Source organism: Eumetopias jubatus, unplaced genomic scaffold (assembly GCF_037043125.1).
Source record: "Eumetopias jubatus isolate StellerSeaLion01/CBP00866 unplaced genomic scaffold, mEumJub1_p1.0 scaffold_14, whole genome shotgun sequence".
Taxonomy (NCBI): domain Eukaryota; kingdom Metazoa; phylum Chordata; class Mammalia; order Carnivora; family Otariidae; genus Eumetopias; species Eumetopias jubatus.
In genome coordinates, this window is record NW_028274820.1 from 101,500,058 (window position 1) to 101,571,128 (window position 71,071).

The following is a 71,071-nucleotide window of genomic DNA, read 5'->3' on the forward strand; positions in this document are numbered from 1 at the left end:
CCATTCAGACCCAGTGCCCCCAGATTGAGAAACAACAGAAGAAACAACTTGTCCCTGAGGCCTGCGGATCCAAGGAGAGCATGCACTGGAAGGGGATGTGCCAGGAAGGCGGGCACACGGGAGGCAGGATGCTGTGCAACAGGGACTAAGAAACAATCATAGAGTCGATTAGAAGGTGGCCTGCTTTTTTATTATCACCATGCGCTGGTAATTTTAAACAATGTCAGAAACAAAATGCTCCTCTCCCCAAATCTATTGCTTGTCCAAGTTGTAAAATATTGCTGCTACTCTTGAATGTAATAAATACTCTAAGATTGGAATTCACCCATTTTAAATGTTGCCTTTAATACACATCCTATTCTACATGGAAGTTGATTTGGAGAACTCTTCCGGCATAGAGTCAATCAACACACGCGGACTCAGCTCGAGTTACTGTGGTTCCCCAGGACTCACATTATTAAAAGTAAGTCACCAGTTGACATCTGTGGACCACTTCATTCAAAAGCAGAATTCAACATTCTTCTCAAGCTCACATGGGCCATTCACCAAGATAGACCACATTCTGGGTCATAAAACACACCTTAACAAATTTAAAAGGCTAGAAATCATAAATTGTCTGCTTCAGACCACAATAGTACTAAACTACACACCAGTAATAGAAAGATAGCTGGAAAATCCCAAAATGCTTGGCGATCAAACAGCACACTTGTGAATAACCTATGAGTCAAAGAAGATACCTCAAGAAAAATTTATTCTACTCAATTTTGTTGTGATCCTAAAACTGCCCTAAAAATAAAGCCTATTAACAACAACATCGAAAAATCGTAGGACAGTGATTGTTCAGACAAGAAACAGAACTCGAGTGACTTGATTTCTATCATTGTATGTCGCCGCTTGGAATTTTTATTTGTTAAAGATTAATTTAAAGTTAATTTAGATGAATTTTGAAGTTTAATTTTAAGACAAATTGGTTTAAATTGGTTTTAAAATTAAAATTGAATTTTTTAAATTTAAAATTTAAAACACACACTATTTCCAACAGGGAAGCACAGAGGGAACTGCGAGGTGTGGTATTTTTATTTAGTAAGGGCAAATTTTAATTCATACGTGAAATAATTTGCTAAATTTAAATGAAATCTTTAAAAAATGTAAATTTCTTCCTTTTCAAATTGTCAGTCGCTTGTTTTAAAACGAACGAAGGAAAGAGCGATCATTCCTGATGATTACATGGGTATGACTGAAAATATCTGTCGTACCCGGGAGGGGGTCAAGCTCTTGGTCGCGGCTGCTCAACCTGAAGATGAAATCTTCCGCCCAGCGCCGCCGCGCCCACCTCTGGCTGTGCGCCGGGGTCCCGCAGACGGTGCCCCGGCGGCCGCTGGGCTCCGGGACGCGGGCGCGCGCTCGGACAGGACCGCGCAGTCCGGGCCGTGCCCGGGGAGGGCCGGGAGGGGCGGCGGGAGACGCGCCGCCAGGTCCTGGGGGAAACCATGGCAATTGCCCGCCCCATGACTCCTGTCTGCGGTTACCGTCCGCCTTGTTTCTGCACGGCAGCATTGCAAAACTGACTTCTACTGATACGCTATCTCAGTCTCCTTGGGTTTGCACAGGGGGACCCCGGCCCCCCGGCCCCAGGGGGCTGACAGCATCCAGTTCTCATAGGAACAAAATCGCCTGGTGAGAGCAGGAGAGCAGGAGAGCCTGGCCGGTAAAGCGCAAGCGAGCACTCCGGGAGGGTGGAGATGAGGACCCGGGCGCTCGGGCTCCGGGCTGGGGGCGCACGGCCGCCGAGCATCCCTGCATCCCTGCACCTGCGTCCCGGGAGCGGCCGTTCGGAAAGGCGGAGGCGATCCGCCCCCACATGCCGTCCCCACATGCGTCCTGCCTAGGAAGACGCCCTGACAAGACAAATTCAGATTTAAGACAAATCGTGTCACTTCGGCGCACTTAACAGAACCGCCAGGACCCACCTTTTGGATTCTGGTGGATGTGGCTGCTGCTTGTTTGCATGCAAATCACCCACAATGCCCTGAGCAGCATGGCCCGGAGCTCTTTTAACTCCATTGAAGAGGGAAAGCCTTTTTTCCCCGATAAAGTTGTTTCATGTTTTTGTCTTTAAAATACGTGGTTTATATATAAAGCTTATATTTCTACGTTTAAAAGTAATCCTTACTATAATCACCATAACTGTGGAGAAGATGGAACTTTGGAGACTTATATAAATGGCAGTGCGGTCCTCTCTTCTGGCTGGTCCGAGTGCAGTGGTGTTTACAATTAATTGATCACAGCCAGTTACAGATTTCTTTGTTCCTTCTCCACTCCCACTGCTTCACTTGACTGGCCTTTTGCTGCGGGGGCGGGGAGAAAAAAATATATATATTTTTCCCCCTACAGGCCAGCCAAGTACTAGCTCCTGCCCGACGGTTTCTTAAACACACCGGTAAACGCATTGTGCACGACGACGACCTGCCAGCAGAGATGACTACTGGGCAGCAGCATATTGAGCGTTTATGGGTCTGCATGGATCATGCTGAAAAAGAAGGTCCCCTTGTCTCCAGATTGTTTCTTGAGAAGAGGGAGAGCCAGGGTTTAGGTGACCTAGGGAATGAACCATGCCTCATGCGCCTCCTTATCCCCAATGTCAGGTGTGCAGGAGAGAGGGCAGGAGAGTAAGGGGTAGCATAGTGCAGTGGAAAGAGCACAAGCAAGTTGCAAACTAATTTGCATAGCATGCTTCTGTGTCACTCTATAAAGAAAAACAATGTACGTATCTGTAAGTTTGTCTGTGTTCATAGAAAACACAGAGAAAGGTGACAAAGGAAATCCCAAGGCTGTAATGGCATGGCAGAAGGGATGCTTTACTGTTCTGAGCCCTAGACAAATTGCCCATGCAGCTTTATGCATTCCGCGGTCTCTGTGGTTCATGGTATTAGCTCTAAGCCCTGGGCCCACCAAGCTTTGCTTTTCTAGTAAAACATCAAGATTTTGGTATTGAAAAAAATCCCCTTTCTCTTTTCACATTCCAGGTTTTTGCAAATCAAGATCGTTTTGGCTTCAAACTATAGTGTACGCAATGATAGCAGAATATACCATGCAATATTTGGGATATACTTATACTAAAAAAATGATTGTTATCTTAGCATCTTGTATTTTATTTGGCAACCATATCTTAGGCACATGAGTCTTGGAAAGAAGTAACCCTGAACTCTTCTCTTTCTGGAGTTGTTCTATTACTCTGGGCTGGCCATTCATTATTGCTTTGCAGGTATTATTATCTGGTTAGGAATCCTCGGGAGAGGAGATACATATCATCAAGACTGATGGGATTACGCAGTCCCCTAGCCTATGGGATGAGATTTTCCTAGGGTCAGAGAAATTGACTCTGCTCTCAAGTGTCTCTGTGTCCATGTTCACATTTATTCCACCACCAATTACTTATATCCCCTGAACCTTGTCTGGTGTTATTACCTAGATTTGCATTTGAAGGCCATGTTTCCATTGATTGGGACACTACAGCACTTGGTTTATGGCTTTGTTGCCATTGTTTCTTTGTCAGTTTTTTTTTAAGATTTTATTTATTTATTTGAGAGAGAGAATGAGATAGAGAGAGCATGAGAGGGGGTAGGGTCAGAGGGAGAAGCAGACTCCCTGCTGAGCAGGGAGCCGGATGCGGGACTCAGTCCCAGGAGCCTGGGATCATGACCTGAGTCAAAGGCAGTTGCTTAACCAACTGAGCCACCCAGGTGCCCGGTTTTTTGTTTGTTTGTTTTGTTGTTGTTGTTGTTTTATGATTTATTTATTATTTGAGAGAGAGAGAGCAAGTTTGGGGGAGGTAGAGAATCTCAAACGGACTCCCAGCTGAGCACAGAGCCCGACGCAGGGCTGGCTCCCAGGACCCTGAGATCAGGACCTGAGCCAAAATGAAGAGTTGGAGGCTTAACAGACTGAACTACCCAGGCACCCCACTTTGTGGGTTTTTCATTGGAGGGTAGCAGAGAGATCGCTTGAAGAAGAAAGGTTATGCTGGTCCCACAAGTAACAAACTCTTTGGTGGGCTCTGAGTTACCCATGTGTTCTCAGAGCCTCAGTTTCTTCATTTGTGAAATGGTAATGTCTGCCACACTAACCTAACTGGGTTGTAAAGCATATTGTGAAATAAATAATATGAAAATATTTTGCACCTTATAAAATACAATACAAACAGGGTTTTCTTTGACAAATGTACAGCATTGGCCCTGGCCAACATACTGTTTTCTCAGAGTATCACTTATTATTCTTCAGACATGATAATCCTGTGTTAATTGCTGGTATATGATGATAGCATCATCAATTGGCTTGAACGATCCACTGTAAGTAAGGTGGTTCGCCTTCTATGTGTATATCCATTACCGAGGAAGCAGTGAGGTATACAGGAAAGGACGTAAGATTTAGATTGAGAACACTCACCGGGAGCCCTTGGTCTCTCTAAATCCTAGGGAGCTGCTCTTGACGCTGCTGCCTTACCTCCCTGTGGAGTCACCTTGAGACTACCCAAGACAGTAATCACGGAAGCATTAGGGAAATCCAGTGTGTTCTCAAGGTACCTTGGATTGCCTACACCTACCTATGAGAACAAACCAAATAGCTTCCTTTATTAGATACACATTTGTGTCCAGCACATGGTACTACACTTTGTTTCTGATGCTGTTAGGAATTACACTTCCGGGGCACCTGGGTGGCTCAGTCCGTGAAGCGTCTGTCTTCCGCTCAGGTCATGATCCCAGGGTCTTGGGATCAAGCCCCGCGTCGGGCTGCCTGCTCTGTGGGAAGTCCACTTCTGCTTCTCCCTCTCCCTCTCCCTCTGCCTGGTGCTGCGCCTCCTTGTGCTCTATCAAATAAATTAATAAAATCTTAAAAAAGAAAAAAAGGAATTAGGAGAAAGGTGAATCAGTGTTATGGCCCCTACTTTCAGATGAGGAGGCAGCTGACTGGGTTTCCCACGGTTACACAAGAACATAAGGGCAGAACCAGGATGACAAAGTGGCTCTGAGGCTTCACCTGGGTGTCCCACAATATACTCTGCCCTTCTCTACCTTCTTCTCTGTTTTCAGACTCTTGGATTTGGTTTTTCTTCTTCCAAAACGTTTCCTTCTTCAGAATGTTCATATCTCTTCAAGACTTAACAGGATTGTCAACTTTGAAATGTCTCCTGATTTTGCCTATTAAGTGTTGTATCATCAAATATTAGTCTCTCATTCTACTGATATTCAAAACATTTAAAAATCCTTACATATCTTCAAAGACTTTTCCTTTGGTTTTTGTTTTGGTTTGGTTTGGTTTGCAAATGACATAAGGAATGTAGAAATCAAATAAAACCCCACTCTAAAATAGAACTACCTGATAATCCAGCAACTGCAGTACTAGGTATCTACCCAAAGGACACAAAAATACAGATTCAATGGGGGACATGCACCCGGATGTTTATAGCAGCATTATCAACAATAGCCAAACTGTGGAAGCAGCCCAAGTGTCCATCCACTGATGAATGGATAAAGATGTGTGAGATACACACACACACACACACACACACACACACACACACACACACACACTGGAATGTTACTCAGCCATCAAAAAGAATGAAAGCATGTCATTTGCAACAACATAGATGGAGCTAGTGTATTATGTTAAGTGAAATAAGTCAGAGAAAGACAAATACCATATGATTTCATTCACATGTGGACTTTAAGAAACAAAACAGATGAATACAGGGGAAGGGGAAAAAAGAGAGACAGAGAGAGAAAGGGAAACTGTAAGAGACTCTTAACGATAGAGAACAAATTAAGGGTTGATGTGGGGAGGTGGGTGGGTGATGGGCATAAAGGAGGGCACTTGTCATGATAAGCACGAGGTGGTGTATGTAAGTGATGAATCACTGAATTCTACTCCTGAAACCAATATTGCACAGTATGTTAACTAACTAGAATTTAAATAAAATTTGGAAAAGAAAGGAAAAAAAACCCAGTTACTGGCATGTAGCAGGTATTCAGTAAATATTTGTTGAATGAAAAAAGAACCTACTCTATTAAAAAGTGGGAAAGATAAAAGCCTTTTTATTTCCTTTCCTGGATCTCCTAGAATATATACTATCTTCATCATCTCTATCTGATTTTGGGGGCTGGGAGGAGGGTCTGTGTTGGCTTCCCCAAATTCATCATAAGCTCCTCAAGGGAAAAGACTATATTTAAAAATACTTCTTTGTATCCCCAGCTCTTATTTCAATGATACAAACATAGCAGCACTACTTTGTAGTGTTGACTTAAAATTTTTAAATAGAAAAAAGGGACAACGTATTTAATATGTAGAGGGGGGCAGCTCTGCAAAAGACTAGTCGAGTGCAGTAGTGAGAAGGGGGGAAAGAGTAGAACAAGGAGTTCGATCTGTAACTGACTGTGAACAATCAATTGAGATAACTCACTACCTTCGGACCAGCCAAGATCTATGGCGACCGCTTGGAGTATTTAAAACTGAAGGATTTGATCATTTTTAGCTTACAGTGACATTTCGGTTATTGTTTAGAAATAACTATGTTTACGGTATCAATTATATGCATCCTCTAAGAGTTCCTCAGTGCATCTAGTTATCAAGGATAGCATAAATGTATTTGACAACCAGAATCAGAAGCACTGCTGAGCATCCTGGGAAAGAGAATGCAAAATTAGCATCTCGGGGCGTCTCTTTTCAAGTCCTGTTTGTCTAGAGCAGCCCCGCCAGCCTAGGGTTCTGGGAGAGCTGCCCAATCAGCAATGACCTCCTTTGGCTGTTTACCTCATGTGACCCGAGGGACAGCCCCCGTGAGGTATGGAGGTGGAGCGGATTGTCTGTGCTTCCCTGGATCTGTAACCCCCACCACCGCCCCCGGAGCTCCACGCCCTGGAAGAAGCCGCTCTTCCATCCTCGCAGAGTCTGCTCCCTTCAGAAGGGCAGAGATGCCTCCCCCATTGCCCAAGATCCCCATCCTCCTCCTTCAAAACCCCAACTGATAAAAAACAGAAACCACTACAGGAACAGGAGGAGAAGGCATCTGCAACACCCCCAAACCCTTGGATGCTGCTTAGAACTTCAGAAATTAAAGGGACAAAGGACAGAAGCCCAAGGTCAGAAGCAACGGTGAAGGCAAGTGGAAAAGATTTCTGTAAAAGTGTCAGAAAGACACTCAGAAAGACCCAAAGTTCAATGGGTCTTTGAATGCACCCTCAATGCAAAGACCAACCAGAGGACGCAGGGAGGAATGTGGAGCAAGGAAGGATAGGAATATTCTGGAACAGAAGGTGCAGGGCAGCAGAGTTTGGAGCTCCGTTTTGCTCCCTAGGAAGAGCAGACCCAACTGTAAAAGTGCAGTCCAGGCGGGGGCAGGAGGGCAGGCAGCTCCCCACCCAGACAAAACACACCCCTGGGTGCTGACACAAAAGCAGAATGCCTGTCTGATTCCTTCTGGTGCCTAGTACAGTGCCTGGCACGTAGCAGGTGCTCAGTAAACATGTTGAGTGAATGAATAAATGAGAATAAAGGAGAATGAACAATCCCAGGAAACTAGACCTAGGGAAATGTCTTAATTTTCAAGAGGAGAAAAGAGAGTAAGAGTTTCATAAATTATAGACAACCTCTGAATCGCTGTTGCTTTCTAGCAAGATTCTAGAATGGATTACTAAGGAGGTAGATTTATATTGGGAGGCAAGATGAAATTAACAAGAAAAATTCACACACCAAAATAGTTAATTTCTGTGTTTACAATTGGTGTTTGACTCAACTGATTAGTCTCTTACTGTGCCTTTGTGTGGGTTGGGTTCAGGGGGCCGGAAGGGATTCCACAATCGGGCTCAGAGGCTGCTGGTAGGGATAAATCCCATCCTGGGAGAGGGGCACTGGTGCTGTCCCATGGGCTTGTTCCTTGGCCAGATCCTGTCTAATCTGTTTTCGTCAACCACGTGAATGAAGATGGCCCTAGATTGATGGCACCATGGGCAATATGCTGTGAGAATCAGGAAGGCACCAGAGATTTACAACATGGGCTCTTATCACATCATCTGGGTACTAGATTTGACCATCTACCAGCAATGTGTCTTTGGACAAGTTACCTACCTTGCTTGTGCCTCAGTTTCTGATACAAACTAGCAATATAATGGACACAAATGAACAGAGCTCAAGTTCCCCTTTTCAGTTAAAAATTAAAAAAAAAAAATCTGAGCAGATACCAGGTAAGAGAATCTCACAAAGTAAAAATGCAAACACTAGCATAATTACACAGAAGTTGGCTGTCACTGTTCCTCTGAGGTGTGCTCTGGTCAGGTGGTAGCCAAGGCCCAGGGGACAGTTTTTAAAAAGACAACATGGCAGACTAGAGTGTGCCCAGGGGAAGGTGACCGAGGTGGTGATATACACTTCCTCGCACATTCCTGACTTCACAAAAATGCTTTCAACTGAACAGTGTAATGGTTCCCAGAGAGTTAAACGTGAGTTACCACACAACCCAGAGCTCCACTCCTAGGCAGATACCCCAAGGTGTTGCAAGCAGGCACTCAAATACACACACACACACACACACACACACACACACACACACACACACACACACACCCGTTCCCAGCAGCACTTTTCACAGCCGCTGAAACATGGGAACACTCTGAGCATCCAGCAAAGCACGAATGGATCGCCAAAACACGCGATGTCCCTCCGGTGGAAAATTATTCAACCATAAGAAGGACACCTGCCACCACATGGGTGAACCGTGAAAACATCATGCTAGGTGGAAGGAGCCACACACAAAAGGTCACACCATGGATGAGTCCATCGTGGATGATTCCAGAATAAGTAAATCCATAGAGACGGAGCACAGACTGGAGGTTGGTAGGCGCTGCAAGAATGACCGCTTAAAGAACATGGAGCTGCCTTTTCAGGCGAATGACACGTGTCGGGACCAGATGGAGGTGGTGGTTGCAGAACAGTGCGAGTGTGGAAAACACCACGGAACTGTAACTTACAATGGTTAATTGTATGTTCTGTGAATTCTACCTCAATGTTAAAAAATGCTTTCAACGAACCGTAGCCATTCGATTTGGTCCTCGTGACAAGCCTGTGAAGGTGTAGGATTGGCAGTGTGTTTTCTAGTCTTACGGCCGAAACAAACGAGGCTGGAAGTGGTTTGGGGGTTGTCCCCATTAGTAACTAGCTGGGCAGTGGCAGGCTGGGTCTGGAGCAGCGAGTCTGAGTCTACGATTCCTGGCCCAGGACGGCCCATCCACTGACCTCCCTGCTTCCCTGTCACCTCCCACCCTGTCCTGCAGGCTCTGAACCCTCCGCTGGGGCCATCTGTAAGTTCTGGGCTCCCTTGACCCTTCAACTTGCAGTCTCATCAACCCCACAAAGTGGGGCGGGTCCGTCCTTTCTCCCTTCCTTCCTCCCCTCCCTTCTTCCCAGGTGGGCTGGATCAGGGAGGGAGGGCCCACCTGTAGGGGGCAGGTCCGTGGGGGTGATGCAGAGTCGCTTGTTAATGTTATCTTAAGTAAACAGTGGAGGTACTAGGTTGCAAACCTTTTTGACACTCCTGTGTCTGAGCCACTCATTGCCTCCCCACCTGTTACTGCCCTGGGTCACAGGGAAATGAGTGAACAACAAAACTGGGGTGATGCGGGGGTGGGGTGACACTTAAAATCGTATGAATATGAGAAACTGGTATACAGAGAAGTCTTCTTATGACCCACTGCCACCCACCAGGAGAGTTAGTTAGAAATCCAATGTCTCTCCTTAAGCCCCTCCTGCCTTTGAACTGGGAAAATAAAACTAAATTGTCAGCAACAACAACAAGGGGGTCCGTGGCACCCAGCTGGCGGACCCTTGCGGGCCTCAGCGGCCCCCGGCCTGAGGGTCGGGCACCGACCAGAGATACTGGCTGTTTTAGCTGACGTGGGAGCTGTAACAAACCACCACAGGCTGGGGGCTTAAACAATAGGCATGTGTTTCTCACGGTTCTGGAGGCTGGGGGTCCAAGATCCGGGCTCCAACCGATTCAGTTCTGGGTGAAGACTCTCTTCCTGGCTTGTGGATGGCCACCTTCTCCCTGTGCCCTCACACGAGGGAGAGAGAAAGCCAGGGTCTCTTCCTCTTCTCATAAGGGCATAATCCTATCATGGGGCCCGACCCCCAAGACCTCATCTAAACCTAATTCCCTGGGCGCCTGGGTGGCTCAGTTGGTTAAGCGACTGCCTCTGGCTCAGGTCATGATCCTGGAGTCCTGGGATCGAGTCCCGCATCGGGCTCCCTGCTCGGCAGGGAGCCTGCTTCTCCCTCTGACCCTCTTCCCTCTCGTGCTCTCTGTCTCTCATTCTCTCTCAAATAAATAAATAAAATCTTTAAAAAAAATTAAAAAATAAACCTAATTCCTCCCAGAAGCCCCACTGCCCAAAGGCCATCACCTTGGGGGTTAAAGCTTCAACATGTGGATTTTAGGGGGACACAAACACTCTGTTCATAGCACTGGTTCTTGCTTGGATTTGCTTTTTCTGAGCGGATCCGTGCCGGGGCTGGCGTGGACCCAGGAGTGAGGAGGGGCCCCCTAGGAGCTCCCCGCTGAGGCCCCCAGATTGCCGTTCTCAGCCCCTCGGGTGCAGGTGACTGCTACTCCCAGGCACAAGCCAGGCCTGGAGCCCTGAGTCCTGGCTCTCATGGCCTCGTGGACGCAAACCTGGGGGCCCCTCTTCCCTGAGAACCCGCGTCCGTGGCTTGGCAGGTTTCCTCTTAATCCTTCAAAAACTCCAGGGCCTGCCTCCACCTCTCTCCCCACGGTCCCACACAAGGTGCTGCCACCCGCCAATCCGCTGCTGTTGGTGCGTGTGGGGCTAGGACTCCGCCCTCACTCCAGCCACCAGACTCAGGAACTTTCCTTGAAGAGCCAGGCCACCTTTCTCTGACCTCCTAAGTGACAACCGTGTAGCGTAAGCAGACCCTTTGTGAAAAGAACATGGTTCCCTCTGGGTTTGAAAACCCAGAGGAAGGGGAGCTGCGGGAAGAAGGGACAGAGGGGAGGCGGAGATGCTGTGACCAGAGTGACAATCGCAGGCCCACGTGAGGAGGCTGGGAGCCTGGCAGCCACAAGGTCATGGCATCAGGAGCCTGGGCTGGTGGCAGCGAAGGGGACAGCAGAGTCGACACCCTGTGCTAAATCAGCAATGGGGGAGAGCCTGGAAATCCCAGGGCCTTGAAATAGAACACACTGACAGTAGCTTCTAACCCTCTGTGGTTTGGGGTATTTGGAAGTGCCCCGGGCCACTTCTGGGACTTGGGCAAACCTATTTCTTCTCTAGGCCTTAGGTTCCTAAAAAGGAGGGAGAAAGAAGGGTCAAGACTTTGGCAGGAACAGCAGATTTGGGTGGGCTTGGAGCCCCACTAGTCCAGCCCCTCAGGGAACTAGTGCTGGGGTGAGCAAAGGTGGTGGTGAGGAATGGGGTAGAGCAGGTCTCCCTGTGGGGGTGCTCCCACGGGGGCAGAGGGGTACTAGGAAGACTGACCAGCACGACTCCACCTTGGGGAGGGGACCCATGGAGCTCTCCAGCCTGGCCGAGCAGCTCTCCTGTGTTTAAATGTGAAGCATGGACCATACCCTGTTCCAGCAATCCAACTCCACGACCAAACTCAGCCCAAATTCCAACACCAGACTGAAATCTCCAGCTTTTTTGAACAAACTCGATTCTGAAGTCTCTGTTACACGTAGGGCATCCTCTGTGCTAGTTTGTTTCTTGTGATTATAAAACAGGAAAAACAAAGTGGGGTTTTCCTGAAGTCTGCAGTTTCTAACTGAATCCGGCCCTTGGAAGCCTTTTCCTTGGCCCACATAGTATTGCTACCACAATTAGAAGTAGATCCAATATTGAAAAACTGGAAGATTGCACATTGAAATTCTGGCTTTTCTTTTAAAAAAAAAACAAACATCAGAACAGCAACAGCAGGGCCAGATTGCCATGGGCAACAAGCACCCCCTTCAGGTGGGACAGAATCAGAAGTGTGCCCTGGTTGGTCACCACCGCTCCCTATCACCCACATGGGCAGTTCACTTACCCGTCAGGCCCCTTGAACACTGGAGTTTGACTGACCTCTGACCTTGAGGCTCCCTCAAGTCTCCAGCCAACCCCAGTTATCTGTGATTTCCAGGTAGGACACTCTTGTAGCAGGCAGGGAGAGGGGGGATTCATGATTCCTATACACCTGTGATCGAGGTATCCGTTTTCAATCCAACCTGAGCTGAGCTCACCCTTCCTTTTTATATAGAAGAAAAGCTGGAAAGAATACAGAGGGCTTCTTTCCCACAGGATTCCTTCTGCAAGCAATAGCCATCACTTTCTAAAAGGCCCCTTCTCCACCGTACGAACAAGTGGTCCTTTGTCCGCCCCGCTCTCTCTGCCACCGTATCTCCATAATCGAAGGTGGGAACACGGTGAATGGGGAACTGTGCTGGCTCTGGGGCGCGCCAAGGGCAGAGTGAGCTGTGGGAGCTGGAGGGGAGGAGGGGACCACGGAGCCCTGGCCTGCCGGGTCCTCGAGCCTGGTCGACCCAGGCATCTGGTCATTCATTCATTCAGTGTTTCGCTACTGTGTGCTCAGACCTGGCTGCCCCCCATCGCCCTGAATGTTAGCTTTCCCAAGCCCCGTGCCAGGCAGAGCCAGCCAACTGCCACGTGGGAACTAGATGGGTTTAAAGGAGAGATGCCTTACCTTAGTCAAGGTGCCAGAGGATACACTGTCATAGTTACGTGCCCCCAGCAGAAAGGCTCTTCGGAAGACCTGTGGGTACACCTGTAACTGGCCGTGGAAGCTGTGTGCTGTGATGGGCTCAGGGTCAGGTGTGTCCTTGCGCTCCCGGGGCACTTCCTGGCCCACATCCTTCACCCCAGGGCCCGTCCACATTGACAGGGGACAGAGGGGGTTAGGGGAGGTATTGATGCTTCCTCGGGGCCCAGGGGAACGGGCTGGTGGGGGGGGGGAGTCACCGTGCAGCTCCGTGGGCCTGTGTTGTTTGTGCTAAAGAAGCCAGGTCGTCAGTTCCTCTCCCGCAGAGTCCCTGGAACGCTCAGGGAGGCTCTGAGAGCTCCTTCAACAAGATCCCCATTTAACATTTTAGGTATGTATGTAGGTATGTAGGTATGTAGGTATGTATGTATGTATGTATGTATGTATGTATGTATGTATGTATGTATTTAGTTTTAGTATTTCCCAAGCCATTAACAGAATTTGTCTTTAATGGAGCATTTATTAATCTCCTTTAGAAATGTTCTTCCAACACGTCTTAGGAAATGCTGGGGCCTTGGAAAGAACACTGGTTCTGACTTCTAGTTCCGACTTGCCAATTTACTGGCCCTATGGCTTTGGGCAAATGACTTCCTCTCTCTGACCTCCATCTCCTTCATTATGTGATGGAGGTCATGATATCTGTCTCCTGCCTACATTTCAGCGGGAGATGTGATTGTATTTGGGAACTTCTGAAAACTGCTCGTAGGCTCCAAACCTGCTGGATCTGATTCCAGAATAGGCCAGCACCGGGGTTCACAAAGAATCTGCATTTTATACCCACCAACAGACCCAAACCCTCCATTTAGGGTCTACCTTGTCTGCACAATGCACGGTCAATGGCCCCATCCTGGCCCATCAGAACAGGCCAGAGAGATAAAGAGATGAGTATTTCCCACATAAATGGAAAGTCCCGAAATTGAGCATTTCAGAGCTCCGCCAAGCTTCACGTTCGTGTCTGATGTTCTGTTCACCAAGTGCCTCTCTGATGCACCGGGAATCCCATCATGAAGTTGGAGCACATGGGGTTACAATCACTTATAAGAACGGCGTGCCTTTGTTAACGAGAACTCCAAGCCTGGGACTCAGCAAGTCCCCTACCTGCGATCATCGCGTGCCTGAGACGACCTGAGCCCGTGCACACAATACCGCTCCGGGCCCTTAACGCTTCCCTGCAAAGGCAGGGTCTTCATCCTCCAGATGGGAAAATCAGCCCGGAGAGGAGTTAGGTAACTTGCCCGGAGTCACACAGGTGAAGAGTAGGGTCAGCTTGGATTAGGGCTTTAATAACAGCACCCGCCAGGTCCTGGATACCTAGCAAGCACCCAGTCCGTGGCGCCTCTGCTCAGCCTTCAGGATTCGGTACGGTTATCCAACGCTCAGATCTCTCCAGGTGTCCATGTACCTCCCAGATACACCACCGAGACAGTGAACGTCGAACATTCCTCAAACTTGTACATGCGACACGAACAACAGATTCCTTTATCTGATCCCTTGTCACTGTTTCCGCTGCGTGAAAGCTGCAGGGAAAAGCAAACAGGTGCTGCTCACACAAGACAGACCCGGAGCGCAGACCCTGTTTGCCAAGGAGCCTCACAGATCAACAGTGAAGAGCCGTTTCTGCGGCCGTCGGGCACATCTGATCACAGACTGGGTACTATGTGAAATCCTTTATTTTGGCAGCACTGTGTGGTTCTGTAGGAAAAGCACTCTCAAGTGGGCAGGGGTGAAAGGTCATTCGAGGAAAGAAGGGGGATCCACAGGTAAAGAAGAAGATGCAGCAAACTTTTGGTATTTGTTCTAAGCGGGAGGGGTGCAAAGGGCATTGAGGATACAATTCTCGTTTCTGTGCTTGAGACGGTTCCTAATTAAGTAACAAAACCTCAACTCAGAGACCTGCATGACATACCAGCTTCTGGGGTTCCCTCACCTACCCTCAACTTTCCATCAGCCTGGAGCCCCTGCTCCTTAGCCTGCTGGAGCCGGTTCTCCTCATGCAGCCCATCTCCCTGCAGCCCCCTTAGCTCTTGCTACCAGACCGGGTTTTCTACCAGGGGGAGGCCACAGCCCAGTGACTAGGGGGCCTGCCCCCGAGCCCCGCTCTGCACGCGCCCAGGGCTAGCCGACCCCTCCTGCCCTTTCTTCGGCTGAGAAATGAGCACAGCAGCACCCGCCTCACAGATCGCTGCAGCACGCCACCGGGCAACACTTCTCAACACGGGGTCTGGCTTTTGTTGTGTCCGGTAAGGATCAATTGTCACTCTCATTACTAAAATTTCATTCTGATCGTCGTACCTTATCCCTGCTTCAAGTCATCAGTGGTTCCCCACCAGAATGCTCAGATTAAGGTCAAACTCCTGACTTCCTGCGAGAGGCCCACCCTCCGGACCCCCAACCTCAGCCCCCCCGACACACACAGCGGCCGCCCTGCCACTTGATGCCTGTCCCCTCCCAAAGGCTATGGGAAGTTCACCCCCTCCCCCTCCCCTCGGCTCCCTGTCTGGGGCAGTGTGGCTCCTCCAGGCTCCCACACCCTCCAAACCCACTCCTCACCGTGGCCCCCAGTCACACGGACCGTAATCTGCTTCCTTGCCTGGCTCCTTCACCCGTCTACAAGCTCCCTAACCGACCTGGGGTCAATTCTCTCCCAGGGAACTACTTTCTGCAGTCAATGTAGGGCCAGATCCGTCAGTCAAGATACACTTCGGCAACTTGGTTTCCAGATGTATTTCAGAACTGAACACATCTTGACTTCTGCCTCAGGGCCTCTGCCTGGTGCTCCTCTAACTTTAATGTGCATACAGATCTCTGGGATTCTGAGGGGCGCCTGGCTGGCTCGGTCAGGAGAGCATGCGACCTTCGATCTCAGGGTTGTGAGTTCAAGCCCCACGTCGGGTATAGAGATTACTTAAAAATAAAATCTAAAAAAAAAAAAAAAAATGTAGATTCTGGTTTATTAGGTCTGGGGGCCAACCTGAGATTCTGCATTTCTGACAAACATCCAGGGAGTGCCATGCTGCAGGGCCCAGGACCACACTGAGAAGCAAGACTGACTTCTACCCTTTGCCAGGCTCAAGCTCAAGGTCTCAGCTCAAACATCACTTGTGAGAAAGAAGGGATTTTCTGGACACCTCAATTCAAAGGAGGCCACGTGCTACTCCCTCCAAGAGCCCAGGTCTCTTCCTCGGGGCCTTGTGTAGACTGTGTGACATCTCCTCCCCGACTCGACTGGAAGCCCCAGGAAAGGTACCACTTTGTTCTCCCGGCGGTGCCAGATAAAGGCCTTCACGCCCCAGACCCACCCTCACTCCGGAGTCTCCTGGCTTCAGGTCTCTGAGGGGAGGCCCACGTGTGCTCCCACCGGAGGAGGACATAGCGGGGGGTGCAGGCCTCCTGTCAGAGTGGCCACTCTGAGAACTCACCAAAGCACCATCCTCCCACAACTCCCAGTCCACCTGGGCCTGACTCATCTGGAAAGCAGATCCTCTGGAAAGGCCCGCCTAGCTGCACCCCCAAGACCTGCTTCCTGCCCCGAGCCAGCCCTTGCAATAATCACACGTTACTGTTGAAAGAACTGCCACCAGCTCCAGAATGTTCACCCTCCTCACTTGTGTTTCAGTCAAGCTGGAAGCAGGTGAGCGCCGAGAGAGGGGAGGTGGAGACGGCACGAGCTGGTGAACGGAACCACTGGAACGAAGCTCCCGTCACCGACGAGTCCCCGACACCTCGGTGTTGGGGCTGCGCCAGCTTCCCAGCCGGCCCTATCCCCTCCCAGGCACCCGGAGTGCTCGGGGCAGTCTCCACAGCCTCCACCCCTGCAGCATCCCGCCGGACTGTGCTACCGCTCACCTCCACACACCAGGAGCAGAGACCTCCAATGCCCTCCACCTTGGTCAGGAGGACAGCCCAACCCCTGGACGGTCAGGTGTCTGAGGCAACGTGCACCCACAGGACGGCCAGCCCTCCCCGCCAAGCCCAGGTCCTCAACTCAGCCAAGGCTCCAGGATGGAGATGTTCTCTAACACACTTACGGAGCTTAATTTTCAGTAATTGTTTTATTCCATCATGACAGCCTACCCTTTCTCTTCCATCGCCCTAAAGTATCCACCTGTGCCCTAGGTCACCTTTCCTCAGGCACTATTGATTCCGAAGAGGTGGGCCTGCCTAACCCAGGTGAGGGGCCTCTCCTGCCCCAAGGCTGAGCCTTGGAACCTGGCTCAGGGTTTGGGGGACCTGGGAGCCGCTCCTCGCCCCACGGTCCTTGGCTTGAAAGCAGAAGGCACGGCGACGCCCAGTCCTGAGCAGAGATGCCGCCTCTCTCAGGACTGGGTGGCGGCCCAGAGTTCGGGCTGAAATGTCATCCTTGGCAGAGTGCTCGGTGACAGTTCCTCGTGCTGTACAGGAAGAAATGCAAACTAAAGCACACGGACAGTCAAATCTTCTCCAGCGAGTTAAGTCCTCAGACAATGGTAAAATAAAAGGCCAAAACAAAAACAAAAAAAAATCAATGTGATTTGGCAAATGTTTTCTTAAATTTTAAATTAAAAGAAAAAAACATTCACACAGAAGAGATTCAGCTTATCTGCCTTGAAGAAATACATTAAAGAAAATGGAAGGTTAAAAAAAAAAAAATCACACCCCCAAATAATGGTAAAAATAGATGTATCCTCTGTAAAAATCTGGACTAATCTACGGAGTCATTCTTACCTATTCAGTATTCAGAGCATGAGGTGAAACCCCAGAGTATAAAAAAAAAATTAAAAAACCAAAGAGATCCTGCCCTTGCGCTAACCCGCCCGGTGCATGGCTCGCTGGGGGCTCTGGACACCGGCTGCTGGGGGCTCCAGCGTCTGGTCCCTCCCGCCCCCCACAGACCTCACGCGAGGCCTTCAAAGGTCTTCCCTGGTCCTGCTCAATTTTGTGGCATGTTCTTCTACAAACTTGCTCAGATGTTCCAGATCTCTGTTTCCGTCCTCAAATTTAATTGGGTTCTTTTTGTCCCCCCTGGGGGCGAAGTAGATGGTGGGGAACCCCTCAACTTTGTAGTGGCTGTTGGTGACATCATTGGCAGTGGCGTCCATCTTGGCGATGACCAGGTTCTTGTGGTTCTTGTACTTCTTGCCAAGGGCAGTGTACTCGGGCTCTAGCTGCTTGCAGTGCCCGCACCAGGGTGCGTAGAATTCGATGAGGACGTCCTTCTTGGGGTCCATCACAATGGAGTCGAAAGTCTTCCCCACCACGACCTTGACAGGCCCCTTGTTGTTCTTGGGCACCGGCTGGGATTTGACAACCGGCTTCAGTTTTCCTGCCAAGGAAAGCAAGCAGGGTAGCGGTGTGAGTGCTGAGAAGGCCCTGGGCCCTGGGTGGCTCGGACAGGACCAGGCAGCGAGGCCAAGGCCTGACGTGCAGGGGGACAGGCAGGTCACACGTGCCAGGGCCAGGTGGGGCCTTGCCTCCCCACACTGACGCCCTGATTTCTCGAGTCTCCTCACCCCTTCTACCTCCCTGGTCCCTGCAGAGGCCAGAGAGGATGCTGAGGGTCCCACCACAGGCCTGATGGGTCGCCGGGTCCCATCCAGTGAGGCTATCCCAGGAGAGGTGCCACCCGTTGCAAAGCGGCCGCCGGGAGAGCTGGTGGCCAGGGCCAGGAAGCCTCGGGGGACAGAAGCACCAAGACGACGGCAGGCGGCGGGACAGGGTCTGCCCGCGACTCGGCCTGTGTGGGAAACTGGGCCACTGTGCTCAGCCAGATCAATAAAGATACTCTGAACGCCTCAAAACAAGTTTTCCATGTATACAAAACTTATTTCTAGGTCCAAAAGCCTGTTTTGCTTTAAGTATTCCTAAAATAAGGCTTCTTGGGGCGCCTGGGTGGCTCACTCGATTAAGTGCCTGCCTTCAGCTCAGGTCATGATCTCAGGGTCCTGGGATCCAGCCCTACGTCGGGCTCCCCGCTCAACGGGGAGTCTCCTTCTGCCTCTCCTCCCAACCCCCAGCTCATCTGCTGGCTCTCTCTCAAATAAATAAAATAAGGCTTCTTGAAATTTTCAAGATACCTGCCTTTTTTTTTTTTTTATTACAAAAAAAGAAAAGAAGGCAAGCAAAAGAACGGAGACTTTCCACGTCCGTTCCCCCATCCCTCAGGCGTAAGAGAGGAAATGCAGGGCCAGGCTCAGCGGAATAAACAAGTGGGGGAGATGGGCTTGGAGCACCGGGTGCCCCCCTGCCTGCCCAGGAGAAGAATGACCAGGCGCCGAGGGGGCGCGACCGAGCCTCACCTTTTTTGAAAGCCCTGACAAACTCCCGGAGGGTATCAGGGTCAAAGTCGTCAGGCTCCATGGCGAACTTCCGCCCGCCCTCATCCAGGATGGCGGCATTGACGTCCTCCCCGCTCTCACTGAGCCCCAGGTCCTTCACCTCCGTGGCGAAGTCATCCTCGTCAGCCACAGCAAAGGTGTACTCGGGGAAGTCCTTGGCCACCTCCAGGACTTTGCTCCGCCAAAACTGGGTGGCTGAAATGGGAGCGAGCACTGTGAGCTGAGCCGCAGAGATCAAGAAGAGTCTATGGCTCGGATTCTCTGACCAAACTCGTGCCTAACTTGGGAGAGAAGCAATTCTGAAAAGCCACCTTTGTGAGCAGGTGGGCCCGGGTCCAAAGCCCAATGACAGAAGTCCCTGCCTGCCTGAGGGCCCGGGGCTGGCCTACTCCCAGCTCTGCAGCCTCTGAAAGCCTCCAGGCTTTGGTGGCCTCCTCTCTGAGAGGGCTCTGGACTCTGCACCAAGCTCCCCTCGTGCTAGAAAAGGAAAAAGGACAGCTACGTAGCACCATGAAGGCAAGCTACCTTGAAGCCATAAATATACAACCCACCCTAGCCACCAACCTGCAAGGGGCTGGGGGCAGGATTCCTAAATGCGAGAGCCCCAGCCGCAGGCCAGGCCCCGGGGGGTCTCTCACCAGCTCTGTAGTCGAAGCTGAAGTCCACGCTGTAGTAGACGACCACCAGAGGGCGCCGCGTGTACCGCTTGGCGTCGTTGGAGGTCTTGCGGTGACCCACCAGCGGCAGTGTGTGCTTCAGCACGTGGTCCTTGATGGCCGACCCCTCCGTGGAGCTCTGCAAAAAAGCAGGGACGGGTGAGGAGCAGTCGGACAGAAGCGGGGCTCATGTCACCCCCACCTTCTGCTGCCACTGTTGGGGAGGAAGTCAGCTGCCCTGGGGGGCTGGGCATGGGGGAGGCAGCGGCGGAAGGTGTGCCGCTCTGGGAGGCTTTCGGGGGCTCCTTTCCTCCAGTGACCCCTAAGTGAGCTTCCTGGGCCACTGCGGACACCATGTGCCCTTTCCTCTGGGTCTGGGCTCACTTCAGAAACCGCTGGGGGAAGGCAGGCTTCCCGAGAGCAGCTGTTCCCATGGCTGAGCTGAGCCCAACGATCCCTCTCTCCCCCACATCTGATCCTCACAATAGCCCCTGGGGGGCATTTTACCGATGACCACGACCACAACACAGCATGCGAGGTGAAGGGAGGGAGGCCCAGCTGCACACACTGGCGAGCAGCCACGCTGGGCTCTGAGCTCTACCACACGTTACACCAAAGCCCGGCATGGTGTCAGGTGAGACCATGGAGCCAGACAGGCTGCAGGGCCTGGAGGCTGCTCCACCAGAGGCCACCCCTGCTGAGATGAGGCCGGGAGGCCCGGCACGCGAGGGCTCAGCGGTCTAGCACTAGGCGGCCGTCCTTGGACACGCTCAACAGCACTGGCTCTTAAGGCTGGTTCCAGATGAGATGAACCCAACAGACATTTATGCAGCATCCATGACCAGCTGGGTGCAGTGGCCTGGCGACATGGAGCTGGGGTGACCGACCCAAAGGCCGCGCAGGGCCCCCTGGCTCACGTTAAGACAGATGCTGAACCAGATCCTCCAGACACCAGCCTCACAAGCCCCCAAGCGTGGGCACTGCCATCGCATGTTACAGAGGAAGAAACTGAGGCACAGCCAGGCTGAGCTGCTCGCCCAAGGCTGCAGAGCTGGAAGTGGTTGGTGAACACCGCACTCTTCACTCTGGACCCGAGTCCCTACGGGATGGGTCAGGATGGCAGGACTTGCCAGGTGGGAGGGGGAGGTGCTCCGGGGGAGGAAACAGCAGGAACCACGCAGGAGACAAAGCACAAAGGATATGGCCCGGAAGTACAGGGAGGGTGGGGGGAAAGTGCTGGAAAAGCGGGCGAAGGGGACGACAGGGCCGTGGGTGTCTTTAGTCAGGACAACCTCCGGATCGAGGTCACCCAGAAGGTGAGTTGAGCCCAGGGCAAATGTGCTCTGCAGCCGAGCATCTACCGGCCCCAGGCCCGAGCCTGAACTCCGGGGCGGAGCCGGCTTTGCGGCCTGCAAAGAGCTGCCTCCTTCTCACCGCAGTGCTCCTTGCGCTGCCTTTCGAGCTGGCTTCCTCGCACTGGCACTGTCTTTGTCTTCCCTCTGTTCTGAATTCCAAATCCGCTGTTGATTTAATACTTTATTTTTCAGTAATCTCTAATACCCACTGTGGGGCTCGAACTCAGGACCCCAAGATCAAGAGTCAGACATGCCTCCAACTGAGTCAGCCAGGCACCCCTCCATATCCACTTTTTAAAAAACCGCATTTTACTGTGTTGTATGAATGTGTACAAAGCAGTCTTACATAATTTTTGCAACAAGGCTGGTACATAAATAATACCAATCCATTTAAAATAGAGTAAAAGGCAGTGATGTGTGCAATAGACTAGACTGAGTGGCCCTTAACCTTTCTGGGGTCAAGGACCCCTTCAAGAATCTATCGAAAGCTAGAGACCCCTTTGCCAGGAACATGCACATCACTCAGGATGGTGCCTGACTCCTGGGGTCTGCAGCGCCCGTCTCTGGACCTGGAGTCAGTACCTATGGATGAAAGAAGAGGAGCTGGATGGGACAGGAGATGGGGCGGCCACCACACGTCCAGGGTAGAGGGGCCCTGACCCTGAGCGGGGGCAGAGGAACAGATGAACATGTGCATGAGACTCTGAGAAGAGGCAATGGGGCTCAGGACCTAGGGAGTCAGAAAGATTCCGGGCAGCCTCTCCAAGGCCCCGTGTGCTCCCAGTTCACAAAAGTGGATCAGAAGGGGTATGGCTGCTCCCTGTGGTGCAGGTGGAGCTCACCCTACCTTGCCCATCACCTCCTCCAGGTCCCATGAGAGCCCTGTGCCCAAACAGTGTGGGTCATGGCCCAGCCCTTCCCTTCAGTCTGCTCCTAACTGGCCGTGAGAGCTGGGGAGCCGGCTCACTGCTCTGCATCCCAGCCTACCAAAGAAAAGCCCTGGCTGCGAGATCAAAGGTTTCTTCCAAATCTGAAGATCTGCTCACTGCAGCACTGGGTGCCCGTGAAGCACTCAGAGCGTGGGGCTGCATCCAGACTTGGCCTGGGCCAGAAAGCCCCCCGGCCCCAAGGTGAGTATGTCACACTCGGCAGATGTGGGCTGGGTAGGCCTGGGGGCGGGGAATGGAAGGCCAAACCCATGCGCCACTCTCCACAGCTCCATCCAGGGAAGAAAGGCCTGTCCTCAGTCCGTAGCTCAGCGCCTGAGCCACCCGTCGACTAAGGAGGCCGAGCTCGGACCCAGGAGCACATCCTGCCAGGGACAACAGCCGACACGCAGGCCGGAGCCCCAGTGGCTGCGCGCCCTGGGGAGGCTAACCGCTGGCCCCCCGGGGGGGGGGGCGGAGAGCGGGGGCAACTCTGGCAGGTACGTGAGGCCCCTAGGCCTCCCAATAATTCACTGCTCACCCTGCTGGCCGCGCCTCCCGGGAAACCATCTTTACCTCCGGGGCCAGGGCGCCGGGAAGGGCAGGCCAGACCCTACCTGTCTGAAGCCCAGAGCAAAATCTCCGGGCTTCAGATCCCCAGCCAGGGCTCAACCAGCAGCCTCAGGCCCATCAGAAGCCGGGGTGTCTAATAGAGTGAACGCTCCCAGACACCTGAAACTAATACTACACTGTATGTTAACTAACTGCAATTTAAATACAAACAAACAAACAAAGCAGCCTAGGGCTGTCACGGCCCCGGAGGGCCCTCACTCACCTGGATGTCCATCACATGGCTCCGGGGCTCGTACTTGGATTGGAACTTCTCAGGCTGCATTACGACCAACTTCCCCGAGGAGACTTTCAAGAACTTTGCTATTTCGGTGCTGAAAGTGTGGTGGAATTTATAATCTTCTCTCAGGTTGTTCGCTGAGAAATTAACAGAACGATAAATACCCAATTCGTTAAACTGCATCACTGACCTAGGCTGAACTCACGGCCCCAGCTGATGACCTGCAAACACCGGAATGAGCACCGCGAATTCCGCGTGGACGACACCCAGAGCTGGTGTAGGTGTAGCACCTCAGAGCCTCTTAGAAATTGTTTTTTTTTTAAAAAAAAAACCAAAATAATAAGCAAACCGGGTGTTCACAGAACTCAGAGCTAATTTTTCAGGAGCTACGGCCTCCAGTGCTGAGGAGCACGCGAACGCCACAGACGGTCCGTGAGAACAGGGGAGCACCACGCTCCCCTGTAGCCACACGGTGGGTTTTCACACCCAGCCTCTCCTCCTTGGATTGGTGGCTGGCCTATTTGTGGGCCGCAGTTCTTTTGCTCTGTACACTTTTATTTAAATCTTGTGAAACTCGCAAGATGAAACCCCACTGTCTGAGACACCCGAGAACAGGGGTTGGCAAGCTTTCTGGGAAGGGCCAGACAAGATCTCTGCCTTTGCAAGCCATACTATCCCCACCACTCAACCTCACACCGTGAGGTAAAGGCAGCAGGACAGCGTGTAAACCAGGGAGGGTGCTGCACTCCTGTCAGACTAACAGAACCAGGCCAGTGGCGCACCCCCCCCCCCCCCCGCGCCCAACAGCCCCTGGGCGAGCACACCGCAGTCTCTGCTCTGGCCTGGCCTGAGCTGAGTCGGATGCAAACACCGGGTAAGATGTCAAAGGTGCTCCCCCACCCTGGAGGGCGGGCCTCCCGACTGGGTTATAGGAAACACCCCATGTTTAGGGGGAGGAGGGAGACGGGCTTTCAGAATCAGCCAGACGTAGATTCAGATCACAATTCTGACATCTGCTCATGATGCGGCTTTAGGCACGTGAATGATCCACTCCCCGGGCCACAGTCCCTCCTCTGCAGAAACGCAGCGGTCTACCTCGCGGCCCCGGGGGGAGGCTGGGGTCTCCCCCAGCAAGATTCCTCCTGGCTCGTTCCAAGGAGATGATGAGGCTACCTAACCAATAAAGACTGACAAAGCCCCTCCGCTCCAGCACTGGACATGGAAACAGAATTCCCCTCTAACCCAGTCTTACCCAGCCTACGTTATCTCAACACCACAACCTCTTGAAGCAGAAAAGATCTCCGAAGTGGATTATTTAATAAAATATACTTTCAAAAAGAAAGGAGTAAGTCACCACCTGTGCTCACATGCTAGTAACTAACTGGCAGAGGCAGGACTCGAACCTGAGTCTGATTCAGAAACCCTCCTTTCCTAGTCAAGACCCTGCCCCTTGCAGAGGGGCTGGGAAGGGGCTCCTGGAAAGACAGGGAGGTAGACGATAAACTTGGATGACTCTCACGTGCCCCTGCCCTCTCCTCAGAGGCCAGGAGGGAGCTGGCGTGCTGGTCTACTCAGGACGAGATCCTATCCCCCTCACATAATCAAGGCAACGGGGAACTAACTTCTACTCTAGCCCCAACTCCGGAAAGGAAAGCCCGCTCCCACAGCTGCTTCATCAAGCTATGTTCTAAGCTGACGCCCCAGGAGTTGTCCACAGAGGCAGCAGACTCCCCAGCAACTTCCCACAGCCTGGGCAGGTACGTTTCGTCCAGCCCAGAAGCCACTGCTCACCAGCATCCTGGTACTGCTGGTAGGCCGGGTCACTCTCCGCTTTAAAGACCCCGATGATGATGACGTCATCCCTGTCCTTCAGGAACTCCTGGACCTGCTTCAGGGCCACGATCTCCTTGGAGGGTGGCCCGGACTGCTCGATCATGTAGTCGACAATACCTGGGAGCAAAGCACGTGCCTGAGGAGCGGCTCGGGGCTCCCGGGCACTCTGCACAGTGCTCTCCCTGGCCCCCACCTCCCCCAGGGGAGCTCCCCCTCCCCACTGAGGTAGGACTAGGAGGAAGCCTACCATATTTTTCCCGTGGGCCGTTGTAATCAAAGGGCTTTCCCCTGCGGAAGATTTTCAGGGTGGGATAGCCAGAGACATCGAACCTCTTGGCCAGGTCAGTCTCAGCAGTGGCGTCGACCTTGGCCAGGGGGATTGGGGGGGAGCGCCTGCTCAGCTCCTTGGCGGCCTTCTCGTACTCGGGGGCCAGCTTCTTGCAGTGTCCACACCTACGAGAAGCAGCCAGTCGTGAGGAGCCTGTCCCAGCAGGGACACAGTCTCCCATCTGAGGGAGGCCCCGAGACCCAACCTGTGTCCCCGAGCACCCTGGTTCGATCCAGCAAACTTCTGAAGGTCTCCGAGGTGAGGGCGTGGAGCCAGGCCCCCCCCGAGGCCGGCACGACATCACTGGCACCGGGGCTCCCACGGCGAGAGGACGCGCACGCACGTACACACCGCGCCCGCACGACACACGCGTGCGCCACAAGGAGTGGGATGGGCCGTGGGGCCGGCGGGTGGGAAAGGCTGCGAGACAACGTCCCAAGAAGGCAGAGGCTCTCGGTCGGAGAGTTGGGACAGGTGAGGACACCAAGCGAGAGGCGGCTTCATACACGACGCGACAGTCGATCTGGGACAGGAGAGCCGAGGAGGAGGAGGACCCGCGCCGTCGAGGGCGGGCGAGGGGGGCGACGACCTAACGGAGGCACAAGGCCGGACCAGCGAGGACGCCGGCCAACGGGGGCCGGGGAAGGCGGGCCTGAGCCGAGGGAGCTGGGGCCGGAGCCGGCTCGGAGCAGGCCGCGTGTGCGGCAGGAACCGACGGGCCCCACGTGGGCAGCGGCCTCGAGAACCCCAGGCTCTGCGGGCCGAGCCGAACGAAGCACCGCCTCGTCAAGGTCCTCAGGGCGCCTCACGGCTGCGCCCCACAGAACGTGAACCGTCTGCAGGGAGAGGGCACGCGTTCTCTGTAGCGGCAGAAACAAGGCGCGTTTGCCCTCTGAGCACTTCCCGAGCGGGCGGCGTGAACAAGTAGCCTGCTGAACTCAGCTCCGGGCAACTACAACGTGGGAGCCATACCCCACCATGAGACACCCCCGTGCAACTGTCCTCCAACACCTTCACCCCCTCATGGGGCCCCCTGCGCTCCTCGTGCGCCAAGGGTCGGCCCCGCCCCCCCGCCCTGTGCACACACACCCTGCGATGACCAAGGACACTGCCTTGTGCTGCGGAGGCCCAGAGCCTTGGGTCACTGTCGTTCGCCCCATGGTCCCATTCCTGACTCCAGTCGACACCGCACACCCTGACAAACAGCAAGCCTGTCCGAGAATCAGAACCACCAGCTGACCCGGGACGAAGTCACCAAGGTAGACGGTACCTGGGCAGGCCGACAGCCCTCCCAGAGCCCTGGCCGCTACACGCACACCTCGCCTAAAGACGGCCCGCTCTGCTGTCTCCTCCAGCTGCCCACGCCTCCCTCCTCTCCTCACGAAGCATGAGAACCACAGTACCTCGGCTCTCCAGCCCGCACCTCGATCAGCCACTCTCCCCCACGCCCCCCAACCTTTCTTCCTGGCACCTTCTTTCCCACCTGCAGGCCCCCTGCCCCACCTGATTCCTGCCCCTGCATGTTTCCACTCCCATCATCTCTGCGCGCCTCTGCTCAATGAGCCGTCATCACCTACTATCTGCAGCCAGAGCTGGCTGCTTCCTGCACATGGTGGGGACACGAAGGCCACGTCCCTGCTAAGCTCTAAGGGACTGGCCCAACTCCTCCGCAGAGCCAGGGCTTCCTGTTTTCCGACAAGGAGCAGGCTTCAATCCCAACCACATCCTAGGGCCTCTGCCCCCAAACAAGAGCTCCTCAGGCCCCCCCGCTGGGCTCTGCCGTTTCTCTCCTATGAGAGCTGAAGCCCTGAGGTCGGGGGGTGGGGAGGGGGCCCGGGAGCATCGAGAAGCCCGGCTGTAATGGAGGATTTGGGGGCGAGAGAGGCAGAGGGCGACAGGGTGAGTGGAGGAGATAGAAGGCAGGACAGCTGTGGGAATCCGGAGGCCCCAACGTGAGAAGGGGACAACGTCTGGAGCGTGAAGGGAGGCTGAGGGTCATCTTCCCAGATTCGCTCCAGCACATCTGTGCCGTGAGCAGAGCAGAGATAAAGCCACTGCTCAGACGCCTCAGGAGGCAGCAGGCGGACGAGCTCCCGAGAACCGCAGTTCCGTTCGTCCTAAGCACGTGTCCCTCACGCTGCCCACAGGGCCACGGCTGTCCGAGGGCTTTCACGCGTGTTTTCTCAGGGCAGGGCAGGGGTGTGATGACACACGTGGGACTCAGCAGGCACAGGCCCGGTGCACGGCTGTGTCCTCCAGCCACAGGGGAACCCGGATCACCTGGTGCCCCACACACAGGCTTCACTCTCCTCCGCGCTACAGGCCTGTCTACCTCGTCCCGCCCCTTGGGAAACCACCACCTCTCTCTGGAACACTCGGCAGCCACGGCAGCCTTTGTGCATGGTGGGGACTGGGCACCCTCTTGTTCTCAGCTCTGCCTCACGCGCAGGGGCCTCTGACACCCCCACCCAGTGGCCAGCGTGCACCGAATGCAGGACGGGGCTCGTCAGTATCTGAGCAACACAGGACGGACACCATCTTACCATGGGGCATAGAACTCCACCAGAATGATGTCTGCATCATTCACCACTTCATCGAAGTTCTCTTTGGTCAGCACAAGTGTGACTTCGGGTGGAGGCGTCCAGTTGGGCTGAGAGATCTCTTTGACCTTGGCAACAATTTCTGAAAGAAACCAAACAAGCCTGAGCACAGGCAGAGGCAGGTGGGGAGGAGCAGCAGGAGTCAAGGAGAACAGGAAACGTTCGATTCCTTAAAATCCAGCTGCACCTCTAGCCAGTGCCACTCTGCAGTTTGAAGCCACGGCTCAGGGCCCGAGGGGTCCACACTTCCCTGTCCTCCTTCCACTGCCTGGCGACCTCTCTGACAGCCCAAGACCTAGCTGATGAAAGAGACCCTGCTCCTGCCAGACTGTGGGCTAACTGCGAGCTCATCTCCCCACGGCTGACCACACGTGCCCACGAGCAGTCTCCAGGGCGTGCCCTCCTCAGGTCCGAGGACCTGTGCATTCAGTCATGCCATCTTGCACCAGCATGTCATGCGACATGACGTGTGCACAAAAATTGAGAAAAATGAAGAGGAGCAGCATACCCCCGCTGCTCAGGCTACATCAGCATCACAGGGAAGGTGGTGGCCTCGTTCCCCAGAGACGGACTCAATGACGGGAGCGGGACACAGAACGTACTCTCACAAGGCACCTTCCAAGTGGCTCTTGGGAGCAGGGGTGGCAAACTTTACATTTTTCTTTTTTCTTCGTTTTTTTGTTCTGCTGTGGAATCGCCAAGAAGCTAGATCTGAGAACCACTCCCGCAAAGCAGGCGGCTTCAGACGGAAGTGTGCACAGGAGCCCCTCCACGGCACCAACACGGCGTGACCGCCTTGCCCCCGCCCCCGGCCCACACCCAAAGCCCCAAGTCTCTCAGCGTCAGGGAGGCCCGTTGACTAAAGTGCACTTGGGGGCCACCGGCCAAGGAGCCCCCTGTGGCAAACACGGCTCTCGAGATTCCAAGCCGGCCCTGCCTCTGGCGGTCAAACACTGGATGCGGACCTCTGAACACACAAGCCTGTTCACTTTCCAACAGTAAGGCCACAGCGTTCAGCCTGCTTTTAAATTAAGTTCCTTTATGTGTTGATACGGTAAGGACATTATTCGTTAAGTAAAACACAAAGGTGCAAATGGTGATTAAGAAACGCTAACAATCGGACACTTGGGTGGCTCAGTTGGTTGGGCAGCTGCCTTTGGTTCAGGTCATGATCTCGGGGTCCTGGGATCGAGCCCCGCATCGGGATCCCTGCTCGGTGGGAAGCCTGCTTCTCCCTCTCCCACTCCCCCTGCTTGTGTTCCCTCTCTCGCTGTCTCTCTCCATCAAATAAATAAAATCTTAAAAAAAAAGAGGGACAGAGATATGGTGGAGATACCACAATTTTGTTTGTTCACTGATTGAAAAAAAAAAAAAATTTACTTTGTGCCTAATGTAAGCCAGGCAGGGATCCATCAGGCCTGGTTTTGGAGAACCACCTGGCTCCCCACATCAGTGGTTCTCAACACGGGGCTCTGGACCCACAGCTGCAGGTAAGCCCTGGAAGCCTGTACAAAATGCAAATCATCGAGGCTGACCTGAAACTTAGGGACTTGGTCTGGGAATGGGGTTCAGCACTGGTTTCAGGAGCCCACGAAGTGACTCTGACAAAAGCCAACATCGAGAAGCACTGCTCTAGGGCACTGCCAAGAACCGCGGCCTCGTGTGTCACGTGACATATGGGCTCTAGCTCTTGACTTTCGTGGTCTGAAATGAGAAGACACCTCTCCTACCCTAGGACAAGTTTACTTTGATCTCTGTTACCTGGAACATTCCAGCAGGGAGCACTCCCAGAAGCTGGTGCTCCTGGGGCCACTCCTAGCCCACTCAACTTGTCTTCCTCTCTATTAACCAAACTCCTCCCTCTCAGCTTTCCAGTGGGAAAAAGAGTCCCAGGCCGGCCTCCTCCGGGAGCACAGGCTCCGCTCACCGTCCTGAGTCCTGGAGCCCTCGTAGTCCACAGCCTGCCCCTTCTTAAGGATCTTGATGGTGGGGTAGCCGCTCACACCAAACCTGCCGGCCAGTGCCGACTCTGAGGTCGCATCGATCTTGGCCACGGGAATGGGAGGGTCGTTCTCCTTCAAGGTACTGGCAATTTTTTCATATTCTGGAGCAAACTGCTTGCAGTGTCCACACCTGAGGAGATTTGGGGAAGGAGCAGCAGGTTAATTGTACCCAGCAATGCACACAGGAACGGGAGGCACCAGGACCAGGTTAACTGCAGTTGAGAGGAGACATACAAGGTAACACCTTGAGGAAGCCAAGGCAGCTGGAGTCAGACAGACGGAGGCTGGAATTCCAGCTCTGGCCCGGGCTCACACTTCCAACACCTCCAAACCCCAGTGTTTTCATCCGTAAGCTTCTCAAAGTTCGTCCAGGGACCCCACGCATGGGGTCTGTGAGGTAAACACTCTTTTTTTTTTTTTTAAAGATTTTATTTATTTATTTGAGAGAGAGAGAATGAGAGAGAGAGAGAGCACGAGAGGGGGAGGGTCAGAGGGAGAAGCAGACTCCCCGCCGAGCAGGGAGCCCAATGCGGGACTCGATCCCAGGACTCCAGGACCCTGACCTGAGCCAAAGGCAGCCGCCCAACCAACCGAGCCACCCAGGCGCTCCGAGGTAAACACTCTTTACAAAAGACCTTTCTCGTCTTCTTCACTTATTCCCTCAGGACCTACAGTGGAGTTTTCCAGAGACCACATGACTGACAAGGTCAGTATACTGATATTAACATGGAAGGGTTATTGTTAAACACGGATTAATATGGAAATTTCTGTTTTAGTGTCTAATGTGGTAACTACTGACAGCCATGACCAACATTAAAAACTGTCTGGACTCACAAGACCAAAGAGTTTGAGACGTACTGACCCACAAAACACACTAACCTCACAGACCTGTTCAAAGGACTACTTAGGTATTTTATACAAAACCCCTCACACCTGAACATCAGGCACTGGACCAAAAACTAAGTATACCTTAACTATTCTGTCTCAAAAGTGAACCAAGGAGGGCAGGGGCCAGAGGACGGACAAGAAGGGATTATGAGATAAAGACCGGCAGCAGAGGTGAGGAGGAAGGGCACAGGAGGGTGAAAGACAGGACAAGTGGGGCACCCTCCACCCCGGGACAGTGGGCCTTCCCACACTGGAACTGCCCGGAGGCCGCGCCTGGCAGGAGCTGGCCGGCAGGGTGGCCTCGAGACGGGTCAGGGCAGGACCCGCAGCCAGGGACGGCTCTGTCACCAACACCGGTCTCCGTGGCTTCGCACGCCCACGCCCCAGCGGTGGCCACCAGACAACACATCCCTGTTTTAAGCTGCTGGGGACCACGTTGCGTGAGGGCTCATCGGCCGCGGAGTTCCCGGCCTTCCTGCACCCATGCCTCCCCCCGCACCGGGCCCAGAGGCCCGTGAGGCGTCAGGCGTGTGAGCACAGAGGACCCCCCTCGTGCAGGCTGGTGGGACGAGGAGAACCAGGGTCCTTACCATGGAGCGTAGAACTCCAGCAGCACCGTGTCTTTGTCAGCCACAAAGTTATCGAAGTTCACGTCATTCAAGACCAGGACGCCGTTTTCTTCCTTGACTTCCAAGTCGTCGTCGTCCTCGTCCTCCTCCTCCTCCTCCTCGTCCTCCTCCTCCTCCACGGCATCTTCTTTATGAGAATCTGAGCGGAAAACATCCAGACTGGTTAGGAGACTGGTGACTCTCCTCCTTAAAAACCTTCCCAGAGGGCGCCTGGGTGGCTCGCTTGGTTGAGCGACTGCCTTCGGCTCAGGTCATGGTCCTGGAGTCCCGGGATCGAGTCCTGCATCGGGATCCCTGCTCGGCGGGGAGTCTGCTTCTCCCTCTGACCCTCTTCCCTCTCGTGCGCTCTCTCTCTCTCTCATTCTCTCTCAAATAAATAAAATCTTTAAAAAATAAATAAAAAATAAATAAATCCAGTATTTCCTTTAAAAAAAAAACAAACAAAACTTTCCTAGAACCCCAAACCCTCCAAATGTGTCATGAGTCCTGAGTGGCCCCTGAGGGCCACCAAGAGCCGGGGTGGGGACATCAGGTCTCCCCTACCCCAGAAATTCTGACCCAAGGTTTGCATACTGGGTAGCCACTTCGGAGTTCACCTAAAGGGAGGTCCCAGTTACAAAGATGTTGGCAAACCACAGGTCTAGAAGTTAAAAGCCTCGACGGCCCAGCGGGACTTGAGGGCAGGGCGAGGTGCCTCTGCGGAAGCAGCCCCGCAGCCCGGCCCCGCGTGCCTCCCGCCTGGGCTGGGAGAACCCTAACCATCAGCCCCTCCTCCCCGCACCGGGTTCTGATCCGTTCCCCAGCACCACCCTGCGCGGGCTTTCCAGGCCTCGCCCCTAGAGCAAGGCTCCTTTATCCACATCCAGTGCCTTGCTCTCTAGGGTTACCTCGTTTTGCTGTTACCCCACATTTGGGCTCCAGGGCGAGGCTAACTTTCAGCGACACCTTCCTCTTCTTCACGCACTATGCTCTCCACAGCTCGGGCGTCATTCAGCCTCCCGGGAACAAAGAGCTGCCCGGCCCCCAAAACAGCACCAAAGGGAAACAAGGACTCACACTTGACTTTTCATTCTGGAGGATGGACTACGAATTGATCCCATTTCTGAAAGGGGGTGGCATTCTACCCTGTGGGCACAAAAAATAGCCCCGCAGGTCTCACAGTCCTTCAGAGAGACTGGAGTGTGAAGGCAAGAGGCTGGGGGAATTGACTGACTTAGAGTCACCCCAGAGGTATCCCCAGGGTAGGAGTTAAGAATTTTAATGACTTACAGGGTCATTGTGCATCAAAAATACGCAACAAATCGCACCTTTGCAGGATGCCTTGCCTGGAAGCAAAGCTCTCTTCCCAGAGCACCAGAATCTGAGTTCATCGTACTACCCGGGTTTCAGGGAATCTTTCGCCCAACTACAGATCGGAGGAACCGCGCGGGATGGCGGTTCCTGCTACCCAGCTTCTCCCGCTGCTGTCTCAGCAGCCAAGTGCAGCCGGCCCCAGAACTGCATGAACTCTGCAGCCAGATCCTGTCAAGGGGCCAATTATTCTTTCCCGAGATGCTTCCCAGGAGATAAAGCAACTCTGCTGGTTCTGTGTCGGGGGCGGAGGATGAAGTCAGCCTCAGGATCCGGGAACCTACGGGACTTGCCCCACCTTCGCCCTGCCCCTAACGAATCCAGGGCTCCACAGCTGCTGGGACAAGCCAGGGAACTGGTCTGGGTGGCGTGGCAGCTTTTTCCCTTTTCGTGAAAATCTACCAAGCTGCAAACTAATTACAAAAAGCAAACCAAAAATCCACCAGGAGCCACATTTTGCTCAACCACGTTCTTTAACACAGCCCGCTGCTTCTCCCTGACGTCCATGTTTCCCTCTCCAGCTTGAGGTCCAAGTTCTCCTCCTTTGTGGGGGGAGTAAGAAAGGCCTCTAAAATCCCACAAGAAAAGCCACCAATTTGAGAAGTACAAACCAAGCGGACTCGGTTTCCTGGGGCCACGGCTCTCCAACACCTGCTCCTCCCCCGGCCTCCCTCCTCCACAGCAGGAACTCCAGGGGACGACAGGCCTGCAGAGGCCAGGCCCCCAGCAGGGCCCCCAGCACTGTCATCAGGCCTCCTGGATAAGGAGGTGGGCAGGACCTGGGGGAAGACAATGCGGGCTTACGCCCCATCTCCACCTCTTAGGCTGGTGGCCTAAACCAAGTCCCCTTCCTCTGGTGACGGGCAGCCAACACTCCACTCCACACCCAGGTCTTTGTGAATCTGAGCACCAAGTGCTCTTGGGAACCTGAGTTTAACACGGGCTGGCTAGGGCTTCCAGGTGCTTCTGGAAATACTGCCTACAGCCACCCCGCAAGGCAAGAACCAAGTACTGAGCTTTCCTGTTGGGGCTTCTGGTACAGCAGTCACACTGGCTTCCCAAAAGGCTATTCTGACCACCCATCACCTGAAAGTCCTACCCAGAATGACCTGTGTGATGGCTGCAAACCTGAGGACTTGATGCGGGGACATTCTGCAGGTCAGAGGCCTAGGGGGACTGCACGCGCGGCCTCCGATCTGGATGCTTCCCGCGGGCTGGACGGCCTGCTGACGGCAGTTCGGCAGGGCTCGTGGGCCACGTAGATCCGCTCTCACTGCCTGACTGCTCTGGCCAATACGGGAACCAGATTAACTTGCAGGCGGACGGACAGACTGGAAAGAACGATATGGGGAACTTAATCCGCACTTTAAGCTACAAGACACAGCCGGGGGGAGGCAGAGGGACTTGACAATCCGCTCAAAGGATAGGGATAAGGTGAATTTTACAAAAAAGCAAAGATGCAAAGAAGCAAAGATGCCTTCTTTCCTACACTCAGCCCTGACGTGGTCTGTGAGCACTAGTGATAGAGCTCTCATGATTCACTGGGTGTCCCTGAGCTACCATGGGACAGAGCTCCTAAGAGTGAACTCATTTCTTGATACTTGGGGAAAAACAGACACATACAGACACACACACATTTTTTTTTTTTAAGGATAACAAACAAAATGACAGAACCTTCCCCACATAATTAAAGACTCTCGAATGCATTAAGGCATGCCCCTACCTTTCCAGTCCTTCTTAGCCTGCAGATAACCCCAGGACTGGACTCTCCACGATTTGAGAGGGTGCTGGCTCTATACTCCTACCTACTAGAAACCCACACATCCCTGCAAGGAAAACATCCCACATTTTAATAGGGAACCATTTTTTCACTAGACTTCACTTTTAAGGCTGGACATTCTAGGATAGAAAATATATCCACAGCCTTGTAGTATCTTCTGGATGGGTGCCATTCTCCTCAGTATGAGGCCGATGAAGCCTCCCATATCACCTCCACATTGCTTAGCCCACCTGGTAAGGCCATTCTGGAAGTGGAGGCCCCAGGCCTCTGCAATCCCTGTCCACTCTTAGCAGTACCTCTGATGACAACACTGGAGGCCTGTCCAACCTGGATGCAGGCAGCTCCTGTCAAGATGTCCTCGCTCTACTCCCTCAGCTGCTCACTCTTCAGTCCCCACTGGCTTGGTGCCTAGAACAGTTGGATAAACTCTACCACTAAGTCAATACTTAAGTTTATATTGAACATGGAGAAAGAGAAATTTGTTACCAGACAGATCATTATAGCTGGTATTTGTTAGGTGCCAGGCACCGTGCTGAGCTCTTAAATACATTCTCTCACCCCTTGAGGGAAACATCACATGCACTTTACAGATGAAGACACTAAGGCACAGAGAGGGTGAGTCACCTGCCCAAGGATCACGAAGCTACTTAGTGGAGGGTCCTGGCCACTCAGCTGCTCTATCGTCACCTCAGATTGTTTCCCAATATGCCCAAAGCTTTAGGTGGAATCATTTGATAATTACGTCTCAGGAAATGAAAAGGGAAGGGTTGAACAGTTCTTTAGCACTACACACAAGTGAATTTCCACTTAACTTTTAAATCTAAACCAATCCCGGATAAAAACAGGCAAAAACCGGCATCAAAGTATTTTCCTTCACTATTTCAGCTGGGAAGATGTGAAAAGTACAGGTAATGTCTAATCTGAGACACAGAAAGCCCCGGCACCTAAGGCTTGCACGACCAGAGCTTAAGCTCTATTTAGTGACCATATTCTTGGGGGGGCGGGGAGGGGTGTTGTCCTTTGGGGCCCCGACACCCCTGTGCTGTTTGAATCCAAAAAGAAACACAAAACAAAAACAAAACCTAAAGACTTAGAACATCTGTGATGGGAGAGAAATGTGCCCCCAAAATAAATGTGCAGGACAAGTTACCTGTGAAAGTGAAGGACCAGGGATGCCCTCAGGGACGGGAAAGGGTCAAGGTAGGGACTAGAACTCCCCACCACCACCCCCAATGCCGCCAGAGGACAGTGCCCTGGAAGACCTGCCATGACCATGACAACTCCAGAGACTCCTGAGCTCACCCCCGAGGCAACTGGTTCCCAGGGCCTTCACAGCATTAGCGACCTGTCACCCAAATGATAAACCTACTGGTCCTGATAGCCCTTGGCATGCACCAAGTTTGCCACTGCCTCAGGCCTCTTAAGAACCCCCTAAAAACAGAATCACTAGATCAAAACCAAGACAAAACTATTATGCTTCTTAGCTATGTTCCAAAAATAACCCTCCAACCCCATTGGTCCTCAAACTTTAAGATGCCCCCCCAAAGTTTAACTTGCATGTGAATCAATGAAGAACATGTTTAAAATGCAGATTCCAGGGCCCACCCCTGCAATCTGCTTTGGTATATTTTAGGATTCTGTATTTATTCATTTATAATTTTATTTTAAGATTTTATTTGACAGAGTGCGCACAAGTAGGCAGAGCCGCAGGCAGCGGAAGAGGGAGAAGCAGGCTCCCTGCTGAGCAGAGAGGACCTTGGGGTCATGACCTGAACCCAAGGCTGACGGTTAGCTTAACCGACTGAGCCACCCCGGCACCCCTGGGACTCTGTATTTAAAGCATCAGGTGATTTGGATAAAGGTTCCAAAACTCACTTGAAGGCCCCGCTGCTTTTTCTTACTTCCTCTCGGCAGGTGTCTTTATCACCAAGTGCTGATTCTTACTTCCCTTTCTATTTGGATTTAAACTTGAATAGGTGACCCACACAGAAGTTACTCAATCTGTTTGAAAGGGTATAAAGTTCACACTTGCCCTACACACTAATACTAGAAAAGGGAGTTTATTTACATTGGAACAAACTGGCTGGGAAGAATCCATTATCAGGAGAAAGGCCAGAGAGGAAGAAAGTTGATGCCTGTTCTCTAGGAACAGCATTCTTTTCTTCACTAGTGCGTTCTATTTATCGAAGGTCTCTTACGCCATTTGTTTTCAGCTAGCTGGTTTCCAAGAAAAATGTGGAAGCGATGACTAGTAGCTGTCTAACGTTCCTACTAGAGCAGAAGCTTTATGGGCCATGGTGGCCACGCTCATCCTATACTCCCAGAAACCTGCTCAGTAACTGGCACATAGTAGGTGTTTAATAAATGGTGGCAGAGAGAATCTAACCTTCGGTTTCTAACAAATGCAAACCAAGCCGTTGTCCCTTTCTCTCTCCAACCAACACCCATGAGTTATTTATTTCCAAATCTACAAACCACATTTTTAAAAAAAGATGCTTGCTGCCCGCGGCTGCCCTGGAGAGCTCCTACCGGGGCTTCTCTTCTCTAAGACCTGTTTTGAAAACAGTGCCCCCCCTCTTCCTCACGCTCCCTGGGCGTGCTCGCCTGGCAATTTTAACCAGCTCCCAAGCTCCCCTTGCCAGAAGCGAGCAGTCAACCTGAACCCAAGTAAAATCTGAGCGTAGTAAGAACGAAGAAGCCAGCTGCAAAAAAGGCACTTGGCCCCCTCTCCGCGTCCTAAGCCTCAGTGGCAGGGGGCTTGCTAGGAGCCTCCACCGCCCTCCTCTCCCGAGATCTCCTAAGCGATTCCGCTCACAGCTACTGCCCTTAAACTCCAGCAAGTTGGCGCCAGGCGCCAGTTTTGGAGGGGCTCCGCATGAAACCCACCGGTCCCGGGTCGCGGCCACCCCGGTCCCCACGCGCGGGCCCCTGCGGCCCATCAGGCCCGGCCCACCGCCGGCCGCTCACCTTCGTCCGGTCCCCCGGCGCTCGCGGCGGCCAGCAGCTGCGCCAGCGCCAGCAACAGGACCAGCAGGCACGCTTTCCGGAGCCTCATCACGGCAGTGCGCAGCGCGGCCTCCCTGCGCGGACAACCCCTGGGCGCTCCCGGATCTTGAGCCCTGGCCTCTTGAGCGAAACGGGAGGGAAGGCAAGAAACCCCCCCAGGAAGTCCTCGCCAGCGACGGGCTGGGGGCGGGGAAGCCACCGGCGGGCCAATCCCAGCCGGACTGGGGGCGCGGGCCGCGTGCGCCTCGCTGCGTGTCGGAGCCCCACGGTGCCGCCCTCCGAGCCGGCGCTCCTCCCCGTCCTCCTCCGCGCGCCCCGCGGCTGGCGCGTTTAAAGCTCCGAGCCCTAACGTGAGGTGCCCCCTTCTGATTGGCTGCGCCGCAGCCACCAATCACCGGCTGCCACTCGGTTTGCGCGGAGCGCACAGGCTGAGAGAGGGAGTGAGGGAGAACAAAGGCGGCGGGCACAGGCCGGAGGGGCGGGGCGGGGCTGCGCATTGGGGTGCGATTGGCCGGCGGCGCGGTGGGCGGGGCGGAACCTGGGAAGGCGGGGGGGCGGGGCTCCGGGTCCCGCCGCCAAGCTTGGCTGGAAGAACACGTGTCCTTACAGGAGCTATATAGAGAAAGGATGTTCGCTCTACTAACTCCGCCTGGGGAGGCTTGAGGTCGAGGCGACAGAGGGGCCTGAGCAAGTTATGTTCATGGGAAAAGAGAACGTGGCTCTTGAGTCGGCTTTATGTTCGTGGGCTTCTTGTTTTTTGTGTGCCTTTGAGGAAATAAAAGTTTGCATTTTTTTCCTGGGTTTAAAACACAAACTGGGCTTGGGGGCAGGGATGAGTATGCAGCAAAATGAATCCAGACCTAAGAGTTCTGGGGAAGCTGCTCTCCACGGCTTCATCTGTGAACAGACCATCAGTTGCTTGTTTAAACGTTGTCTCATGTTGTTTATTCCTCTAGTGATGTTCAGCAAAAGTGTAATACCAGATGGGCAATCTAGTGGCCTGCATATATCTAAATACAGTCCAGGTTTTCCCTCTTGACAACGTAGAAGAAGAAAATTAGGCTAAAATAATTTTTGTATGTCAAACCTGTGGTGTGTGTTAGGGTTTGAGACTTCTTCCACACAAGGGGATTGGTATGCCTGAAGAGTCAGAGAAGACAAATGGGGGGAAAACTCTAGTCCAGGAGTATTTTTCTGTGTATACAGATTGAGTCAGGAAGGAAGAAAGCTGGATACTCACAGGCTTTAGCAATTAGAAAATTTTAATTTAATAAATCTTTAATGAATTCCTATGAATCTGATGGTTCTCACCTCAATTTTGTAGGGCAGAACGACATTCTGTAACTAACAATACCAGAGTATACACTAAGTGACTTACTTCAGTGCTAGGAATGTAGAATATCGAATTGTTCAATATCACTTTATATTTATCTGTTTTTAAATTCCAGTATAGATAACATCTAGTGTTAATAGTTTTGGGTGTACAATGTAGTGCATCAACAATTCTATACACTACATGGTGTTCATCAACAATATCATTTTAGAGAACCCTTCAAAAAGATAGAGCCCAGCCAGAATTTTTGCCTTTCATGGTAGTTTCCTATGGATCCTCATTAAACTGAGAGAAAAGGGAGCTCCATTTGCCTGGATGTGGGACAAATACAACCAATTTCCCTAAGACCCTTTGTTAACACAAGGTCTGGAAGGAAACCTCTCAAGATGCAGTATAAAATACATACGTATCTGTGTGTGATCAGTATCACATTACTTGCAAAATTAAAAACGTTCTTTTTAAAAGCACTTACAGGGGTGCCTGGGTGGCTCAGTCACTTAAGCATCTGCCTTTGGTTCAGGTCATGATCTCAGGGTCCTGGGGTCCAGTCCCACATCAAGCCCCACATCGGGGCTCCCAGCTCAGGAGGGAGCCTGCTTCTCCCTCTCCCCACTGCTCCTGCACTCTTGCTATCTCTCTATCTCTCTCAAATAAATGAAATATATAAAAAAATAAAAGCATTTCTAGTCTAGCAATAGAAGTTCATTCAACAGCAAAACATTATCAGGTTGGAAAGATCCTTGTTCCTTCTTTATCCCTAAATCTCACTGATTTAGTCATGGGTACCAGCAGACTAGGAGAGCACTGTGTCAAAGGTCAGAATAGAGATGATATTTTCATAACCATCTCCAAGATCCCTATAATTGTGAGACAAGCCCCTAGCTTGTCTCTTCGGCTGCCATTTAACTATTGGGCTATGCTTACAGGTCAGTTTGAACATGTGCTTTCCTCTTCGAAGCATCCCTAGAGAAATGCCCTATGGGGAAATAATCGTTCCCATGTAGATATTATCCAGGCGATCTGCGACAACGTCATTACAGATCCTGACACTTAAGTTAGTTATCTCATGCCAAGTATATATGGTCAGAAAACGGTACACTGGGGGCACCTGGGTGGCTCCGTCATTAAGCATCTGCCTTTGGCTCAGGTCATGATCTCAGGGTCCTGGGATCGAGCCCCGCATCTGGTTCCCTGCTCCCCGGGAAGCCTGCTTCTCCCTCTCCCACTCCCCCTGCTTGTGTTCCCTCTCTCGCTGTGTCTCTCTCTGTCAAATAAATAAATAAAATCTTAAAAAAAAAAAAAGAAAAGAAAATGGTACACTGGGACCAGGCAGCTGCCCATCTGCATGCCCTGCACGATGAGGCTAACGATCAATCTGATCAGGGAATTAGACCATGTGGGATGAAACAATTTCTTATATGTGCTTGGAGAACTCAGGAATGGTCCTGACAACATCCCATGGTTAGGATAGAAGGGGAGAAAGCTGGAGGCACCTGGGTGACTCAGTCAGTTGGGAGTCTGGCTCTTGGTTTCAGCTCAGGTCATGATCTCAGGGTCAGGATGATGGAGCCCCAAGTCGGCCCCATGCTCAGTGCAGAGTCTGCTTGGGATTTTCTCCCTCTCTCCCTCTCCCTCTACTCCTCCCCCTGTTCTCGCTTTCTCTAAAATAAATAAACAAATAAACGAATAAATGAATAAATAAAATCTTTTAGAAAAAAGGCGGGGAGCTGAAGCTCTCAGAAATAAAAGAATTCATTTTCAGAAATAATCTGCTTCTTCAGCCAAACACTATTGTAGCCAGAGATACACACAACTGCATGTAATGTTCTATCCTACATTTTAAACTTAATATAGCATTATGATCATTTTTCCCACCCTGTTACCTTGTCTTCTGAGAGAACTTCGCTTTTGCTTGAAGGCTCTGCCTTAACTAAGAAAATTAGAGATGGAAATGAGGACCCAGGCACACACTCAGAAATCCTCTCGCCATTCAGCTGCTGCCTGAGAATACCTGCCATACTGCTTAAATTCATTCTGTGCACGGGCGTATGGGTGGCTCAGTTGGTCAGTGGGTTAAGAGACTGCCTTCGGCTCAGGTCATGATCCTGGGGTCTCGGGATTGAGTCCCACGTCAGGCCCCTTGCTTGGTGGGGAGTCTGCTTCTCCCTCTGCCCTTCACCCCGCTCTCGCTCACTCTCTCTCAAATAAAATCTTAAAAAAAAATGAATTATGAAAAAAAGATTCATTTTGTGCACGGCTAAAACACTGAGCTCGGATTTGAGCACTACCTTTAAGAGGACATCGCCGCCATGTCCGCAGCTTCAACTTTTATTGCATCTTCCAATAAACTTGAGTACTGACTGTTTTTGCTGTGATTCAAAAGAGGGAAATGTTCACACATCTGGGGGTGGCCAACCATTGAAAATAAGGGCACACTAACATTTTTCAGGAGGTTGTCTGTGACAAGACATTCTTTTCAAGTTTGCAGAAATAGGTAACTAGAACAGTCATTTCATTGTTAAGCCAATGGTCTTGGCCACCACTTCCCATTGTTCCAAGGTGAAGAAATTCTTTTTCTTTTTAGATTTTATTTATTTATTCTGGGAGGGGGGAGGGGGGGCAGAGGGAGAGGGACAAGGAGGGTCAGGACCTGAGATCATGATCTGAGCTGAAACAAAGAGCCAGACACTCAGCTACTCAACCGACTCAGCCACCTGGGGGACCCTTAAGGTAAAGGAATTCTTTTTTTTTTTTTTTAAGATTTGATTTGATTTGATTTGATTTGATTTTTGAGAGAAAGAGAGCATAAGCCAGGGGGAGGGGCAGAGGGAGAAGCCAACTCCCCGCGGAGCAGGGAGCCCGATGTGGGGCTCGATCCCAGAACCCTGGGACCATGACCTCAGCCGAAGGCAGGCACTTAACTGACTGAGCCACCCAGGTGCCCAAGGTAAAGGAATTCTTAGGATGTTTTTAGAGTCACACTAAGATTTTTCCCTTAGTATTCAAATTTCATCGTCACCGAATGCTAGAAGCTTCTAGGCATTATTGGTATTTGTGGAAATTAAACAGTAAAACTTAAATCAAAGACATAATAAGCTTATATTAGAAATAAAAAATATTTACTGTATTTGTTGTGAAAGGGTAGGAGTAGAGGCTCTGGAGTCAGACTGCACAATCTTGAGGTTAGACCCTACTCCGTTTTTTACGCATTCAATATTTATTAAGTACCTACTATGTGCCAAGTAGTTATCAGTGTGCAATCTTCCATATGTTTTGTAATATTTTGCTATCTTAAAGTGCATTTTTAAAATTTCAAATTCCTATTGTTCATTGCAAATATGTGGGAGTACAATCGATTTTTGTGTGTTGGCCTTGAATACTGTGACCTTCCTAAACTCACAATAGTTTTAGTAGCTTTGTTGTAGATTCCGTAGGATTTTCTACATGAATCATATCCTCTGCAAATAAAGACACTTTATTTCTTTTTCATTATGGATGCCTTTCATTTATTTGGCTTTCCTTATTTCACCAGCCAGAACCTCCAGTACAATGTTGAAATTAAGTAGTAAGAGTGCATATTCTTGCCTTGTTCCTGATCTTAGGGAAATAATTCAGTCTTTCCAGTACATAAGATGTTAGCTATAGATTTTTAGTAGATGCCCTTTATCAGGTTGAGGAGGTTCCCTTCTGATTCTAGTTTTCTGAAAGGTTTTTATTTTTTTATTTTTTATTTTTTTATTTTTTTTAAGATTTTATTTATTTTTCGACAGAGAGAGAGACAGCGAGAAGGGAACACAAGCGGTGGGGGGGTGGGGGAGAGGGAGAAGCAGGCTTCCTGCTGAGCAGGGAGCCTGACACAGGGCTCCATCCCAGGGATCATGATCTGAGCCAAAGGCAGACACTTAACGACTGAGCCACCCTTCTGAAAGGTTTTTAAATTAGGAATGGATCACAGAGTTTTTCTTCTTTAGTCTGTTCATATAGATTATTATATTATTGATTTTCAACAGTTAAACCAACCTTGAATTCCTGAGACAAACTGCACTTGGTCGTGATGTATTATTATTTTCATATTGTTGGATTTGATTTACTAAAATTCTATTGAATTTATATGTCTATGTATGTATGTTTTTATTGTTCTTCTCTTGTTAGATTTTTGTCTGGCTTTGATATCACATAATGTTGGCCTCATAGAATGAATTGGGGAAGTACTCTCAGTTTTCTGGAAGAGTTTGTGTAGAATTGATATATTTTTCTTTCTTAAATGTTTGGTAGAATTCTCTAGTGTAATTTTCTTTGTGGCAAAAATTATAACCATAAATTCAATTTCTTTAATAGATATATAGGGCTATTCAGGCTATCTATTTCTTCATGGGTGAGTTTTGGTAGTTAGTGGAATTTCCCCATTTCACATAAATTGTCAAATTTATTGGCATAAAGTTCATAATATTCTTTTTTTATATGTTAGTAACTATAGAATCTGTAGCGAGGTCACCTCTCATTGCTGATGTTGATAATTTTTGTCTTCTCTCGTTTTTGATTAGTCTGGTTAGAGGCTTGTAAATTTTAGTGGCCTCATCAAAGAACCACTTTTTTGGTTGCATTGATTTTTCTTTGTTCTTTTCCTATTTTCTACTCCACCAATTTCAGCTCTGACCTTTATTTCCTTTCTTCAGCTTACTTTAGGTTTTATTTACCTTTTTTCCCTCCAGTGTCTTAAAATGAAAGCCAAAGTCATGGCTTTGTGGCCTTTCTTCTCTTCTAATATAGGCATTTTGTGCTACAAACTTCCCTCTAATTATGGCTTGAGACCATGAATTAGGCAGGTGGAGATGGTCGATATAGGAGAGTCTACACAAGGATTAGAACACACAGGGTGGGAAACATAATACGGCTCAGATACATAGTGAGAGGTATTCCATGTAAGAGGAGACCATGCAAAGAACTGGAACGTGGAGAATTTGGGGAAAGGCAGGTTATTTCGTATATAGCTGAGGTGCAGCAAGGGATGAAGCTGGAGAAGAGGGGGCCGGATAATAAAAGGCTTTGGCCTGAGGGCAACAAAGAGTGAGTGAAGAACGTTAAGCAGGGGACTAGGATGATAATATGTGCATTCTATAAAGCTACTCTGGCGGTCATGTGGAGGGAGAAGCACCTGCAGCCAGATACACCAGGTTGAAGGCGGTCTTGGGCTAATCCAAGCGAGAGATGGTGGCGGTGGGGATGAAGCAGAGAGATGAAAGTGAAAGTAGAGAGCTAAAATCAGTGTGAAAATGCTGACCGACAGAGATGTATTGGGCAGGGGAACTCCGAGTCAGTAGCTAGGGGCGCCACTCAGAGAGAGAGGGAAAGACAAGGAGGAACATGGATACTGGCAGGCAGGGACTAGGGTGGGAGTGGGGCTGGGAACAATTTCAATTGGGGGCATATTAAGCTTAAGATGCCTGTTAGGCACCCGAGCAGAGATATCTAGAAGCCAGGTGTATACATGGGTTTGGAGCTTAGGACAAATGCTTGGCCCGTGGATGTGCTGGCTACCACCAGTATATGAAGGCTAAGTGAAGCACTGTGAGTGCGTGGAATCACCCACGGAGAATGTGTTGAGTGAGAATAAAGTGGAGGATGACACTTTGGAGAACAACGATATCTCAGGGATTGTCATAAGATATAACAGAGGTCAGAGTGACATTTCGCTATGAAAGAGAGAACAATAAGACAAGGAACAACAACAATGTCTATGAGATTTATCAGCAGAGAAGTAGTACGGACTCTTCATGATGTATTTAAAAATAGTAGTATGGGGCACCTGGGTGGCTCAGTTGGTTAAGCGACTGCCTTCGGCTCAGGTCATGATCCTGGAGTCCCGGGATTGAGCCCCGCATCGGGCTCCCTGCTCAGCGGGGAGTCTGCTTTCTGACCCTCTTCCCTCTCGTGCTTTCTATCTCTCATTCTCTCTCTCTCTCAAATAAATAGATAAAATCTTTAAAAAAATAAAAAAAAATAGTAGTATGTATTATTTACAGAATACTTGAAAAGTACAAAAAGATATAAAGAAATACAAGAAGGAAAAAAAAAATCCGTAGGCCACCCACCCAAAGACCACTACTGTGAATATTGTGGTTATCTCCTTCCTTTCTTTCCCTATCAGTGTGCATACACATTACACACACCCACATGTCCACATTCTCTTGTACAAAAATGAGATACTAGGGACACCTGGCTGCTCAGTCAGTAGAGCCTGTGACTCTTGATCTCAGGGTCATGAGTTCAAGCCCCACGTTGGGCATGGAGCCTACTTTAAAAAAATGAGACACTATCTGTATCATCTTGGGGATTGTATTGGTTTTCTTTTTCCATTATCATTATATTTGACATATTTCCCCCCACTTATGTGGGTACTTTAAAAATAGTTGGATATAATAGGGAAATAGAGGCAAGACATGATTTTCTTTTTTTGGAGAGAAAACCCATTTTATTTATTTATTTTTAAATAATCTCTATTTAATTAATTTTTAAAAGATGTTTACAGGGTGATGTTTTATTTAAAACCAGAGTCTTTTATGAATTAAAAAAAAATCTAATTTTAAGTCCAAAGAAAACATAATAATCCCTCTAAGCTCATCTTTGGGTGGTTTACTCAAAGAAGAGACCCAAAGTGATGTCAACCTGATGGGTATAATACAAACACTATCTTGAATGAATAACATCCGGCTGAACTTTCAAACTGTCAGTAGGCAAAGCTGTATTTTTCAAAATGTAGTAGATCCATAAGAAAAACCATTTTAAAGAAAAATTTTTTAAAACTCTTCCTTTTAGGGGTGCCTAGGTGGCTCAGTCGTTAAGCGTCTGCCTTCGGATCAGATCATGATCCCAGAGTCCTGGGATCGAGCCCCGCGTCGGGCTCCCTGCTCCGAGGGAAGCCTGCTTCTCCCTCTCCCACTCCCCGCTTGTGTTCCCTCTGTCACTGTGTCTCTCTCTGTCAAATAAATAAAATCTTAAAAAAACAAAACAAAAAACAACCTCTTCCTTTTAAAGGTAAAGCTTACTCAGAGATGAGATGCATTACCTTATCCCTATTACTGTGGTTAATAGCTAGCTGAGCTAACTAGTCACTAAGAGGAAAAAACACCTGTATGAGGATATGATAATTTTCTTTCTTTTTTTTTTTCAAAGATTTTATTTGGGATAAATACAGGATATCAACCTCGTGACTCCAGCATTCTTGGTTTTAACTGCCTCTCTGTGATCTCTGACATTTTGTTTTTTTATTTTATTTGTTTATTAAAGATTTTATCTGTTTATTCGAGAGAGAGAGAGAGAGAGAGAGCATGAGGTGGGCAGAGAAGGAGGGAGAGGGACAAGCAGACTCGATGCTGAGCTTGAGCCCAACAGGGGGCTTGATCGCGAGACCCCGAGATCACAACCCCAGCTGAAACCAAGAGTCGGCCGCTTAACCGGCTGCGCCACCCATATTTCATAAATGAGGTCTTATCATCTACTCTTCTCGAACATTTGCAAAGACGTCCTGGAGAAACCTCAGGGCAGCTGCTGCACCAGCTGAGGAAGTGCTGTTCATACTGGGTCTGAGGGAATGCAAATGCTGGATCACACCACAGAGAGACGATGTGAATGGCGGCCTGTCGTGGTCCATCTGGGCTGCTATCACAGGATTCCACAGACTGGGTGGCTTATGAACAACAGAAGCTTATTCCTCACTGTGCAGAGGCTGCAAGTCCGAGACCAAGGCTCTGGCAGATTCCACGCCTGGTGAGGACCGCTTCCGCGTTCGGAGACATCATCCTCTCCCTGTGTCTTTGAGGGCTGTGTCGGAAGGGGCCCGTGCGCTCTCTGGGGTCCCTTTTATAAGGACACTAATCTCGTTACTGAGGGCTCCCCCCTCATGACCTAATCACCTCCCAAAGACCGGCAAGACCGGCTTCCTAAAACCATCAGAGTGGGCAGTAGGATTTCACATATGAGAATGCGGCGGGGGCGGGGGGCACAGACTTTCAGTCAATAACGTACTTCTTTGAGTCCGGCAATCCCTGGCCCTGTGTCTCCTGAAGCAAAGTAGAAAAGCAAGGTTCCCTGTGAAAGGAACGGATTTTGCAGTGTTGTCATCTAGTGCTCAAATCTAATACCCACTCTGTAGATGGTATTTTTACATAATCTCTAAAGAATTCTGTTGAAAAAATAAATCTATAGCCATAGGCTTGATGCACCAGATCGGCCCGCTCAGGGATTTGGTCCATCACTTTATTCTTACTACTCTGGTGAGATGTCCACTAGAGCTAATTAGCTCCTGATAGCCAATAAAGAAAACCCATCTGAGTTTACGGTCATTTCCAATGAGGGGATTCTTTGGCCACTGGTAAATGAGAAAGTTACTTTCACAAGCTTGATGCTCCTTGATATTTTAATATGGAATGATTTATTGTGGCTTTTTTTTAAACCACAAAAGTAGGGGCACCTGGGTGTCTCAGTCAGTTAAGCATCTGACTCTTGATTTCGGCTCAGGTCATGATCTCAGGATCGTGGGATTGAACCCTGCGTCGGGCTCTGTGCCCAGCACGGAGTCTGCTTGAGATTCTGTCTCTCCCTCTCCCCCTCCCCCTGCTCTCTCTCTCTCAAATAATAAAATAAAAATAAAATAAATCTTTTAAAAAATAAAAGTGCAGGGCCTCCTGGGTGGCTCAGTCGTTGGGCATCTGCCTTCGGCTCAGGTCATGGTCCCAGGGTCCCGGGATCGAGCCCCGCATCGGGCTCCCTGCTCTGCGGGAAGCCTGCTTCTCCCTCTCCCATTCCCCCTGCTTGTGTTCCTTCTCTCGCTGTGTCTCTCTCTGTGAAATAAATAAATAAAATCTTTAAAAAAATAAAAAAATAAAAATAAGAATAAACTGCAGAAGCTTGTACACCTGAAACAAATGTAACATAGTGTGTCAACTGTACTTTAATATAAAAAAAAAAACTTCTCACACATACAAAAATATTATGGTGATTTAGGGCAATCGTCTCAGGTCCCCTCCTTCTTCAGGAGCTTTGTACTATCACTTTACTATAGCTCAATAAACCTTGCTTTGCTGCCCATCAAAATAATAATAATAATAATAATAATAATAATAATGGTGAGGGCGCCTGGGTGGCTCAGATGGTTAAGTGTCTGCCTTCGGCTCAGGTCATGATCCCAGGGTCCTGGGATCGAGTCCCACATCGGGCTCCCTGCTCCTTGGGAGCCTGCTTCTCCCTCTGCCCCCCCCCCGTCTCTCATTAATAAATAAATAAAATCTTTAAAAAATAATAATAATGGTGATTTAAGTCCTGTAGATATTTCACTTCTGTGGTTTTAAGCAACATGAAATAGTTGGTAATTTTTAAAAATCAGCATGTCTTGATCTAAAAAAACTGCATTTAGGTGAATTACATTAAATTGTTATAAAAACTGATCTCATTGTCATTGTATGAAAAGCTCTAAAGAGAAACATATTCAGTAGGTGTTCAGTTTTCAAATGAGCTATGGTTTCTCCAGTTGGTCCATCAAAATATTCTGAAATTCCTTGGAGACTTTTGGATAAGCCCTATTATTTCTGCTGTATAACTATGTAGGGATCAAAAAACAATAAAAGCTCTCTTCCATTTTCACAGTACTTGGATATATCCATGAAAGTAACCTTGTAAACAAAATGATATTTAAATTTTAAGCTTGACACTTGTACCTTGTACGTAAGGAAATTATTATCAACCATGTTAAAGCTGAAGCATGGACAGGTTAAGGTTATCAAACATCTGTTATTAAATTAGTAATGTTTTACAAAGCATAGCACAATTGGACAACAGACGTGCTTCAGAAAGCTTTGTATAACTTGAAAGAAAGAAAAGGCTTTTTTGTTTTGTATTGTATTGTTGTATTTTTTAGTGATTTTTTGCCAACTGCACTGAAATGCCAGCAAGACAAAGGGAGTATTTTAGGCTGGTATCTTTTGATCTGGGGAGCTATAGGTTTTAAAGATTTTTATTTTATTTATTTGTCAGAGAGAGGAGCGAGCACAAGCAGGGGGAGCGGCAGGCAGAGGGAGAAGCGGGCTCCCTGCTGAGCCCGATGCGGGGCTCGATCCCAGGACCCTGGATCATGATCTGAGCCAAAGGCAGAGGCTTAATTGACTGAGCCACCCAGGTGCCCCTGGGGAGCTGTGGGTTTTATGTGCCAGCTCTCTGGGTAGAATCCTTGCATGCGTAAATTCTGGAGATGGATCTGTGCATATCCTCATATACTTAAGTAACCTGAGTGGTTGTTCAGTCGGTCTTTGTATAGAATTCTTCCCTTGCCTTTGAATTCTGACTTGGAAAATCTGTGGATTCTGAACTATGGCTACCTGATCTTCTCCAAAGCACGTTGTGCAGGAGAAGGTGACTTCTCCATTCTAGGACCTACGTAAGTTACAGCCACAAGGATTCAGCTCCCTGAACCTCAGGGAGGTTGTTAACTTTGTCCCCAGATTATTATTGGCATTGATTCTGAAGACATACTTGATACACCGAAGTACAGGGCCATCAGAATAAGGACACCAGGAAGTCCAGGATCAGTAAAGCAGCCTATGATGTGGCAGATGCCCTATAAAGACAGAGAGAAAATGACATGTCAGGTCCTCTCAACTATGTTACTGTCACATCTTCAGCTTGTTACTGGTGGCGGAGGAAGACTTTGGGATAAGGCTCATTCTACTTTCATAACTAAAGGCAAGAAAATTTTTTAAAAAGAGGACAGAATTGGGGTGCCTGGGTGGCTCAGTCAGTTAAGCATCTGACTTCAGCTCAGGTCATGATCCCAGAGTTCTGGGATCGAGCCCCGCATCGGGCTTCCTGCTCCTCGGGGAGCCTGCTTCTCCCTCTCCCTCTGCCTGCTGCCCCCCCCCGCTTGTGCTCTCTCTGACAAATCAATAAATAAAATCTAAAACAAAAACAAACAAAATTCCCGTCTTATGTATTATTTAAAAAAATCTATTTGACAGGGACACCTGGGTGGCTCAGTCGGTTGAGCCTCCAGCTCTTGGTTTCAGCTCAGGCCATGATCTCAGGGTGGTGATATCAGGGTTGTGAAATCGAGTCCCACATCGGGCTCCACACGCAGCTCGGAGTCTGCTCATCCCTCTCTCTCTGCTCCTCTCCCCTGCTCTAAAACAAACAAATGAACAAACAAATAAATAAGTAAAATCTTTAAAAAAAAGATCTATTTGACAGTTTAGAACTCTCATTAAATTGGTGAATAACCCGATGTCTTTCACTCTTAGACTAGGGGAGTTAACTGTGTACGCTTACAGGTAGTTCTTCCTCAATGTAGAGTTAGAAGCCTAGTGATCTTTTTGAAAGTCTTGGTTTGTTTGCTCCTGAGAAATAAAGCCAGAAGTGAAACCAATATAATGTTTTGCAGAATCTTCTTTTATGATGCGACATATTTAACCTCAACACTTTACTGAACTTCTCGGAAATCAGTGGCAGAAACCCCAAACATTAAAAAACAAAAACAAAAGTACAGTCTATGTCGTTTCTAAATGTAAATTACAATTTTGACCATGGCACTGATATGACATGATATGATATGATATGACATATCGTATATACGAAAAAGCATTAGTTGCCTTTGAAAGGGAGCTCTACCTTCAGCTTCTCTCTAGAGATGAAGTCTTGGTTACATTTTAGGGTTTTTGTCCTTTTTTTGATATCAGCTTTATAAATCAGTCAGCGAACAAACCAGCATCTTTTATTCCTATCTAGAAGAGCAATGTGCTCTTTCCTCTAGTTCAGTCAGTTTCATTTCCCAAACCCCAACGCCACCACCACGCCAAGGAGACTAAGTAAAGGGACTTGCATGATCTCTACGCAGTCTTGGACGTGGGTGCTCTTACACCCAAACCAGCCACACTCTGATGCTCTTCAAACCCACATGCTCACCGGCATGGGAGTCAACTGCCTTTTCCATCTCCATGCTCCTCCATTCCCAAAGAAGAAGTGGCTCTCGCCCCATTTCAGTCTGGGATATCAAGTCTGGTTTGGGACTATCAGAGTCTATACAGAGAGGCCACCATGAGGTGGATTCGTTTCCTCCAACTTTATGTCCAAAAGCACCTTCAGGGGTGCTGGAATTCCCATATTTTATCAACCGCACAAGATACTGGGAGAGAGAAAATCAAAATGAAAACCTAACAACCTGAGGACCCAGGAGTGCCAGGAAGGGAGAATAAAACCATCGGCACGCTTCCCACGTGATTAAGAAGCCGGGTGTGGTGGATACGTTATGGTGTTTAGGGTCATAGCAGAAATACCTCCCCAGGAGAGATGCTGTCAGGGACACTGCACCTAACAGTTCCCAGCAGCATCTAACCCAAGTAACAACAGAATAGTCATTCTGCTCCGAACCAAAGGGCAGTTCCCGCCGTTCTCTCTCTGAGGCTGGACAGCACAGTCCCAGAAAGGAGTGGAGGAAATGGCCGGGTGTGGTTTAGGAAGCAGATGCCAGGGGACAGTGAGGAACCTGGCGCATGGTCCGGGAGGCGCCGACAGAGGGGCGCAGCTGTCTCATGTGTGAATCTTTTTTTTTTTTAAGTCTTCATTTATTTATTTATTTAGAGCTTTCTTTTCGTTCTTTTCTATTTATTTGACAGAGAGAGACACAGGGAGAGGCTTCCCGCCGAGCAGGGAGCCCAATGCGGGGCTCGATCCCAGGACCCTGGGATCATGACCTGAGCCGAAGGCAGAGGCTTGATGACTGAGCCACCCAGGCGCCCTAAGTTTTTATTTATTTAAGTAATCTCTACACCCAACGTGGGGCTCAAACTCATGACGCCAGATCAAGAGTTGCAGGCTCTACCGACGGAGCCAGCCAGGCACCCCTGATTGAGAGTCTTAACTGCTTCCTTCTCGAACTGCCTTCTTTCATGGACCACACACGGACCCCTTTGTGGAAAAGGGACATTCTTTTCCTCCCGGGCTCTGTTAGCCTATCCAGCCTGCATTTTTATCAACTTCTAGTCTACTTGGGCAGGAGCCGTCCCCTCGTCATGGGGTCGAGGCTCAGCTGAGAAGTCGGCTTCTCTGGGACAGCTTCCCTGGCCCCTCCAGTTCCGGTCAAGTGCCCTCCCTGTGTGCTGCCCTTCCCCGGTGCTTTCCCTCTGGCCTGGCGCTCATTCCACTTTCCATATCTGCCCGGGTATTCCTCTCTGCCCACGAGACTGTGCGTTCTTGAGGGCATGGGCGGTACCTGGCCATATCAGTGCCTGTCCAACGCATGGGACTGCTTTCCTTCCTGCTGCTGTCCTTTGACCCGGTGCTTTCCAAACGTCCACTCATTTTTATATCCTTCCTCATTCCTATGCAGCAGGAAAGAGGGTGTTTTCCCCCATGTAAGTCGTTCTCACTGAATAAAAAAGTTATGACATGATTTTCAAATAGTAAAATTGCAGGCATTTTCTCTTCTCTCCGCATGAAAACTCTAAGGGGCTGGAGAAAGGGGATAATTTCCTGTATAGTTACGCTCTTTCACTCCTATGTGGATGACTTACTGAATCACTGCTGAATCTTCAACAGCAAGTAACTCAAAAATAAATATACGTTGGGCGTCTGGGTGGCTCAGTCATTAAGTGTCTGCCTTCGGCTCAGGTCATGATCCCAGGGTCCTGGGATCAAGCCCTGCATCAGGCTCCCTGCTCAGTGGGAAGCCTGCTTCTCTCTCTCTCCCCCACACCCGCCTGCTTGTGTTCCTGCTCTTGCTATCTCTGTCAAATAAATAAAATCTTTTAAAAATAAATAAATAAATAAATATATGTGACTTTAAAAGTCATTGGAGGGGTGGGTCAGGGAATCCTACTGATAAAGAAGCTGGACGTCTCAATAAAGTCTGGCTAAACAGCAAACGGAAAGAATGGATGAATTGCTGAGACTCTCTTGGTCTTTGATTTCATGAATTACTCTCAGATTTTCAACAAAAAACACGACAGGCCTAGAGAGATCAGTCTCGTAAATATTCCCCATAACATGTGTGGAAAGTTTCTTCTTTTTTTCTTGAGAGAGAGAGAGAGAGAGAAAGAGAGAGAGAGCAGGCATGGGGGGAGGGGCAGAGAGAGAGAGAATCCCAAGCAGGCTCCATGCTGAATATGGAGCCCAATGCAGGGCTCAATCTCACAACCCTGAGATCATGACCCAAACCAAAATCAAGAGTCAGACGCTTAACTGACCGATCCACCCAGGTGCCCCGTGAAAAGTTCCTTCTTATGCTCATCCAGATTCTCCTCCTCCTGTGCTTAGAAATAGATGGCTACATCATCAAAGACACTGCCACCCGGCCCCACAAACACACCTGCTTTAGTCTCAGGACGCCTTCACGTCCGTCCTCATCAGAAATGTTTAGAAAACTTCCACCTTTGTTCATATCAGATAAGGGCTTCTGACATGGATCTTGAGAAGCCAGACTTTTCAATAAGACAGGCAAGGCTTTGGTGACATAATTCCAGGAAGAGCTTGTGATAATGTTGCTGGTCCTCCTTCCACAAGTCAACATTCACTTCCCACAAACCAGATGTGCACCCTGGCAGAGGTGGAATATTGAATACATAGGTTCTCGTTTCATAAGAAGAATATGTGTGTCGTGGGGGGACTCAAAAGGGAGTCAGTCAGTGGAACTGCCACAGACCTTCATTTCTAGCTGCAGAAACACAAGCTGAAATGCATAGTTTGATTCAATTAAATGAACATTTGAGTACATACCATAGGACACAGTCACGTACTATAGGATGTAGTCATGTCAACAAGGTAGAGTACTGCATGATAAAGTATGCACAGAACTGTCTTCAACACTTTCTGGGAGATATCTTTAAAACACCTGTGTCTGTGAGAAAGAAATACAGAAGGTTACATCTGCAGAGACTTCTACATTTGGTACTGTTTCACTCCACTAAAAGTGAAATTTAAATTGGAAACAGATTATTTGCCCCAAGAACACATTCCAAATGTCAGAAAGAAATGACAGAACGTCAATTATCGTTAGCACCAGAAAATCAAAATATCACTTCCCCTAGAAAGTGATGAAGAGGAATAAGGAAAATGTCCTAGCTTCCTAATAACTTGACAAATGTGGAACAGGAGCTTGATTAGATAGCCACAATCCAAGAGAAGAGTATTATTATTTGTTAAAAGAAAGGAGTCCCAACAGATACTTGTTGAAGGAGAGGAAGGAAAGCATAGAAGTGGAACTCAAAGACCAGAAGTTGTATTACCAGTCACCTCAGAGCAAATCACTTCCACCTCTCTGTAAGTCACTTTCCTCACCCATTAAGACGAGGGCGTTAGATTATGGTCACTCAGGATTCTATTTTTTTTTCAAGATTTTATTTATTTATTTGACACAGAGAGAGAGACACAGCGAGAGAGGGAACACAAGCAGGGGGAGCAGGAGAGGGAGAAGTAGGCTTCCCGCGGAGCAGGGAGCCCGATGCGGGGCTCGATCCCAGGACCCCGGGACCATGACCTGAGCCGAAGGCAGACGCTTAACGACTGAGCCACCCAGGCGCCCCTCTATTTGTAATATATATATTTTGCGTTAGTGAAAAAGGCAGTAAGAAATTGTCATGTTTTTGGAAACGTTTCAAATTAGGCTAAGTATCAGGAAACTGAATTACTGTCACCCCTGGGGGTTCTTTGAAAAACTTCAAACTAAAGAGTTGCGACCATCATTAGCATTTTCTAAAGAACTGTTGTTAAAGTGACAGGGCCTAGTCAAGACTGCGCTTTAGAATTGTGCTATCATACGTCCCCCTGTGGGACTTCTTTCCTTTTCTCAGCCGTAATCTCCTTTGCTCCTCTTTCTCCCACTCTGCACCTCACCAACATGCAAGCTTAGCTTCAGGGAAACTGCGACGATCAGAGCGCCCGGGGCTGACGGCAGAATCAGTGGCTACGAGGACTCTTTCATTAACCCACTGATTGATTCACCAAGCGCTCGGAGAGCGCCCACTGAGGCCATACACTCGATGGGTAACGAGAAGAAATTAGTCTCTGCTTCATGGAACTTAGTCCTGGGCCGAGCGCACGGATGTACCGGCACCGCCCTCTCCGGACCCCAGAGCGCGAGCTCAGGCTGGACTGATGTCATCGTCCGAGCGGCCCGGACGGCGCCCCCTACCGGCCCGGAACGCCCCGGCCGGCTGTCCTCCTGCGACCGCGGGCAACCGCCTCTGCCCGGCCGAGACGTCACCGTTCACACCCGACGGCTCCTGCAGCGTCTGCGTGGTCCCAGATCCCGGGCCGAGCCGCCGCCGCCTCCCCCGCCCGCCGTAGTGCGGCCGCGTAGTGCTACTGGGGAGGTCCGGTCGGTCCAGCAGCCGCTCCAGCAGCCGCCCCGGGGTGGGGCATGCGCCTGCGCCCGTCAGCTCCGTCCCGCGGCGGCCGTTGCCCTGGAGACACGCAGGGCATCCTGGGAACGTTGCCGTTCCTGCGCGTGAACTGGGCTCCCACAGCGCCGCCTGCGGGTGGGAGAAGCAGATTGCTCCGGCGGCCTCGGGCGGCTGTTCTTGTTTGAACAGCGTCCGGATCTCCTCCGCTCCCTGGACTGGGAGAACTGGAATTGCACCAGATTCTCCACAGCTATGACCTTTCCTCCTTTGAGGGCTACACAAGGTTAGATCTGAAAGTGATCACATAGAAGTCAGGGAATTGGATCCTGTATAACGTTCCATTTTCTGTTTCAATTGTTCTTGGCCCAGATTGCCGCTTTTCAAAATGAAATTGTGCGTCACTGCGTAGCCATTCACTACTCCATCCACCTGTACGCCACTCACCTGTCCACCGTGGTGGTTTTCACGTTTGGTGATTTCGGGAAAGGTTGGGGCTGCCTTGGGCTCAGAGCAACTCCTCCAGCTTCTGTGAGGAGCCAGGAGGGGTGGGAGGGGGTGTTAAGGGAGGCAAACTGGGAAGGTGCACTATGGCCAAAGGTGTGGGGCTCGATCCCAGGGCTGGGATCGTCACCTGAGAGGAAGGCAGATGGAAGGCAGACTGAGCCACCCAGGTGCCCCTGGGAACTATTACTTTATTTTTTTTATTTTTTTTTTAAAGATTTTATTTATTTATTTGAGAGAGAGTGAGAGAGAGCGAGCACACACGCAGGGGGAGAGAGAGAGAGGGAGAGAGAAAGGGAGAAGCAGACTCTCCGCTGAGCAAGGAGCCCGAAGCGGGACTCCATCCCAGGACCCCGGGATCATGACCCAAGCTGAAGGCAGCCAATTAACCGCCTGGGCCACCCAGGCTCCCCAGGAAACTATTACTTTAAAAGAAGACTGAAATATCCTAGATCTCTGTGCTCTTAAAAGGCCTCCCCAGAGCCTATATTGGTTACAGTAAAGGAATCTTGTGATAAAGGTGGTAAGTGGGGTGAGAGCAGGAGAGACTTAAACCATATACTATCTAGCTTATAGAAAATAGGCCCAAAAGAGTTTTCTGAGAAATGCTAAGGCAACAGGAAGTAATAGAAAGGGCTCATTCAAGGAATACCTTAAATAACTTGTCACCGACTTTGGAAGTTAGGCATATTCTAGTTTCGCTCAGGAGCCTTCTACTTCTAGGGGAGGAGGTGGTTAGCCCCGTGATGGGTATTAAGGAGGGCACATATTGCAAGGAGCACTGGGTGTTATTCGCAAACAGTGAATCATGGAACACTACGTCAAAAACTAATAAAGTACTATATGGTGACTAACGTAACGTAATAATGAAAAGAAAAGAAAAGAAGCCTTCTACAGGGGACACCTGGATGGCTCAGTTGGTTAAGCATCTGCCTTCAGCCCAGGTCATGATCCCAGGGTCCTGGGATCAAGTCCCCCATGGGGCTCCTTGCTCAGTGGGGAACCTGCTGCTCCCCCTGCTTGTGCTCTCTCTCTCTCTCCCTGACAAATAAATACAATCTTAAAAAAAAAGAAAGCCTTCTACTGTGACATTCACCAATTCAGCCAAATAAATTTCCATCTCTATTTTTTGCTTATGCCTCTAAGATAAAAACTTCTGCAAAAAGTACTTCCTCTTGTCCCTAAAATCCTCACTAATGCTTCAAACTCTCCCCCTTCTCTCATAAATTTTGGGGATCTGCTGTGCAAATTTCTACACCAGTCAGAAATTTCCAGATTCCCTTGAGATACTCAGCTCGGCTTACTGAGTTTGCTCTATGTAAGGCATCCTACCAGATGCTACTGGAGATGATTTACTCCCAATGGATCAATTTTGCAAGGATTCAGGTGACTCATATTTTCATGTTTCTCCTCTAATTTCCCCTGTTCTTTCTTAGCTAAAGAAAAAGCCATCAGATGTGAACCCCCAATTCTACAACCAAATTGTATTTGTGGTAGCAACCTCTCTCTCCTCCAGTTACTTGGGAAAAGTGTCCCTCCCCCACCGAAGGCCAATTCCTCCACCTGCACAGCTGTCTTTCCTCTGCTACATCTTCACTCTCCTTTTTCAGACTCTTTCCCCATTAGCAGGCAGATTTGCTCTAGTATCAATAACAGTAACTTTTTCAGCTACTGTCAATTTCTCTGCTCCATTTTACACTAAACTTCTGGAAAGAGTTCTCTATACAGCCTGTCTCCAATTCCTTATCCACACCGTGCACCCAGTCAGCCAAGGTCTGCCTTTCTGCTCCAACACAAAGGAAAGTGTTCTTGTCTAGGTCAATATCTACCTTGATGTTGCCAAATCTTCTGGCCACTTCTTTGCTCTTATTGCACCAAACTTCTCAGCAGCACCCATCTCTGTTGTCCTGCTTCTTGGAATATTCTCCTTGTTTGGCTGCTGAGGCACCACTCACCCTCCCACCTCACAATTCCCTCCTTTTTGTTCTCTTTCCTTACTTCTCCAAATCTGTTGACCCTCAAATTATTAGGGTTACTGAGGACTTGGTTCTCCATTCTCCTTTGTCTACTCTCGAGCTCTAGGTGATCTCGGTGCCAGGGAATTTAAACATTTGATGCTGATGACCATGTTTCTTTCTCTAGTCCAGACATCTGCTCTGAGCTCCAAACTCACAAATCTGTTAAACAACACCCCTTGCACCTTTCCCTTTGCCTTTCTGGTGCTGCTGCTGGTGGTAGTGGAAGGAGGGCCTGACTAGTCACTGACAGACTTTTAGTTAATTGCCCTGGTCTTGGGCTTCCATCCTGCCTGGCTCCCCGGCTGAGCATCCGCTCAACCAGTCACACTCCTCCAAGACTCAGTCCCCTTTCTGCCTCTTCCTGCTTGTGGCGACTCCACTTCCCTTCATTAGATACCATTCTGCCAATAACTTTCTGGAATCTGTTGAACTTTCTCATCTGCTGATGGTTTCCTCTGAGTTCTCTTCATGGTTGTAGATTTATATAAAAAATTCCTTTACTGTAATATAAGTGGGATATCCAGAGGCAGAAGACAAATATGAGTGTGCTTGGTTCCCATCTTGAGTCAAGACAGTGACTGGGCTTTTGTGAATAGGATCTTTTTCTTTTCTTTTCTTTTTAAGATTTTGTTTCATTGACAGAGAGAGACACAGCGAGGGGGTAGCGGGAGAGGGAGAAGCAGGCCTCCCGCGGAGCAGGGAGCCTGATGCAGGGCTCGATCCCAGGACCCTGGGATCATGACCTGAGCTGAAGGCAGACGCTTGACGACTGAGCCACCCAGGCGCCCCTAGGATCTTTTTCTTCCTTGTAGTGCTTATTTAGGTGATTCTCTTGGATGATCCAGGTATACAATGATAGAACGCACTCCGTAATTTAAGTAATGGCTCAGGAGAGACCATTGCCTTCTTGACCTTAATGGAAATTTTTTAAAAAACCATTCTGTCCCTTTTAATATGATCTTCATTGTTGGGCCAGTCAGATTTATTATTCTTTTGGAGGTGATGGGATTAGTTTTTGGATGCTTGTAGGCATCTTTCCTTATTCTTGAAATTCAGGGATTTCTGCAGGATATCTCGGCATGGATTTTTCTTTCTGGGTATTTTGGGCAGGATAGAAAAGGAAGTTTATGAACCTGTGCTTATGACACCTTCTTTTCCAGAATCTCTCTCTTCTTTAAGTACCACTCTGGGACCTGTTTTTCATGTTGAGTGTGAGCAGCCTAGGGTACTTGGGTTTAGTTGGATCTTACCCTTTCTCTTGACATCTTCCGAAACACCTTCAGTTTTTAACAACACTTTAAACACTCTGAGTCTTTTACCATCTCTGAGATCCTGCAATTGTACCAGGCAATAGGTAAGAACAGCGACCTAGAGTCTCTGGCCTTCAGTCTCCCTCGAAACCCCTGCTGGATTCATGATCACTTCCTACTCTCTGGGTCCCCACTATAGGCACTCAGCTGCAGCAGGGCCTCCATTCCTTCTTTGCTTATGTTGAGTCTAACTCCACGCTTTGTGAGGCTGGCTGCCCGTGAACACAACAGACATCTTAATGTCTTAATGGAGCCAAGCGTGCTTGCGCTTCAGTAATGTTTTACAAAATGAATCCTGCAGAACTCTATGTCCACAAGATCATAGTAAATGTTTTTGAAAAAGAAAGAATCCCAAGGTCAAATATATTCACAATATAAGAAAATACTACACATTAGGTCTTCCTCTGGGAGAGCCATAGACTGGGGGGGGGGGGGGAGGGCGGTGTGGGTGAGAACTGTTTTACTTTAATTGGCCATGTAGTTCTTTCCTTTTCTCAATTTTTTAAAAAAGATTTTATTTATTTATTTGACAGAGAGAGACACAGCGAGAGAGGGAACACAAGCAGGGGGAGTGGGAGAGGGAGAAGCAGGCTTCCCGCTGAGCAGGGAGCCCGATGTGGGGCTCGATTCCAGGACCCTGGGATCATGACCTGAGCCAAAGGCAGATGTGTAACGACTGAGCCACCCAGGCGCCCTTAAATTTTTAATTTTTTTTGGAGAGGGAGAGTGCAAGGTGGGGAGGGGCAGAGGGAGAAGAATCTTAATCAGGTTCCACACCAAACACGGAGCCCAACATGGGGCTTGATCTCACAACCTGAGCCAAAGATATCAAGTCAGAGGCTTAACTGACTGAGCCACCCGGGCTCCCCTCTTTCCCTTATTTAAAAAAGAATCTTTGGAGCCAGTGTTCCAGAGAAATCATGTGTGACACGTAGTTTAGTGACAATCTCATTTTCTGCCATCCCTCAGAATTTCAGGTCTTTTTTTCTAAAGATTTATTTATTTATTTAAGAGAGACCGAGTGAGAGGGAGAAGCAGACTCCCGAGCAGAGAGCCTCATGCGGGGTTCAATCCCAGAACCCCAAGATCATGACCTGAGTGAAAGGCAGATGCCTAACTGACTGAGCCACCCAGGTGCCCCAGAATTTCAGGTCTTTTCACGAAACATGGACCCTCTAGAAGTCAGGGTATCTTTGAACAGAATGTAGTTCTGTCTCTGAAGTACAGATATTCTGTGCTCACGTAGCCTTCATCTCATGTAACAAACGGGGTAGTTTCCTGGACTTCTACTTGTACTACTTGTATTATGTTTACTTTTTTTAACATTTGCTTAAAAATTCTCCACGCTACAAGACAAAGCCGTCTGGTTTTGTTACTTTTTTTCCAAAGATTTTACTTTTAAGTAACCTCTACACCCAACACGGGGCCCGAACTCACAGCCCTGAGGATCAGGAGTTGCACGCTCTACCAACTGAGCCAGCCAGGCTTCCCTTGGCTTTGTTATTTTGTCTCTACTCAGATTTAGTCACCTCTTGGTCACTCGGAATCTCATTCACTGTCTTGGCTTCCAAAAGCGTCTGTTCTGCAGCTCCCAAACCCATCTCGTATCTATATTCTAGCCCCATAGATCTTAGCACCCCTGCTTTTATGTTTCTTCAACTCAGATGAGTCAAACTTTGCTGAAATTATCTGCTTTTCCTTAGGGGGAACGATGCACAACCACTGTGTAAGCGGCCATGAGACCTCAGCATTCACATGGACAGACAGACTGGGATTCAGAGAACTCGTTTTATTGCTATCAGTTTCCAAATAAATTAATCAAAACCAAATCCAACATCGTATCAGGCCTGCAACAAAATTCACTGGGTTTAAACCCCCTAGTTTAGGGTCACACTGTGAAAGAGTCAAGTGGATGTTTAAGAGCCATCCCATCTCCTCAGCTTTGAGAACAGTACTGGAGGGACTGACTGTCTTAGTTCAAGCTGGGATTTCGGAGCTAGCTTAGCATTTGCGGGGAAATTACCACTTAAGACGGCAGGAAGAACAGGTATCTCTTTTATCAGTAGATAGGAAATATAACAGGTGATGAGCTAAACGAGAAAATCCTGTGTGGTTTCTCATACGCCTAACTCGCGGTACATTCTTGCTCAAAAGGGGGCCCCCTGTTCCTAAAATCTGTCTCCCAGTGGGTTTGGCTGTGGCCGCTGTGGATTCCCAGGCCACATGGACTCCGCTGAGGGCTCCGGATGCCCTCCACGGCCTCAACTCCAGTCGGCCTCGATCATTGCAAACAGCTGGCTGAGCCTCTTCTTAATGTCAGGCTCATCTGGGGCACTGTAAGATTTCGTGTGCACCCTGATGTGTTCCACCAGTTTAGACTTATAGATGAAGCCCTTACCACAGTCGCTGCAGGCAAATGGCCTCTCAGGCCTGTGTATGCGCTGGTGCCGAAGCATGTGTCCCTTTTCCCGAAAGTTCTTATCACACTCGGGACAGCGGAAAGGTCTCTCCCCTGTGTGCAGGCCTTGGTGGCTGAGCAGCTGAGCCTTCAAGCGGAAACTCTTGTCACACTTGGGACACTGGAAAGGCTTCTCCCCTGTGTGGGTCCTGATGTGCTCGATGAGTTTGGACTGCTTGGCAAAGCCCTTGCCACACTCGCAGGAGAAGGGCATCTCGCCGCCGTGCAGCAGCTGGTGGGCCTTCATGTCGGCCTTCACGCGGTAGCTCTTGCCGCACTCGGGGCACTGGAAGGGTCTCTCCCCCGTGTGCAGGCGCTGGTGACTCAGCAGCTGCCCCTTCAGGCGGAAACTCCTGTCGCAGGTGGGGCACTGGAAGGGCCTCTCCCCGCTGTGCACGCGGAAGTGCTCGGTGAGCTTGGACTGTCGGGTGAAGCCCTTGCCACACTCCCCACACGAGAAGGGCCTCTCCTTGCTGTGCGTGCGCTGGTGCGCCTTCAGGATGCCCTTCAGGCGGAAGCTCTTGTCACACTCGGGGCACTGGAAGGGCCTCTCCCCGCTGTGCACCCTCAGGTGCTCCCGGAGCTTGCACTGGTGGGCGAAGCCTCGGCCACACTCGCCGCAGGAGAAGGGCCTCTCCCCGCTGTGGCGGAGCCGATGTGCCCGCAGCATGCTCTTGAGGCGGAAGCTCAGCTCACACTCGGGGCACTGGAAGGGCTTCTCGTCGGTGTGCAGCCGCTGGTGCCTCAGCAGCTGTCCCCTCTGGCGGAAGCTCCTGCCACATTCGGCGCACCAGAAGGGCTTCTCCCCGCTGTGGACTCGGCTGTGCTCCGTGAGTTTACACCGCTTGGCGAAGGCCTTGCCGCACTTCCGGCAGGAGAACGGTCGCTCGCCACTGTGCACGCGCTGGTGCACCCTCAGCAGGCCGCTCAGGCGGAAGCTCTTGTCGCACTGCGGGCACCGGAAGGGCTTCTCTCCCGTGTGCACCCTGAGGTGGCTGGCGAGCTTGGACCTTGCGGTGAAGCGCTTACCACACTCCGTGCAGGAGAACGGCCTCTCCCCGGGGGGGCGGCGCGGGGGAGCCTCCGCGGTCCCCTGCCGGGGGCACAGCTCCTCACCGGCCGGCTCAGCCTTCCCGGGGAAGGCGGCATCGCCTCCTCTCCAGGAGCTTAGCCCCTCCCTGCCGGGCTGGCCCTGGCGAGCCCGCCTGCTGCTCGAGAGAAAGCTCCCGTCACATTTGGGGCACCGGGAAGGCCTCTCCCCCTTGCGCCGGAGGCGGTGGCCGAGAAGGGTGTGCTTGTGCGGGAAGCGCGTCTTACATTCAGGGCAGGGCAGCGGGCTCTTCCCTGCGTGGACAGCCACATGTCCGAGCAAACACTGCTTCCGGGGGAAGCTCCGCCCACAGTCGGGACACCGGAAGCGCCTGGGACCCTGACCGATGCTCCGCTGTTGCTGGGGGGCAGCCTGTTTGCTGAATTTCCTCCAGGACCTCCCTGGCTGGTCCCTCAGGTGGCTCCTCTCGTGCTTCTCTGAGTGCTCCTCCTTCCAAAAGCTTTCCCCGCAGACAGCGCAAGGGTGCTGCGTACCGTCCCCAGAGCAGGCCCCCTGCAAGCCAGGGAGCCCCGGCGCTCCGGGACTTGGGGTTCCCTCTCTCTGGAGGGGCTCCCCGGAGCTGTGGACTGCTGGAAGTGGAGCCTGTGCGGCATGTCTGTGTGGGCTCAGGAGGGCCATGAAGGCACCATCTTCCCCTTCTCCTCCTGAGGGTTCAGAGGGGCACTGGCCTTCTCGGGGATCCAGCTGGAAACAGCGTTCAGCTTCTCCTGAATGCACAGCTTGTTGGCTTTCTGAAATGGAAAACAAAAATTCAGTCAGTATTCCTCTCTGTGGCATGACTAAAGGCTTATGTCACCAGGAGAGGGAGCGGTTAACGGTGACGTCTGGTGGCCTGGGAACCCAGCTCCCACGGAACTCCACAACCAGGGACATTTCAACTGTGGTTCTAATTTCATGGCTCAGAGTTTGGTAAGACGTCTGCTGAAACTAAACTAAAAAAAACATATCTTATGGGCCCAGCACGCTCCCGCTGCGCCACTCTGCTTGTTTAAAAAAAACATACCTTAAAAGAGGAAAATATAGGGGCGCCTGGCTGGCTCAGTCAGTCGAAAGAGCATATGGCTCTTGATCTCCGGGTCATGAGTTCAAGCCTCATGTTGGGTGTAGAGATTACTTAAATAAATTAAACTTTAAAAAAAAAGAAGAAAATATAGGTCTCAAACATATGGCCTAAGCTTTGGAATCAGCCTGTCTGGGTTCAAATCCCATCTCTCCACTGTGTAGCCTTTGTCAAGCTAATCCCTCTTGGCTCCGATTCCCTCTCCTGTAGACACAGGGAAGCAACAGGACGTATGATTGTCATGGTCATTAGGTGAGATCCTTCATGTACGGTGCTGAGCATGTGCCTGGCATACTGCATGCACCTGTAAGAACTCACCACCACCATGACCACAGGAGCATCACACTTGTACCATTTTGATGTGCAGACATTCCTGGAATCAACAAGTGATGACAGCACTGTCACTAACAGACCCTAACACCACAGTCATGACCCAGGGCCTGGCCTCTGATCCCCCCTCCTCACCCCTATGCCCACAAACCTTTTAAAAAGGTTTCTTGGAAGAATTGATAACGGATGGCAAAAAGTAAATAATTTGTGGAGCAAAACCCCTTTACTGTCCAGAAAGAAGCAACAAAAAACTCAACAGACTATTGACAAGATTTCTTGGAATGATGCTCCCATTGGCTTTCTCATTCCATACTTTAATGCTGACTTTTAAGAATCCAAAAATCTCAGGGGCACCTGAGTGGCTCACTCGGTTGAACATCCAACTCTTGATTTCGGCTCGGGTCATGAGATCGAGCCCCAAGTTGGGCTCCGCACTCAGCAGGGAATCTGCTTGAAATTCTCTCCCTCTGCCCCACCCCCTGCTCGTTCTCGCTCTCTCTCTAATAAATAAATACATGAATATTTAAAAAGAATCCAAAAATCTCAGACTGTCCCATCATAACAAGAAACAACAGAGGAGAGCTGAGTTTGAGGTATTCAAGTAGAGTCAACAGTCTCCAGATAGGAAGGAAGCAATTTTGGTCACTAGAATGTGGATAACCAGTCTCTGATTCCTGCCACCGTCCCCCTCGCCCTACCTACTACTAACAACAGCTCACATTCACTGAGCTCTTACTGTGTTCCAGGTATCACTTTAACACTTTACATATGTTAACCTATATAGGCCTATAATGTAGGTACTTTTATTGTCTTCATTTTATAGGTCAGGAAATTGAAATACTGAGAGGCTGAACAACTTGCTCAAGGTGCCCCAGAAAAGACAAGATCCAGACTCAGACTCTAGAACCCACACTCCTAACCACTGTACTTTACTGTGTTTCTCTAGAATACACCAGAGAGGGTGTATTCCAGAGGCTGGACAGCCTCAGCCCAGCCAAACAGGAAGACAAGATCAGAGAACTGGAACAAACTGAGCGTGATGTCTTAAGGCAGGGCTCTAATTTCTTAATACTTACCCCGAAACTGATGACCCTTGATAACTGGATCAAATTGCAAACCAGCAGAAGAGCAAATTATGTTTCCTGATTTCTGTGATTCTCCCCAGTTCTTGAAGAACTCTTTCCCCTGTTCAATCCAGGATATTAGTTCTGGTTTGGGAAGTCCATCACCTGTGCAAAGAAGTCAGACAAGGTAGTTTGGTTTCTTTGAGCACTACATTTAAAGCACACCAAGTTGCTTTTAAGTTTTCAAAATGTACTCCTGGGAAAACATATGAGACGAGATGTCAAAAAATAGATTATAGGTTTACGCAAGGAGGAGCAAAACTGCCCACATATCCTAGCAGTACTTCCTAATCTATTTGGACCTGTTAATTAAATCAGTTTACTGTTTAAATCCTGTCTTGGTCCCCATATATCGAGCAATATGTATTTTGTCGTGGATTTCAAACTCACTAGGAGCGTGCTTTGAGAATGGTGGGACAGCCCTGCGAACAACTGGAGACACCATGGGAAGAGGGGGGTATGCAAAAATAAGAACTGGAATGCCTAACCTGGGGAATTTCAAAGTAGGTAGCTCCAGCTAAAATATTCTCAGAAGTCTGCTGGTGACAGTGCTAATCACAGCCCAAAACATGGTTGAGTTCTGCTAGAATAAAAAGGGTTGCAAGCAATAAAATAAGGAAATGAAAATAGTTACAAGATTCTCTAATATATTACCCCATTCCCCTAATAAAATGTTTTATGTATTTTCAAGTAAAACTTTCTTTCAATACTATCTGTTTTACAGAACCTAAAGTATGCTTCATAGATTGCTAAAGGGAGATCAGTGTATGGTTCAGATCAGAGAAAGAGGGTAAGCCAGGTAATGCCTCAGGGATAAAATGTCAGAGTGGAGTAGTACATGTGGAGACTGATCACTCTGTTCCAGATCCCTCCTTGCCCTCTGAAATCTGACTTCAATCCCAAAAGAATTCTAAGGCTGCTCTCATGGGAAAAGGAATCACTATCTTTTATTTAAATTCATACACCTATTCTCAATCTTCATCTGTTGAAGTCCCAGCACCTTTTAAAATAAAAGTATTTTCCCAAAAATAAAACCAAGAAAACATTTTCAATTTACAGTAACACCAAAAAGAATTAACACACTTAGGAATAAGTTTAATAAAAGAAATACAAGACTTACACAATAAAAATTATAAAATATTGTTGAAAGAGATTTTAAAAGTCATAAATAAATGGAAAGATATCTCATGTTCATGAATAGGAAGTCTTAAAATTGTTAAGATGACAATATTCCCAAGGGGTGAGGGGTGGGGGGATGGAGTAACTGGATGATGGACATTAAGGACGGCACGTGATGTAGTGATCACTGGGTATTATATAAGACTCATGAATCACTGACCTCTACCTCTGAAACCAATAATACATTATGTTTATGTGTTAATTAATTGACTTTAAATTTTAAAAAATGAGTAAAAAGAGTAAAAAAAGAAAGAAACCCTTGCTTTTTTAAGATTTTATTTATTTATTTGGCAGAGAGATACAGAGAGAGAGCAAGTAGGTAGAGAGGCAGGCAGAGGGAGAGGGAGAAGCAGGCTCCCCGCCGAGCAGGGAGCCCAATGCGGGGCTCGATCCCAGGACCCTGGGACCATGACCTGAGCCGAAGCCTGCTTTTCTGATATAAGCATTTAAACCTATATATTTCCCTCTAAGTGCTGCTTTGGTGCATCTCACAAATTTTGCTGCTTTATATTTTCATTTCATCCAACTTTAAATATTTTCTAATTTCTCTTGTGATTTCTTCTTTGGTTTATAATTCATTTAGAATCACCTCATTTCAAAACAAATAAGTAAACAAACACAAAGCAAAATCAGACGTATAAATAGAAAGAACAAACTGATGGCTGCAAGAGTGATGGGGTAAGGAGATGGGCAAAATGAGTGACAGGGAGTGGGAGATACAGGCCTCAATTATGGCATGAATGAGTCACAGGAATGAAAGGCACAGCACAGGGAATATAGTCAATGATACTGTAATAGCGTTCTATGGTGACAGATGGTAGCTACACTTGTGGTGCGCAGAGCATAAAGTGTGGACTTATTGAATCACTATGTTGTACACCTGAAACTAATGTAATATTGTGTGCCAACTATAATTTGAAAAAAAAATTTTTAAGACTATATTATATAGTTATAATGAAACAATGTGAATGTAAAAAATAAAAATAAAATAAATTAAAAAAAAGATGACAATAGTCCCCAAATCCAAACTGGTTTTTTTGTTTGTTTGTTTTTGCAGAAATTGACAAACTGATCCTAAAAGTAATGGTAATCAAAACAGCGTGGTATTGGCATGAAGATAAACATATAGATCAATGAAACAGAATTGAGAATCCAGAAATAAACTTCTACTTTTATGGTCAATTGATTTTCCAAAAGGGTGCCAAGAGAATTCAATGGGGGAAAGAATACTCTTTTCCACAAATGGTGTTGGGACAACTGGATATACATACGCAAAAGAAGCTGCTGGATCCCTACCCCACACCACATAAAAAACTTAACTCAAAATGGATCAAAGACCTAAATGTAAGCACTGAGAGACACCTGGGTCACTCAGTTGGTTAAGCATCTGCCTTCAGCTCAGGTCATGATCCCAGGGTCCTGCGATTTGAGTCCCATATCTGGCTCCTTGCTCAGTGGGGAGCCTATTTCTCCCTCTGCCTGCCACTCCCCCTGGTTGTGTTCACACACTCCCTCTCTCTCTCTCTCTGACAAATAAATAAAATCTTTAAAAAAATAAAAAAATAAATGTAAGCATTAAAACTATAAACCTCTTAGAAGAAAACATAGGAGTGAATCTTTGTGACTTTGGAGTAGGCAATGGTTTCTTAAATATGACACCAAAAGCTCAAGCAACACAAGAAAAAAGAAATTGGACTTCATAAAAATTAAGAACTTTTGTGCCCCCAAGGATGCCATCAAGAAAGTGAATAAACAACCCACAGAATGGGAGAGAATATCTGTGAGTCATATATCTGATAAGGGTCCAGTATCCAGAACAAACAGAGAAGGCTTAAAACTCAACAATAAAAAGACAAATATACCAATTTAAAAATGGAAAATATTTGAATAGACATTTCTCCTAAGAAGACATACAAATGAAAAGATGCTCACCATGATTAGCTGTTAAGGAAATCAAAACTACAATGATAGACCATTTCGCATCCATTTGATCCTGATGTTTGGAACGTTCTTTTTGGGTGGAACAGGATTAACGATATACAATTATATTCCTTTCTCTACAGATTCAATTACTTTAATTGGTCCTTCAGTAACAATAAAAATATGTAACGTCTTGGATTACGTGTTTTAGAAACAACATTGTATACATAAAGCCTGGAAAACATATATATGGTAATGGGATAGAATATAAAGCATTAGAAACCTTGCAATATAAAGGAAGTGGTATGGCTGTCAGGAGCTAGCCAGAGAGATGGCAGGAAGTACAGGAGAATAATTGCCTTATCTTCATACACTGAAGGAATCAAGACATACAAAGCTGACGGACCTTGATCTAGAAATTTAATTTATAAAGGTAGCCAATAGAGGTATGAAAAAAACCCCAAGATTTGGGGAAAACGGAAAAAGGGAGATAGAAGAAAGATAGTTTAAGTGAGTTAATGTCTCATTTTTCATAGTAATGAGTTAATGCTGCCCACACTTGATAAATCAAGTAACAGAGATGGAAGCATGATAGTTAGATTGGAGGAAAGTACAGTAAGAACTAAAACAGTAAAAGTTAACAGTGGTTGCCCTGGGGAATTATCTGAGTGCAGGAGTGAGAATGAAGCAGAAATTTTATCATTCATTTGATAAATAAAAAATATATTTGTATAAAGACCAAGGAAGCACAAAGACTAAAAAGAACACCCATTACCATAACCATGAAGGGACTGCTGCTGTTAACCATCTCAGTGTACAGCCTTACAAAAGCTCACTGCAGGGAAATATTTTAGCTTTTCTGAGTCACACAGACCCCACGGTAAAAACTGACAGGTAGGGACATCCTAGGGTAAAGAAATACAGGTACATTATGGACACGAGCTAGGAGTGCTCCCATATGGAAATCACGGCAATCTGTGAGTGTGTAGCGACTGAAAGAGAATTTAGTCACCCCTGACCACCACACATCAAAGTCTTAAATATTCTCTTTACTCAATGTCTACCCTTGAGTAAGGATTAGCAAGGCTTACAGAAGTATTAACAAATAGGACTCTGGGGTAAAAAATACCATTCTGAGTTAATTTCTGAGAAATCTGACCTAACAAACAGGAGCATCAAGGGACTGGGACCTTCTTCCAGACCCAGTTCCATGACTTACCCACAAAATTGAGCACTTCTTACCTAGAGAAACAAGAATCTCGTAATTGGTTCTCATTACATGCTTGTAAAGCTCCTTCTGCCATGCCTCTAGATTCTGCCATTCTTGCTCAGAGAAATAAATGGCCACATCCTCAAAAGTCAGAGGTAACTGAAATTACAGACATAATACATACACAGCCATTAGTGCTTCAAAAGGACTTCAGCTCCTTCTCAACAATTTATTTTTGTTTTGTTTTTTAAGTAAACTCTATCCCCAAGGCGGAGCTCAAACTCACAACCCTGAGATCCAGAGTCACTCGCTCTACCCACTGGGCCAGCCAGGTGCCCCACCTTGTCACCAATTAAAAAAATTTTTGTAGTGGACATTGTTTTTGTCTATTCAGCAGCTTCCTCCTTAGGAACTGCTCCTTCCCCCACTCCAGTCTTGTGGTTCTGCTCTTACCCACTACACCATCCAAGGTTCTTTATGCTTGTTTGAACTATACATGCATATGGATAGTAAATAATTTTTTTTTCTTTTAAAACAATAGTGGGAATAAATCACTGGGTAATTTCATTCACTTAATCTATTACAGATCTTTCCAGGTCAACATGTAGAGGCAAAACCAGGTTTTTGTAAATTGCAGTGTCTTTCATGCCACGGGTAAATATACCCCACTGATAGGACATACATTGTTTACATACATTGTTTCCATTTCCTTTATAAATTACAAACAGTGCTCTGATATGCTTCCTGATATATTTAGTGCTTTTACCTCTGTAAGATAAAGGCCTAAAAAGAACTACTAAATCAGAAGGTATAAACATGTTCAGTTTAATAAATACCATTAGATTGCCTTCCAAAAAGAATTCGGCATTTTTGCCTATCCTAGTAAGATGAGACTTATTTCTGTATACTTTGCGAGCACAGGTTGTTCTTAAATCTTTTTTTTTCTTTTGCCAATGTAATGGGTAAAAAATTGTATTTCATTGTTTTAATTTGCATTAATTTGTGAAGCTTAGCATCCTTTTCATCATTTTCTGGGAAGGGGGGCGTTCCACATATCCTTGAGCAGGTCTGTTCACATCCTTTGCTGAACATTCCAGTGGGCTCCTATAATTTGAATGGACTTCCTTGTATTAGGGTTAATAATCCTTTGATTGACTAGCAAACACTTTTTTAAAAAGATTTTATTTCAGAGAGAGAGAGAATGAGCGCAAGCATGAGCGGGGGAGAGGCAGAGGGAGAAGCAGGCTTCCCGCTGAGCAGAGCACCTGATGTGGGGATGTGGGCCTCGATCCCAGGACCCTGGGATCATGACCTGAGCCAAAGGCAGACCCTTAAGTGACTGAGCCACCCAGGAGCCCTAGCAAACGTTTTTCTCCCAGTCATTTGTATTTTGACTTTATCTTCTGACAAATACCCTTTTATTTAGTTTTAATCTGTAAGTCTTTTCCATTGTTTCCAGCTTTCTAAGTGGTCCCGACATCAAAAAGTTGTACAAATACTCTGCTTTTTTGCATTTAGATTTGCACTTAATTCTGTAGATAAGATTGGCATCTATTAAATACGTATGGATAGCCAATCACACACTATTAAATATACGATTCTTTCTTCTTAGATTGAAATGCCAACCTTTGCACGTATTAGATTTTCATAAATATGTGTATCTGTTAATTCCTGTTATACTTTCCCTATGTATCTTTCTACAATACCTATGCAATATTCCAATATTGCGAGGGCCAGTCTTACCCCCTCCTCCCGTTCTTTTCCAAGTTACTCCTGTGAATTTCTGGATATTTATTCTTCC

The 71,071-nt window shown here is 49.1% G+C and overlaps 2 protein-coding genes across 2 annotated transcripts in view; both read right to left on the reverse strand.

Annotated features, from left to right (window-relative positions):
* Window positions 1-16,852: 16,852 nt before the first annotated feature.
* Window positions 16,853-37,628, reverse strand: PDIA4 (protein disulfide isomerase family A member 4). The gene is made up of 10 exons (XM_028106347.2): window positions 37,299-37,628; window positions 31,163-31,340; window positions 29,609-29,814; window positions 27,625-27,763; window positions 25,001-25,206; window positions 24,712-24,870; window positions 22,906-23,057; window positions 19,772-19,928; window positions 19,095-19,328; window positions 16,853-18,121 (listed from the first exon to the last, which is right to left on the reverse strand). The coding sequence occupies exons 1-10, from the start codon at window positions 37,384-37,386 to the stop codon at window positions 17,706-17,708; spliced, it is 1,935 nt and encodes a 644-aa protein (XP_027962148.1). The 5' UTR covers window positions 37,387-37,628; the 3' UTR covers window positions 16,853-17,705.
* Window positions 37,629-60,652: 23,024 nt separating this feature from the next.
* ZNF786 (zinc finger protein 786) overlaps window positions 60,653-71,071 on the reverse strand; it is a 17,807-nt gene continuing 7,388 nt past the window's right edge. The window contains exons 2-4 of the mRNA XM_028106452.2: window positions 69,303-69,429; window positions 64,914-65,066; window positions 60,653-63,178 (exon numbers count right to left, since the gene is read on the reverse strand). Of these exons, the coding sequence (XP_027962253.2) occupies window positions 61,140-63,178; window positions 64,914-65,066; window positions 69,303-69,429 (2,319 nt within the window). The 3' untranslated portion in view covers window positions 60,653-61,139. The remainder of the gene's footprint in view (window positions 63,179-64,913; window positions 65,067-69,302; window positions 69,430-71,071) is intronic.

What these genes read in the sequence shown, in the direction of transcription:
- PDIA4 (XM_028106347.2), bottom strand. Translation starts at nt 37,386, where the DNA reads ATGAGGCTCCGGAAAGCGTGCCTGCTGGTCCTGTTGCTGGCGCTGGCG. An exon ending in GGGCTCCAGGACTCAGGACG is followed by an intron (nt 27,764 to 29,608) that starts GTGAGCGGAGCC and finishes GGTTTCTTTCAG; the next exon opens with AAATTGTTGCCAAGGTCAAA. An exon ending in CAGCTTCGACTACAGAGCTG is followed by an intron (nt 19,329 to 19,771) that starts GTGAGAGACCCC and finishes CTCCCATTTCAG; the next exon opens with CCACCCAGTTTTGGCGGAGC.